The 72,089-nt window shown below is 43.9% G+C and overlaps 2 protein-coding genes across 4 annotated transcripts in view; both read right to left on the bottom strand.

Annotated features, from left to right (window-relative positions):
• Positions 1 to 3,582: 3,582 nt before the first annotated feature.
• SNX4 (sorting nexin 4) lies at positions 3,583 to 58,249 on the bottom strand. Of its 2 annotated transcripts, XM_084802154.1 has the most exons (14): positions 58,070 to 58,249; positions 41,816 to 41,937; positions 39,261 to 39,396; positions 37,460 to 37,609; positions 36,047 to 36,094; positions 29,488 to 29,543; positions 21,912 to 21,984; positions 16,387 to 16,448; positions 14,186 to 14,251; positions 12,216 to 12,305; positions 10,562 to 10,661; positions 9,071 to 9,216; positions 6,790 to 6,904; positions 3,583 to 4,708 (listed from the first exon to the last, which is right to left on the bottom strand). In XM_084802154.1, exons 1-14 carry the CDS (start codon positions 58,208 to 58,210, stop codon positions 4,661 to 4,663), a joined length of 1,353 nt encoding a protein of 450 aa, XP_084658280.1. In that variant the 5' UTR covers positions 58,211 to 58,249; the 3' UTR covers positions 3,583 to 4,660. The 2 variants fall into 2 exon arrangements, with proteins under 2 accessions (XP_084658280.1, XP_084658281.1); XM_084802155.1 differs by lacking the exons at positions 21,912 to 21,984; positions 29,488 to 29,543.
• Positions 58,250 to 69,832: 11,583 nt separating this feature from the next.
• Positions 69,833 to 72,089, bottom strand: part of OSBPL11 (oxysterol binding protein like 11) — a 60,427-nt gene continuing 58,170 nt past the window's right edge. For both annotated transcript variants that reach the window (XM_084802147.1, XM_084802146.1), the window contains one exon: positions 69,833 to 71,384. In XM_084802147.1, the coding sequence (XP_084658273.1) occupies positions 71,322 to 71,384 (63 nt within the window). In that variant the 3' untranslated portion in view covers positions 69,833 to 71,321. The remainder of the gene's footprint in view (positions 71,385 to 72,089) is intronic.

The raw sequence follows: 72,089 nt of genomic DNA on the forward strand, positions 1-72,089 counted from the left end.
GATATGGGAGCTCCCCAATGTCCTGCCAGCTCCTGAACGGGCTGATACCAAAATCAGATACAACCCCTGCCTGGCCTGCTCTGTGGGGCCTAGTTCATGTAGAACTGCTTTAAAGCCACCTGGCAAGAGGTTGTCACTGGCTTCCTGCTCACATGCCAGGGTGTCACATACCAGCTCCTGTGTAGGAAGGCATTGGAGAGGAATTTGCAGCCTTACCCGCCTGCGTCCCTGGGTAACTGAAGCAGCAGTGTCAGCAGTGTTCACCTCAGGCCTTCCCACACACCTGTCTCACAGCAACCTCCACCAGGCGCAGAGCCTCACTTTATCCTTCTGAGGTCACCCTCCCAAGATACTGAAGAGGCAGTGGAAGTGGCAGCCACAGGCACTTGGGAAAACCACACAGGTTCAGGGGACAACCTGTCAAGAATTTGGAAATCTGCACTAATTGGCTATGAGGCATTTCCCTTCTAGTCTTAACTACTCATGGCTTTTTGTTTTGTTTTTTTGAGGCTTCTCCCCCACTCCCTTGGGCAACGGGGGGGGGGGGTGTGGTGTGAGGGAGGGTTCCTAGGCTTGTTGCCTACGCTGGTCAGTAATTCATGGACTCAGTGATCCTCCTGTCTCACAGTCTCCTGAATAGCTGAAGTACATATCCAAATAGGCACTACACCCAACTAATCTTTCCTTATTGATTGAGACAGGGTCTAACTCTGTAGCTCAGACTAGCCTTGAGCTCTGGATGATGATCCCGCACCTCATCCTCCCTAGTGCTGGGATCATAGGCACGAACCAACATACCTGGCCAGTTTGTCTGTAAAAGGAGAGAAAATCATATTTAAGCTTCTAAAGATCCTGGAATCCTTCCTTTGAAAGAACTAATTCTACTTAGGGTTCAGTAAGTTCTGAATCGAAGCTACTAATGTGACAGATGTGCGCCACATCTGGTAACATGGGAGATTTTGATACATCTATAATATAATTGACAGATGAAATAGAACAAATTACAGTAAGGAAACCACCTGAACCCCACCATTTAGAAAGTTATATAATGTCCTATAAGTGTGCACTGACCCCTGTAGCTATTCTAAACACATACAAGACATTTTCTTGCACACTGAACTAGTTCCAGACTTACCCTTCACCATGACGGAGGGGAAAGGCTTTGATGAATTAGCCCTCATCTGAGCTGCAGGCAGGTAAGGGGAGAACAGAGCCCGCTGTTCTCTAGCAGTCTGCACCCGGCACACTGACAGTGCTGGTGTCCTCTTTGGGCTTGACTGCTAGTTACGATGTGACAGTCCCACTGAGGTATAATGTGTTACATAAATCTACATAAACGTAGCCATATAAAGCCATGATTCCTCTCCTTTCCCTACACCCACTTACACACGCACGGTCAGTGAAGCAGGAAAGCACAGGGAACAGCTCTGCAACCTGTGACGCTACTGGGTTTGGGCTCTACACACACCCTGCTTCTAACAATGCATGTGCCATGGACACATCACTTTTAAAAACCCATTTGTCCATCAATAACTATTCATGCCAGGTGGCGGTGGCTTACACCTCTGACTCTAGCACTCCAGCACTTGGGAGGCAGAGGCAGGTAGATCTCTGTGAGTTTGAGAACAGCCAGGGCTACACAGACAAACCCTGTCTTGAGGGCGGGGGGAGTTGCTTCCACATTTCAGCTATTATGAGCAAAGCTGTATACATCCTTTGAAACTCTGTTTTCCATTCCTTCAGGTATTTACTCAGAAAGTGGCAATATTGGACCATATGGTGGTTCTATTTCTCCTTTCCCTTGAGACAGGGTTGTCCTATGCAGTCCAGTCTGTCCGCCAAGTCACTAAGTGACCTCCTGAGTCTTGGGTTACAGGGCAGGCCAGGGTGTCTGTGTGTGTGTGTGTGTGTGTGTAAGTAATCAATCTCAGGGCTTCTCTCCAGCTAGTCAGGCACTCTATCCACAGAGCCACACCCTTCAGTTCATGGGCCAAGGGATCCTGTTGTTTCAGCCTTGTGAAGTTGGGATTATATGCACATACCATTTATAGCTCTGACTCATCTTTCAAAACAAATGCCATAAGTCTAAGAAAACCTATTATATTCTATTAATGTCAGTTTAGGAAAGAGGCTTTTCTCTGGAGTAGGGGTAAGGCTTTACTTTGTAGCTCACACTGGCCCGGAACTCACTATGTAGCCCAGGCTGGCTTCAAACTTGTGTTCCCCTGCCCGCCCCCAGCACCTGAGTGCTGGGATTATAGGCATGGACCACCACTCTGCGATCAAGCCTGTCATCTACTGTATCTTCTTGTGGCGTTAGGAACAAAACCAGGGCCTGACACGTGAAGGGAACTCTCTATGAGCTACAACCCAAGCCCTAGGCTTGTGATTTTTTTTTGAGACAGGATTTTTCTGTAGGCTTATGATTTTTAATTACCACATTTTGATAATCAAATAGGTGTTAGAACAAATAGAAAGAAAAATCTGCATGCACACAGATAACTTTTGCTTCTACCAATGTTATCTTTTTAGAAACTATGGCAAAGCCAGGCATGGTGGCTCATGCCTTTAACTTAGCACTCATCTATGCGGGTATCTATGAGTCCAGCCTGTTCTACATAACCACTTCCAGGATCGGCCAGGGCTACATGAAACCCTGTCTCAAAAAGACCCAAACCAGAGAGCTGGAGAGATGGCTCAGCAATTAAGAGCATTGTCTGCTCTTCCAGAGGTCCTGAGTTCAATTCCCAGCAACCACATGGTGGCTCACAGCCATCTATGAGTTTTAGAGTGTATGCAGACAGAGCATTCATATAAATAAATTGAATAAATAAATCTTTTTTTAAAACTTGTTTAAAAAAAAAAAGAACTAAGGCTGGGTGGTGGTGGCCCATGCCTTTAATCCTAGCACTTGGGAGGCAGAAGTAGGCAGATCACTGTGAGTTCGAGGCCAGCCTAGTCTACAAAAGTGAGTCCAGGACAGTCAAGGCTACACAGAAAACCTGGTCTCAAAAAACAAAACAAAACAAACAAACAAACAAAAAAGAAGGGCTGGAGAGATGGCTCAGAGGTTAAGAGCACTGGCTGTTCTTCCAAAGGTCCTGAGTTCAATTCCCAGCAAACCACATGGTGGCTCACAACCATCTACAATGAGATCTGGTGCCCTCTTCTGGCAGGTAGATGCACATGCGAGCAGAATATGTATAAATAATAAATAAATAAATATTAAAAAAAAAAAACTAAACCAGAGGGGGGGGGAGTCTTTTCTAATTTTAGTATCTTATTTTTCTTTTCTTTTCTTTTTTTTTTTTTGGTTTTTCGAGACAGGGTCTCTCTGTAGCCTTGGCTGTCCTGGACTCACTTTGTAGACCAGGCTGGCCTCGAACTCACAGCGATCCGCCCGCCTCTGCCTCCCCCGTGCTGGGATTAAAGGCGTGCGCTACCATGCCCGGCTTAGTATCTTATTTTTCAAAACACCAATATTAGGCTACTTTAAAACACAATATGACATGCTTTACTTTCTCACACAAAATCAGATATTTCTATGTATGGATCATCTTAAAATAAAGAATCTTCTGGAAATAAACACAACACTTCCTTTATTTATTGTATAAGTTTGGCAAACAGCACAAAAATCCAGCAATATTTTAAACATGTAAAAAAGTCAACTGTTAAACAGTACTGAGTGTAGTTTAAAACATTAGAAATAATGAGCACACAGCTAAGATTCTGCAAGCTACAGAGAGCACTTGGCTTCTGAACATGTGCCATGAGACACACACGAAGACACAACGACATAATTTATCTTTACGAAAAATCACAGCCAGGCAACAGAAAAGCACATCAATGATGGAGGTACCGGCCCATGTGTCACTGCAAGTGCCCTACACATGGAAACGGTGCATCTCGTACCATGAAATGCCATGTGCACAGAGCCAAGCAGAAGAAATTGAAGCTTGCTGCTAAGGTTAGCTACTATTTGAGGATAATGTTCAATTAAAACTTTCTATATAGTGATTCCTAGATCATAATAATGTATTGATACCACTGCAAATCTCAGAAGCTGAGACTCATTGTTGGCAGTATAAAATTTCTGACCAGTATCAAAATTTTGGTGAAACACAAACTGAAGGCATTTTCTAGTGTACCCAGATGGTACAGGCATCTATGAACAGGGGGGAAAACTTCACAATAAGTTTCTGCTGAGCTTTGTCAAACCAAACAGCTCAACTCTAAGGCAAGATAAAATAACCCTACAGCAGAAGTGGGTCCTACCAAGTAAATACAGAGTCTCGTCTTGGGCAGAACTCCCCCACATAAAGATCTGAACAGTTGGCATTGAGAGAGAGGAGCACATGGAAATTAACTAACACCCTGACATTCAGTCACTCGTTCAGAAGCCTGACCAGTCATCTGTTGGTATATCTTATTAAATTAACTTTTTGGAATCAGCACCAGTCCCCAAAACCTCAAATTATAATATTTATTCTTCATTAAAATGTATCTTTTTGTGCTATATGAACACAACTATACCTAAGATAAAGAAAGTTGATTTATTCAATTTACCATATGTTTTATGTATATTACACAGCAAATGAATTTCCTTTTACTTGTGCTTCGTTTTGGGGCATTTGATTGAAGAGAAAGTTACTTCTGGGGATTACATCTTGCTGAAGCATTCCTTGGCATTGGTCCAAACTTGAATTCCCTGAAAACAAAAGAAACTTTATAATGTGGTTCTATACAACAGACCTACAGCTAACACTGTAGCACTGTAACAAACTGGGCATCTGTTTTTGATTTGTTTTTTTTGAGACAGGATTTCTCTGTGTATCCCTGGCTATCCTGGAAAACACTTTATGGACCAGGCTGGCCTCCAACTCAAGAGATCCATCTGCCTCTGCCTCCCGAGTACTGGGATTCAAGGTGTGCACCATCAGGCTCGGCCTGGCTGGGGCATTTGTAAACATCCCCCGAACGCCAGGAAGACTGAGGTATCTACTCTCACACTCTTGTTCAATATGGTCTTGAAATCAAGAGAAAGAAATGAAAGGTACACAAATGGTACCGAAGAAGTCAGATCATCCCTATTTGCAGATGATACAACCCTGTGCTTGAAAGACCAAGACTAACAACCTGGGCTACACTATTAGGCCCTATTCTGAGAAAAGGAACCAAAGAGCAGGTGAGATGGTTTACCAGGACCCATATGCACACATCCTCTCCCAATATGTGAATAAGCATTAAAAAAAAAAAAAAAAAAAAAGGACACAGGGTTTCTCTGTGTAGCCTTGGCTGTCCTGGGCTCACTTTGTAGACCAGGCTGGCCTCGAACTCACAGAGATCCACCTACCTCTCCCTCCCAAGTGCTGGGATTAAAGGCGTGCGCCACCATCATGCCTGGCTCTCCTTGCCTTTTAAGGAATCCGAGACTATTGACTTTTTCCTGGGCACATCCCTAAAGGATGAGGTTCTAAAGATCATGCCAGTGCAGAAGCAGACACGGGCTGGCCAGTGACCAGGTTCAAGGCATTTGTCGCTATTGGGGACTACAATGGACACGTTGGTCTTGGTGTTAAGTGCTCCAAGGAGGTAGCCACTGCTATCAGAGGGGCCACCATCTTGGCCAAGCTTTCCATCGTCCCTGTGTGGAGAGGCTACTGGGGGAACAAGGTTGGCAAGCCACACACTGTTCCGTGCAAGGTGACAGGCCACTGTGGCTCTGTTTTGGTTCATCTCATCTCTGTCCCCAGAGGCCCTGGCACTGTCTCTGCTCCTGTGCCCAAGAAGCTACTGATGAGGGCCAGTATTGATGACTGCTACACATCAGCCAGGGGCTGCACTGCCACGCTGGACAACTTTGCCAAGGACACCTTTGATTCTATCTCCAAGACCTTACAGCTAACTGACACCTGACCTCTGGAAAGACTATGTTCACAAGTTTCCTTATCAGAAATTCACTGATCATCTTGTGAAAACCCACACTAGAATCTCTGTTCAGAGGACCCACGCTCCAGCTGTGGCTTTCACACAGGAATTTTTAATACAAGAAAAATAAGGTGAATTAAGTCTGTTAAAAAAAAGAAAAGAAAAAAGACCCTGTTAGGCACCAGATGTGGTAACACATGCTTATGATATTAACACCTGGGAAATGGAGGCAGGAGTGAGAGTTTGAGGTGAGCTTGTTCAGCAAAGTGAGTTTCAGCCTAGCCTGGGAATCACAGTGAATGTAAGTCAAACCTAGGTCATATAGTGAACTCAAGACAGTTTGAGCTACATCTATTATTTGTTAGAGCATCTAACACTTATGAGAATGTATTTGAAGGTCCTGCTCAAGAACAGCATGTATGTAACCAAAGTCTTATTGTGTACACTTTCCAACACAAATTATCAACAAAGTGACTGACATTGGACTATAGGAGTTCTTTCAAAATTAAGTTGTGGAATTAGGAAGAGTTAGTAAACGAGTAAGAGAATTTACACAAACATATAAGCTCCTTCTTACTTATTTATATATATCTCTCTGTGTGGCACATACAGGCACAGATTGCATGGAGGTCAGCAGACAACTTGCAGGAGTTGGAGTGAGGTCTGTGGGACGTGGGAATCATAAATTCACGTCGTCGGGCGTGATGGCAGCACCTTTACCCAGAGCCATCTCACTGGTCCTTTATTTTCTGAGCTGGGTTCTCGAAGGTCTCAGGCTGGGTTCTCACACCTCTAGGTTTACGCAGCACTCTGCTAACTAAGCTACCTCCCTACGTCACGCACCCTCACAGGGCAGGCTACCTTTTTGCACATGCTGATCTGCATAACAGCATAGCTGATGAGGGCTTCCTTTAGATCCCGGTTCTTTTGTTCTTTGAAGCGTTCGATATCAGCCCATGCATTTTTCACAAATTCTCTGAAATAAAACACATAGCCATGTTTATTCTTGTTTAAAGAGACTGTATATTACACCCTAACCAACCAGTTTGTTACAGCCATTTTCTCCAAACTGAAACACCTTCTTTCTACAGGGGAGAGAAACTAATGCCACTTGTAAAGCTGTGGACTTAGAAAGCCACAAGACTTACAAGGCCCCTCACAGCGTCACAAAAGCAGTGAACAAACACCAGGGACAGTGTCACTTCTGTGGAGCTGCCTGAAGCTGGGAAGGAGCTCTAGGGTTTGAGTGTCATAAGCCACCCATCGACTCATGCTCCTGTAAGTAACCCCAATGAACTCACTGGCTCACTGAATAGGGCAGCTGTCTCTTTGGTGTGTCACCTGAGCCCTAACTGGAGTAAACAGACATCTGTTCATATCTGCTCAGGTAAGTTGTGCCATAGTCTTTTCAAACTGCCTATGTAGGGGCTGGAGAGATGGCTCAGAGGTTAAGAGCACTAGCTGCTCCTCTAGAGGTCCTGAGTTCAATTCCCAGCAACTATATGGTGGCTCACAACCATCTATAATGAGATCTGGTGTTCTCTTCTGGCAGGCATACATGCAGCGCTGTATACATAATAAATAAATAAACAAACAAACAAACAAACAAACAAATCTTTAAAAAAACTGTCTATGCACAGGAAAAGCCATTGTTTGCATAAGATAGCTAGTTTTCCTTTTCCTACAAAGTACGTGAGAGGAAAGCAGAGGTATCTGACTACTCTCTTATACTATGCTTACTATTTCTGTGTACATAAATACTTTTGGTCACAACAGCACTACCTTCAAACAGATATGGATGGCTCCTTGATCTACTCATAGCATTATAGGTGCCACAGGAAATGCCTGCCTTGGTTCAATGGAACATATATATTGATAATGAATCCTGATTAGCATATACATGTTTAAGTGACAACCTGGGGATGCAGAGTTGGCTCAGAGGTTAAGAGCACTGGCTGCTTCTACAGAAGCCTGGGGTTCCGTTCCCAGCAATCACATGATAGCTTGCAACTGTCTAAAACCCCAGTTCCAGAGGATCTGACACCCTCTTCTAGCTTTCATGGACACTAAGCACGTACATTATGCATACACATACCTGAGGCAAATCACTCATACACATAAAAATGAATAAATAAATAAAATAATAAATAAAATGACAACCTGGGTCTTAAGATGACCCTGGATGCAGTGGCAGGTCCTTGGAGCCCCAGCTACTAGGGAGGCTGGAATTGAAGGGGAACTGGACCTTGGGAGTTCACACAAGTTTGGGTAACAGTGTGACTAAGCCCCCACCATAGCCAAATAAATGAATGAATGAGTAATTCCTACAGGCATCTTTTAATTATATTAATGAAATTATATTAATTATATTAAACAAATTATATTAATGAAAACTGACTTTGTCTAAGAGCCCACAGTTCCAAAAATTAACAAAGCTACTTAAAAAAAATATCTATATCTATATTCCACCACCCCCTATGCATGCCTTTTTTTCCTCCAAGACAGAGTTTCTCTGCCCTGGTTATCTTTGAACCCATTCTGTAGACCAGGCTGGCCTCTAACTCAGAGATCCGCCTGCCTCTGCCTCCTGAGTGCTGGGAATAAAGGTATGCACCACCACTGCGTGGCTAAAACAACAGATTGTCTGTATTAACCTACTTCCTCATTTAGAAGAAAACAGAAAGAAAAAGAGCAAAGCGATGAAAGCAGAAATATTTATGGAACAACTATATCCCAAGCCTTTATACAAGGTATGCCGGGAGTCCAACCTCAGTTACTGACTCTGAAGGTCCCATAACCCGCCAGGACCAGCAGCACACACAGAACTATCCATGCTGTGGTGGACGGGAGGCTCCACTGTGAAGCAGCACTGTGCTGTGTCTGCAGGATGATCAGGCTTTGTTAAATGGGGTTGAAGAAAGGGTTCAGAGAATGTGCAAAGAGTAAAAACCATGAAGTATAGGACCATAAGGTTACAAAGCTGATCGCCCTCCCTGTAGTACACAACTACTTCTAGAACATCGTTTGTTAGCTCCAGCTGTGCGTGCGGTCAGCACACAGATGTGTGCAGGGAAGCTCACAACGCAAGGGCTGTCACCCCAGAGCACAGCACCCACCCTGGTTAAGCACCACAGTGTTTTACCTGCCTTCCAGGTTCTTAGACTTCAGCTGCTGCTCCCCCTCACTTATCTGCTCTTCTAGCACCTTTATTCTGGCTTCTCTCTGCTCTGGAGTTTCTTGACCAAAGAGTTTGGTAGTCATGCCCTTCAGTGAGAATGTTCTCACAGTCTAGAAGGAAACGGAAGCAGATGAACAGACAAGGTGTGGCACATGCAGAGGTTCCAGCATGCGCCACAACACAGGTGAGTCAGGGGACCCGTAACAAGTGATGACACGACAGCCACTGTCTGCTTCCACCAAAGCTGGGTATCTAGGGGTCAGTCAGAGGCAGAAAGTGGACTGTGGTTTCCAGGGCTGGAGAGAAGAGGACTGTTCAGCAGGAATAGTTTTAGTTTCAAAATATACAAACATTCTACTGGTTGTAAACAACGTAATTATACCCAACACTACTTGAAAATAGTCATAATGGTACTATCTTTTTGGAAATAGGTGACTTCAAACTCAACAGAAACTGCCTGCCTCTGCCCCCAGCTGACTTCCTGAAAAGTGCATGAGACTGAAGCGTGTCTCTGTGCGCCATGTGGCTGAGAAGCAGGGCACCCTCGCTGCTTCCCTGTTCAGAACCTGTCTCTCATCATATCAGCTAATGGACTCTAGCCAAGTTGCTGGACGGCACAGAGAGGTTTAGACATGTACATACCACACCATAAGCAGTAAAGAATACAATATATTCTCTTCTTAGGAGAGATGTAGATTATGATTGGGTAAGGCTTTCCAAAGCCAACTACGTTTTAAAAATATTTTAATTTTTAAAATTTATGTGTGTGAGTATGTGCATGGTCATTCAGGTGCCCAAAGAACCCAGAAGATGGTTCCAGGCCCCCTGGAGCAGGAGTTGGATGTGATTGTGAGCTGCTTGATTTAAATGCTGAGAATCAAATTCTACAAGAGCAGCAAGCACTCTTAACCACTGAGTATTTCCCCAGCCCTGAACTTAAAAGTCCTGTAAAACATCTTGACTTATTAAACAGGACTAAAAGGACCACAGTTTAGATGGCTGTTATTATTTTTTTTATATATATAACACTAAAGAAAACAAAAGAGGCAGGAGAGATTGCTCAGTGATTAGAACATCGGCTGTTCTTTCAAAGGATACAGGTTTGGTTCCTAGCACCCACATCAGGATGGTTGGAGGCTCACAAGCACCTACAAAAGTTCTAAGGGCTCCAATGCCCTCTTCTGGCTTCTGGAGGTACTGCACTCAAAGAGCATATGCACAAGTACATGCACGACGCATACACAGGCAGCGCCTAATGAGTCTTTTTTAAAAAGGACGTCAAGACAGTGTACTCTAGGCAGTAATTTTTAATCTGTAATAAACCCTCCCCACCACAAAAAAAAAACCATAAAAAATTGTAAAATGCCTCCCTCCTGAGTCTCCTGAGGCACAGGCATCTTATGCATTACACCTGCACCCCTGCTACACCACACCAGAAACCTGCAGAGCACTCACCCCAGTGGCCAGCTCCTCGCACTGCTGTTTCTTGGAAGCCAGGTCCTGAGCAGCAGTCTCCAAGTCATACTGCATAAGCTCATGCTTCCTACACACAGCCCTTGGGGGGAGCAAGAAAAACCATTAAAGGTTTGTGGGTTTGTTTGTTTTTAAACATATCAGAAATGTGTTCAGAAGCCCTGACTAGGTTCAGGGCTTTTTGTTGTTGTTTTGTTTTGTTTTTGTTTTTTCAAGACGGGTCTCTCTGGGTTCAGGGCTTTTGTGACCATATTTTCAAGTTTAAAATGTGGTAGTCCAGCCGGGCGGTGGTGGTGTATACCTTTAATCCCAGCATTCGGAAGGCAGAGGCAGGTGGATCACTGTGAGTTCGAGGCCACTGACAAAACTCTCTGTTCCTCAACAGGATTCTTTCTCCTCCCTCTCCTGTGCCCCTCAAACTTGGAAACAGGATCTTGTTACTATGTGGCCATGGGTAGCCTGTTACTCACTCTGTAGACAAGGCTGGCCTTGACCTCACAGAGATCTATCTGCCTCAGCCTCCTGAGCACTGTGACTAAAGGTGGGCACACCATACCCTGCCTCCAACAGAATTCTTATGTTGCTTTTCAAAGTGACAGAAAAACCATAAGCTAACCCTTTTAGGAAAATGATTTTTCTAACTTGAATTAAAAATAAAAATAAAAATAAATCAAAAGCCAGGCATGGTGGCACACGCCTTTAATTCCAGCACTCGAGTGGCAGAGGCAGGTGAATCTCTACAAATAGAGTTCCAGAACAGCCAGGGCAATCCCACAGAGAAACCCTATTTCAAAAAACCAAAATAAAACAAACAAACAAAAAATCAAGGTGGGCAGTGGTGGTGCATGGCTTTAATCCCAGCAGGGGCACGGGAGCTCTGAGTTTGAGGCTGTAGAGCAAGTCCCAGGACAGCCCGGGCCACACCAAGAAACTCTGTCTCAAAAAACAAAAACAACAAACAAACAAAACAAGCCAAAAAAATCAAAGAAAGGAAAAAAAAGTGGTAGTTTGAAGAAGAAAGGACCCTATATGTTCATATATATGAAGGATTGGTGCACAGTTGGTGAAATTGTTTGGGAAGGATTCGGAGGTGTGTCCCCAGGGGTGTGTTTTGAGGCTTCAACAGCCTCTGCCATTCCACTTAGCTCCCTCTCCAGCTCTCTGCCTGCTGCTTGTGGATCAGAAATGAACTCTCAGCTACGGCTCCACCGCCATGTTTCCACCATGAGGTTCATGGACTAACTTGCAAAACTGTAAGCAAGCCCCAGTTAAATGATTTCTTTTGTAAGCTGCCTTGGTCATGGTGTCTCTTCATAGACAGAAAAGTAAGACACAAAAGAGGGAGGGAAGGGGAAACATACTAACTTTTTCTTATCCAGGAAGCCTATCTAGAGAGAACTCAGTTTGTCTCTATAGGGCTCTATACCAATCTTCAAACTGGAAAAGAGCAGGAAGAAACAGACAGGCCAGAAGCACTAACAGGAAGCTCTGGTCAAAAAAGGCTTTAAGGGCAGAACTTCTCACTGTTAGGCCTGACAGGGAGTATACTGGGGGCCTCAGTACAGGGTCTGACAGAGAGAAATCACTTAAAAAGCAGCTACTGTCTACATCTGCGGGGCAGCTGTTAGATACTCACCGCAGTGCTTCTGCATAGAACAGATACTCCTTTAGCTGATCTGCATAGTGCTCTTCATCTTCCAGAATATCATCAATAGAAGAAGCATACCTGAGTAAGACACAAGGCATCAGTAACTCCAACTGTGTCAAGAAGCATTAATGTTTTAAAGAAGCGACAGCTTACAAGCACTTATGACTCCATCTGGGGGATCCTACAGCCCCTCCTGGTCTCTGTGGTCATCTACACACACACACACACACAATCTTTTTTGAGACAGGGGTTCTCTGTGTAGCCTCATAAATAATTTTTTTAATCTTTAAAAAAAAAAAAGCTCAGCTGGGCATGGTGGCACGCGTCTTTAATCCCAGCACTCGGGAGGCAGAGGCATGTGGATCGCTGAGAATTCAAGGCCAGCCTGGTCTACAAAGTGAGTCCAGGATAACTAAGGTTACACAGTGAAACCCTGTCTCAAAAAATAAAAACAAACAAACAAACAAACAAGCTCCTTTTCTTCATTATTCTCCTAAAAGCTACAATTTTAGTTTTGGGGTTTTTTTTTTTGGTTTTTGTTTTTCCAAGACTTGATTTCTCTGTGTAGCTTTGGTTGTCCTGGACCAGGCTGGCCTCTCCCTCCCCAAGCACTGGGATTAAAGGCATGGACCACTGTGCCCAGCTTACAATTTTAGTTTTGACTATGATGTATATAAATGACCTAAATTGGATTACTTTTTATATAAAGTGTGAGATTTGGCTCAGAGTTTTGGGTGTTTTTTTTCCCTCTTTTTCTGTGTAGGAATCTACTTTTCCAGCAGAGCTTATAAAAGCAGACTATAGAAAAGTACGCATCTAAAGCTGGTGGGGATAGTGCACACCTGCAATCCCAGCAGGGGGTGGGGTGGGGAGGGCAACAGAGGCAGGTGGATCTCTGTGAGTTCCAGGTCAGCCTGGTCTACAGTACAGAGTGAGTCCACAACAGCTAAGGCTACACAGAAAACCTTGTCTCGGAAAAAAACCAAAACCAAACAAACAAAAGAAAGAAAAAGGAAAGTATGCCATTCAGTTCTTCTACTAAACTCTTTACAGCCACAACATAGCTCTACAGTTAATCTTGAAAGCTAGATGCTTTGTCAAAACTGGTTTGGGCTATTTTAACATCATATAGATTTTAGAATTTTTTTTTTTTTTTTAATTTTAAGATAGGATCTCACACAGCCTTACTATGTCCTTGGCCTCAGAAACTCCTTTACTGCTAAGTACTGCATATATAGCTTATTAATGTGTCAAAGTCCAGGGCTCAAGGACCCTCTCGCCTCAGGTTCTGGCACGTGGCACCATGTCTGGTTAAGTATAGTAGATGTAAATTTCAGACTGTAACATTCTTTTACTACTAGCTGGATAAGGAAAATTTCCCTCTTTAACAACAAATCCCACTATTTATGAAGCCAGCTTTCTACCCAGAGTGTGCTCTAGTCCTCCAGGAAACCTCTCAACAGTCCTCTCCAGCGTGCCTGCCCTGCAATCACCCTCACAGACGCTCTGAGCATTGTTCCTCCTGAATTGTCCCCGTGATGGCAGCTACAGCTCTGGTTTCAGCCTTACGGTTTGTCCAGCCATACAGAGCTCAAGCTCAACAGGAGGGATTCAGACCCACAGTCTCCCCAGCTCTGGCTGGCAGTGCCAGCCCCTACTCTGTGGCATGGCAGTAGAAGCTGGGAGGTGAAGAGCCATATTAACAGTGTTAAAGTGTGTCGAATAACTTTCCTGTACACACTGAAATGCACATATGGATTTTAATCTTTCTTCTGTTACTGCATGAATTAGACCAGTTGTGGAATACATGTATTAACCAACCTTGTATTCCTGAGAGGAACAAGTTCCATCTACACATGCAAAGCATTTCTATACAGTCCACTAAACTTGATGACAGCTGAAGAGTGACCAGGACCCCACTGAGCAGACCAGCTACACCTGGCCCTTCAGTTACTCACACGTCCATGTGGTGGCCGGCACTCTGCAGCCCATCGCCCATTTCTTTCTCAATGGCACTCCACTCACTAGGAGAAAAGAAAAAACAAAACACCATGAATTAGCTCTAGGGGTATTATTCAGTGGAGTCGTCTACAAGACTCTTTTTTAGCTAGACCCATAGCTGGACTTATTTTCTGTGACTCAAGTGTATTGGTTTTCCCTTAAAACTTAATAATTAAAGGTAAGAACACAAACACACAAAGCTAGGGATATAGCTCAGTTGGTAGAACACCTGCCTCCCTTGCTCCTGACCCCAAGTTTGAGCCTCAGCACCATATAAACCAAATGTGGTGGCATACCTATAATGCCAGCACTTGGGAGGCAGAGGCAGGCAGATCTCTGTGAGTTCTAGGCCAGCCTGGACTACATAGTGAGTGGCCAGCCAGGGCTACATAGTAAGACCCTATCTCTAAAGACCAAGGGCTAAATCCCAGAACCCACATGTTGTACACATACATATATGAAGGCAAAACACCCTATAAAAAATTTTAAATAAACAAAACATGCAAGCCACATACACATACGTACATACACCACACTCCCAGTTTGGTACTGAGGACTGAATCCAGGGCCTCACAGAACTAGGCAACTGTTCTCCCCCTGAGCTATACCTCCAGCCTTCACACAGTATTCTAATCACTGAAGTACCATAGGACTGCGGCACTCACCTTGATAGTCTTCATAAATATAAAATAGCAAAAATAAAGACAGAGGAAGTATTCTGTTAGACAGCAGTTTCCAGCGATTCCCCCAGGCAACCAACAGAGACAGTAAAGGGCCTGAGTCAGGAGTCTCACTCAGCCTATACAACTCCTCACCACTTTTTTGTTTATAAATGGCTGTTGGAGGTTGGTCTGATGTATTTTGATGCTAATTACTGCTTGCTGTGCCTCAAATTATACCTTGCCTAAGAGCTTATTCCTGTTTTACCAATAAAAAGCTATCACACCTGGGCAGGGCAAATAAGATAGGCATAGCTAAGGTTCCCAGGCTTTGAGAGACAGAGATGATCTTGGGAAAGAGGAGAGACCAGAGGAGAAGAGCAGGAAGGAGAAGGCTAGCACCATGGGGTAGGCAGGAAGAAGCACATGGCCAGTCTGGAGGGAGATTTGGCCAGACAAAGAGCACTAGCAAATATTTGGAATTATGGATGGGAGGTAGCTTGATAGAAATTATTTGAAGCAGATGACATGGGATTGGGGCAGGTAGCTTAGGGGATTAGTATCTGTCTGCCCTGCCCCAGGTTAACTAAGGCTATTTTAATACATAACAGGTGTTATATATATGTGTGTGTGTTTCATTGACTGCTAGCAGGTTAGGAAATACTGCTGTAATAATAATTATAGGCCCGATAATAAACACTACGTCATTCTGGTAATTTAACCATAACAAATGGCTTTAAAAGAAAAGCATTTGTTTAAAAAGTGAAAGCTATTACTACAGGACATCAGTGAATACTGTTCTGCAAGGCACGATGAAATATGGCTGTATATCTCAACACCCAAGAGGCAGAGAGAGATAGGTGGACTGTTTAAGTCCGAGATAAGCCTGAGCTCCAGGACAGCCAACGCTACAGGACTAATTAAGCCCTGCCCCCAAATCTTCAGGAATCTAGGGAAATGGCTCTGTGAATAAAGCGCTCACCACATAAGCTGGCGGACCAGAGTCTGGATAGCCAGGACTCATTAATATGACAGTCTGAGGCAGGCACAGTGGTACGCAACTATAATCCCAGCACTCGGGGAGACAGGCAGGAGGATTTTTGTGAGTTTGAGGCTGGCCTGGTCTACAAAGTGAATCCAGGACAGCCAAGGCTACACAGAAAAACAAAACAAGACAGCTTGTCTAAGATCCCAGCACTTGGGAGGAACAGAGGATTCCCAGAGCAAGCTGACTAGCCAGACTAATCCAAACTGGTGAGCTCTAGATTCAATCAAGAGAACCTGCCTAGATGATAAGGTAGAGAGTGACCAAAGGTGCCCACTGTTAACCTCTGAGTTCGACACACACCTCAACATGTGCACCTATGCACATTCTAACACACACACACACTCTTAAAAAATTTAAGTGTACTCTCCTGGCTCACACTACTAGCATTTTAAAATCCTGTTTCTAAGCCAAAAACTAGTTAGAGCTAAATGTTTGTTTGTATGACACTTACCTAAAAACTCTCCCATAATTCCCATGTACTTTATACACACCATAGAGTCGATCTGCAACTCTCTGAAATATTTAAGAGAAATTGGTATTAGGGTGAAGTCATATACAGATTACTTTTTAAAAATTCATACATATTCTTAAGAGGTGGAAAAAACCCGTAATAATCATGCTTAGTACAACAAATCAAGAAAATACAGAAAAGCACTCTCCAAAACTTCACCAAACACAATCACAGAATGAGTGTGCCTACCATACTTACCTGTGTTGGCAGTCTTTCCAGTCAGTTGTTAATTAACTCTGCCCAGCATGCTGGCACTAGCGTTACTGACACCACATGATATAGCTGTATAAATCAGAGTCCATAAGCTCCTCTTTCATAGCTTTTCCAGTTTATAATGCTATAGAAAGCATCTCTGAGAGGCAACCTTTTCCCAGTGTATGCTGTATGGAAGAGGGCACTGGATTCCCTGGAACTAGCTATGAGTTTGCTGGTAACCAAACCTGGGTCTTCCCCAATAGTGCTCTTGACCTGAGCCATCACTCCAGATTGTTTCCATCAGAAGAAATCTGACAGCGCAACCCTGACTATCCACCTGCCCTCTGCTCTGGAGTAAAACACAGATAGCCTTTCTGAAGAAGTCGTTATCCTGACATGCTATTACGTGGTGGACACCTACACAGCCTTTGCTCCTGTGAGTTCCCTAACAGATTTCCACGGTTCTGAGATTTAAATTTCTAGCTGGGCCTGGTGGCACATGCCTCTAATTCCAGCACTAGAGGGGCAGAGGCAAGTGCGTATCTCTGAGTTCAAGACTTGCCTGGTCTACAAAGTGAGCCCTAGGCCAGCTGAGTCTACATAGTGAGACTCTGCCTCAAAAAAAAAAACTAAAAAGACTCCTGATACAAGTGGTTTCCAAAGGAGCTGCGTATGGTTTTCTTCTGCCACCCTCTTGCCTGAGCTGCAAACACCAGGTACTACTGTATTTATAAACAACTTGGCAATAAATATTGAATACAGTGTGACTAAAATTTTCATCTTTAGAAGTTAGCAAAGTGAACTTATGTTTTTAGAATATTAATAAGGTCATATTAAAAATGTGATTTTTACTTATGTGTATTGTGTCTTGCCTGCATGTGTGTCTGTGCATCAGGTGTATGCAGTATACAAGAGGACACTGGATCCCTGGAACGTGAGTTACAGATGGTTATGAGCCATCTCCCCAGCCCCTGAGTGCAGCTGTCACACAGAGCTGGGAAACTACGCTAGCATGTTCCAAATCTTTATGTGTCTTTAGGTGATAAGGACATGCCCTCCATCAGGCGGCTCTGGGCCAACCAGAGGGACTCACTGCGTGCCAGTTCTCCTCCATCTTTTGTCCATATCTATCTGTAGGAGGCGGAGAGCATGGGCTCCTGAGGCAGACTTAGGGTCTCATTCTGGACCCCATATTCATCTCGTGGGAGGTATTAGAGCTTATTAACTTAACTTGTCTATTTTGAGCTATATAACATGGGAATGAAAGGACCACCCCCTAGGGTCATTAAATGAGGCTATCTTAACACACTTTAGCATCAGTGCGCAAACAACGGTCAAGAAAAATATAAGTGTTAGTTTTCACTTCCCTTTGCTTTACCTCACAAAACAAAAATGCCCTTATTGGATCTCGTTGCTACAGGCACTCACTCATCGATGTGACAAGAGTTAGCACCTACTATGTGATGGGTAAGCATTAGTCCCTTTTCTAGAAAACGAATTCTCAAAGGTTACAGTATTGGCCTGCTGTGAACAGCAGAGACCAGTTACAAACTCAACCTCTTGGCTCTAAGGCCACCTGCTTTGCTTAAGTAATTCTGTTTGATTTGTGTATTTAACTCATACCTAGCTGTAACATAACCTTTACCATTTCAGGTTTTAAAGGAATTTTCCACAAGAGAAAAGATAAATACCTCTCTCTGTTTATACTTTCATCTGTTTACAGCTTACCACCTGTCATCTTTTTGTTTGGTTGGTTTGGTTTTGATTTTTTTCAAGACAGGTTCTCTCTGTGTAGCCTTGACTGTTCTAGAACTCACTCCATAGACAAAGTTGGCCTCAAATTCATAGCGATCCACCTGCCTCTGCCTCCTGAGTGATGAGATTAAAGGAATGCGGCACCAACACCTGGCTTCACCACTAGTCTTAAGCAGTATCTAAGCCAGCTGTTTCTCACCTTCCTAACGCTGCAATTGAAGTTCCTTGTGTTGTGGTGACCAATAACCATAGAATTATTGGCATGCTACTTCATAACTGCATTTTGCTACTGTTATACATCATATCGTAAATATTTTTGGAGACAGAGGCTTGCCTGAGGGCTTATAACCCATGGGTCGAGAACCTGACCTAAGCCATCTTCTACAGTTGACACTAAATTGGGGAAAGACTGGTTACATGGATCTTTCAGTGTGAATTTTCAAGCCTATGTTCATGGGGGTCTTTAACCTTCTGGCCTTATGTCACGTCACTCTGCTGTTACTGTCTATGTCTCATGACCTTCATTCTGATTTCAGAGCCCTATCTCAAAAACCGAGTTAATCAGAAGGTATCACATGGTTCCACTGATACAGTGAGAACCTCAACTTGATTCATACTCAATGTATAGAATTTCAAGGTAGGGCCCAGGGGTCCTGCTCAAACTAAGGCATCAGCCAAGGACAATACAGGCGGTAAACCTTAAACCCCTACCCAGATCTAGACAATGGACAAAACACTCTCCACAGTAGAGTGGAGAGTGGGATATTACTTTCTCACATACTCTGGTGCCTCAACTTTGACCATGTCCCCTGGAGGGGGAGACCTGGTGGCACTCAGAGGAAGGACAGCAGGTTACCAAGAAGAGACTTGATACCCTATGAATATATACAGGGGGAGGTAATCCCCCTCAGGAACAGTCATAGGGGAGGGGAATAAGGGGAAAATGGGAGGGAAGGAAGAATGGGAGGATACAAGGGATGGGATAACCATTGAGATGTAACAAGAATAAATTAATAAAGTAAAAAAAAAAAAAGAATTTCAAGGTAATAAAAAAATCTAGAAATGTCTCCTCACCAGCCAAAGCCCTTTCTAATATTCAGTCCTTGCTCCCAAGGATTGGGATAACTGAGAGAGCCACCCACTCTAGTTTGACTTTTTTACTTAGTACTTTACAGTATATTTAAGCAGTCTATTATGGCTTGATAGTTTCTATTATGACTGTGTTGGAATTCTGGTCTTCAGTGAAGTGTGTAACTTTAAAGAGGTAAGGCCTAGTGAGAAGTATTTAGATCTTTGGGGACATAACTCTGAAAGGATTTAATTAACAGGGGATAGCAGCAAATGTCCACTGAACTTGGACTGTTAACAAGGTGGGCCTTCCCCAGTCATTGGCTTCCTGGGGTCTCTACTTTTAACACTCAAAACATGGTCACACCATGAAGTCATCTGTCATGTTGTAACTCAGCCAGAGGGTTCACCAGAGACTGAACCTACAAAACTATGAGCTACAAAGTCTCTTTCTTTCTTTCCTCCCCAACTCTGCCCCACAGGGATATAGGTATTGTTTAATTCTCTCATACCTTTAGTTTTTTGTTGTTATTGTTTTTGGAGACAGGGTTTCTCTAAATAGCCTTGGCTGTTATAGACTCACGCTGTAGACCAGGCTGGCCTGGAACTCACAGAGATTTACCTGCCTCTGCCTCTCTGCGTGCTGGGATTACATGCGTGTGCTCAAACCTCTTTTCTTTACAAAGGTAAAGGTATTTTGATATACAAACAGAAAAGAGACAATACAGAGCCCAAAAAGATTAACAGCTCAGCCCACTTGAGGAAAGGTTTTCTCCCTTTAATCAGCCTTCTTTCCTCTCTCCCTTCCTGCGTCCTACTCTTCTATACCATTATGGAAAAATTCAAATATACAGAAAGTATAGGAAAGGGGGAATTCAGTGCTAGAGTATTTGACTAGCACTCATGAGGCCCTGTGTTTGAACCCCAAGACTGGGACAAACAAAGAATACAGAGAATTGGAGAGATGGTTCCACAGATTAGACACACTGGCTGCTCTTGCAGAAGACCAGGTTCAGTTTCCAGGACCCACACGGAGGCTTATAACCATCTTTAACTCTAGTTCTAGGGGATTCAACACATTAAAATAATAAAATACATATCTTAACAAAAAAAGTATAAGCCAGGCGTGGTGGTGCGCGCCTTTAATCCCAGCACTCAGGGAGGCAGAGGCAGGTGGATCGCTGTGAGTTCGAGGCCAGCCTGGTCTACAAAGTGAGTCCAGGACAGCCAAGGCTATACAGAGAAACTCTGTCTCAAAAAAAACCAAAAAGTATAGAGAGTAACAGTGTACCTCCATCCCTCCTAGAGAGCCGAGGAGTGTGCATGGACTTCCGGGCACCTAGCTTCAAGCATTATCAGCTGAAAACTGGCCCCACATTGTCTTCATTGGTGGGCTCTTTTATTCAATGTATTCCATCTCAGGGGCATTTCAGCTAACATGTGGTATTACTCCAGACCTGGTAACCTTGTCTCAGGTTCTAAGGTTTCCTCTGAGAAGATTATTTGACAAGTTTCCAGGTGTTCTATTTACTGAAAAATATTTTTCCACATGTGCATTACAACCAACTACAAGCTGGGTATGGTGGCCCACGCCTGTAATCCCAGCACTTGGGAGGTAGAGGCAGGCAGATTGCTGTGTGTCTGAAGGCCAGCCTGGTCTACAAAGCGAGTCTAGGACAGCCAAGGTTAACACGGAGAAACCCTGTCTTGAAAAACAAACAACCAAGAAGAGACTTGATACCCTATAAGCATATACAGGGGGAAGAGGTCCTCCCTCAGTCACAGTCATAGGGGAGGGGAGTAAGGGGAAAATGGGAGGGAGGGAGGAATGGGAGGATACAAGGGATGGGATAACAATTGAGATGTAATAAGAATAAATTAATAAAATAAAATAAATAAATAAAAGAGAACTTTAAAAAAGAAAAACAAACAAACAACTACATGTCCAAGCATAATGTTGTTCCCATCCCTTTAGTCATGGCAGACTAGTATCTTAACTCAGTTTATTCAGTGGGATGTAGGAGCACAGACAAATGAGGTGTGGTGCTCAATGCAATGCGGACAGTTACATTCAAGCCAGTCCAGGCTGCTCAGCAAGACCCTATCTTAAAGGACCGCAGACACAAGATACCCTAATATCTATAAATTATCCCACAAAGCTTCAAAAAAACCTCAAAGGCTGAGGAATTATCCTATGGAGTCTAAAATCCCACATTATTGACATTCCACTCTGAAGTGACAGGCCTTTTGATAAGAGGTCGAGTCAACTACTCCATGACACACCAGGAGGAGAATAACAGGCCCAAACTGTTCCTAACAGAAATGGCTTCCCACTGCTCTGAAAAGGCAGAACACACTAGATTTGAATGTAAAGTCTGGCATCCATCTTAAGCACCACCCACTGCTGGACAGCAGGTCTCTGGGATGCCAGAGCTCCGGTTACTCACAGCTCGGACTCGAAGGAGATGTGCGATGGCGGCCTGCAGCTCATCACTGTAGTGCTTCAGCTCAGTGAACCTCCTGACGTGGGGACAAAGCATCGCAGACAAGCAGTCCAAGTTAGTACACAAAATGACAACTCCTTAGAATCATGAAACTCATTCTAGTTAGCCACACCCTGTCCCTAAACATTACAAACCAATATGAACAGACAAATATTCTAAAATAAGACAACATCAAATACACACACATATTGAAAGCCAAGGAAAGATGCAAACTTCTTAATCTACATCACGGGATTGAGGCAGACATAAAATCTGTGGTTATGAAAATTTTTTTCGAAAACAAAACCAACCCCCTCAAAAGAAGGAAAAAATTTATGGTGCTGAAAAATATATACTGCAATCTAATAGAAATCTCTAACATTCTTAATGGTTTACAGTAACCTTTGTTTCTCATTCTCCATAAAGACACTAAGATTTTTAAAAAATATTTTATTCCATATACAATGTTTTGCCTGCATATACACCTGCACACCAGAAGAGGTCACCAGATCTCATTTTAGATGTTTGCGAACCGCCATGTGGTTGCTGGGAATTGAACTCAGGACCTTTGGAAGAACAGACAGTGCTCTTAACCTCTGAGCCATCTCTCCAGCCCCAGTTTTGTTTTGTTTTCTTTTTTTTAATAGACTTATATACTTTATCTCATATGAATGCATCATTTGCACCTTCAGTGCCCATGGAAGTCAGAGGAGGACATCAGAAGCCTTGAAACTGGAGCTAGGTGTGACTGTAAACCATCATGTGGGTGCTGGGAATCAAACCTGGGTCCCTCTGGAAGAGCAACAAGTGTTCTAAACCAGCCCAACACCAAGATTCTGATGTCACTCTCCACATAGATAACAGAAGCCAGCAGGTAGGAAGGACCTCACTTTCACTCTGCCAGTCAATTTAAAGCTTTCTCAAATCTACATTATCTCATCCTTTAGAATTGGTTTCCATCCTATGCTCCAGATTCTACACTTCACGTTATTTCCAAACTTTTTTCCTTAATTAATTAATTTTTTAATGTAGGAGTGCTCTGTCTACTTGTATACCTGCACACCAGAAGAGGGCATCAGATCCCTTTATAGATTGTCATGAGCCACCATGTGTTGCTGGGAATTGAACTGAGAACCTTTGGAAGAGCAGCCAGTGATCTTAACCACTGACCAATCACACCGGCCCTTCCCAGCTTCTTTTTACCACAGTTAACTCATTTTACTCTCTACTCAACTTTCTTCACCCATATTTAGATATGGGTGTGAAGAAGTCCTGAAATGTCTGTTTTAAAATACCTACTGATGGGACTGGGGAGATGGCTCAGAGGAAAAGAGCACTGTCTGCTCTTCCAGAGGTCCTGAGTTCAATTCCCAGCAACCACGTGATGGCTCATAACCATCTAGAACGAGATCTGGTGCCCTCTTCTGGCATGTAAGGGAACAAGCAGGTAAAAACACTATATACATAATAAACAAATAAATCTTAAAACAAAACAAAAAACATTTATTTTTAGAGCCGGGTGTGGTGGCGCACACCTTTAATCCCAGGACTAGGGAGGCAGAGGCAGGCAGATCGCTGTGAGTTTGAGGCCAGCATGTCTACAAAGTAAGCCCAGGACAGCCAAGGCTAACACGAGAGACCCTGTCTCGAAAAAAATAAAAATAAAATAAAATAAAATACCTACTGAGAGGGGCTGGGGAGATGACTCAGGAGATAAGAGAGCTTTCCAGAAAAGCAAAAGACCTGAGCTCAATTCCCCACCACCCACATAAAAGCCAGGCATGGCCTTCATGTCTGTAACTCAAGCTATTGTAGGACAGACATGGTATAGCTTATTGGCCAGCAAGACTATGCAAATGGTGAGCTTTAGGTTCAGTGAGACACTGTCTCAAAAAACTCAGGTGGACAGTTATAGAAGAAGACCAATGTCCTCTTCTGGAACCTGCACACATATAGTATATACCATGTACATACAAAATACACACACACACACACACACACACACACACACACACACACACAAAATCTGGGAACAATAGCTTATGTTTATAATCCCTCAGTACTTGGGAAGCTATGACAGATGGCTCATTGTTAATTGAGGCCAGCCTGGACAACAGACCAAGGTCCTGTCTTTAAAATAACACTAAAAAAAATTAAGCCCATGCCGCTACTGAGGTCTCTTAATGGGAAGGAGTGTGAGAAGCCACAGAGGTGCCCCGGCACTCGGGTCTGATTAGAACATGCTCACCCTAGGATTTCAGGTGCTGGTGAACCCTCAGATTACACTCTGGAAAGGCTCATAGTGTAGTTGCAAGGCCTAGATTCTCAGCCATTTTCTCTCATCAATCTTTTAATGTGTATTCATTCTGTGGCTTATTCATATGACTTTATGTTTATGATTATTAATGGTATACCACCACATTCCAAATTCCTACCTCTAACTCAAAATTCTCTCCTAAACCCCAGATCTATATCACCCCCTGAGCAGCATACTTGTAGTTACTTACATATCCAAAGCGTGTGAGCTATCTCTCCCAGCTCACCCCAAATGTAGTCCATGCTCCAACAACAGCCTCACAGAGTGACGCCTGAGAGGTCTCTTTATTTTGTCCTCATCTCCTTCACCCTATGCCCTCTGCTATACACCCAGCCTACCTGTTCTACTTCTCAAATATTGCCCACATCTGTTCACACTGATCTGGCCTTTCTGCTAGTATTAGCACCATTGTTTCTCACCTGGAATTCTCTTACTGCCCTGACTGGTCTCCCAGTCCACCTCACACACTCTAATCTACTGCCCACTCGGACAATTTTTCTAAAATCAAAACCTAAATAATTCCTCTGCTTTTAAGCAGGTTTCTTTCTGGTTCGGATTAATCACTGATCCTGAAACAAAACCTAAATTCTTTTAAGGGGTGTGTGTGTGTGTGTGTGTGTGTGTGTGTGTTTTGTGTGTGTGTGTGTGTGTGTGTGTGTGTGTGTGTGTGTTTTATGTGTGTGTGTGTGTGTTGAATCCGCCTAGACCGAGAGTTACAGGTGGTTGTGAACTACTTAGCACAGCTGTTGGGAACCTAACTCAGGATCTCTGGAGCGCTCTGAAGCCTCTAACTGTTGAGTCATCTCTCCAGCCCCAAAGTCTAATGCCTTTAATACAGCTTAGGAAACTACACAGAGCTCCTGCACACACTCGCTAAGGCTCATCTCACCAGAAGCTACAGGCAAGCCTGAGGGACTCGGCACTGACTGAAGAGCCTCGGCTACGCTAGGTCCTCTCAAGGCAGTGCTTCTCATCTGAGGAATAATTCTGGCATTAAAGGGCCGCAAGCATGAGTCAACCCCTACAAAAAGAGATGCTTATACCCCTGAAGAGAGGCAGGAAATGGACTCTATAATTTTATTTACATTTGTAAAATTAAAAAATATTAAGACTTTTGAGATACCAAACTCTGGGGAAGAAAATAAGAATGGACAGTCAGGGACAGAGTGAGACTTTTCATCTATATTCCTCCATATACTGCTAGCTACACACATACCTGACAGCATATTAGAGCATAGCACAGTCAAACCATTTTTAATGTTTAATTTTTTATTTTATTTTATTTTTAAGATTTATTTATTTATTATTATGTATACAGTGTTCTGCCTTCATGTACACCTGCACACCGGAAGAGGGCATTAGATCACATTATATAGATGGTTGTGAACCACCATGTGGTCGCTGGGAATTGAACTCAGGACCTTTGGAAGAACAGGTGGCACTCTTAACCACTGAGCCATCTCTCCAACCCAAATTAATTTTTAAAAAAAGGTTATTATCCTAAACAACTGTAAACTTCTTTATGTTTAGCTAGTAGCATTTTCCTATAGAAGCTAATAATTGCATTGAACTATTAGTGAGTAAATGTTGGGGATAAATTATTAAGCCCTGTCAGTCCTTGATCAAAACTACCTCCCCACGGGCTTTCTGAATGTTTCTCTTCAATCTGAAAGCTCCAAGGCACAAACCCAACTTGCATCAGCTATTGTCTATTTCATATCCCTCTCATATTACCTAATGAATTTAGTCTTCTCTGTCTTATCACACTGGAAGAATTAAGTCATACAAATTCTCTTATGCTTCGCCCCCCCCCCCCTTTTTAAGACAGGCACAGCAGTGCACACCTTTAATCCCAGTACTCGGTAAGCAGAAAGTTGGTAGATTCAAGCACAGTCTGGTCTATACAGTGAATTCTAAAAGAGCTAGACACATAGTGAGACTGTCTCCCCATACCCCAGAAAAGATTTACTCAGTGTGTGTGTATGTGTGTGTACGCACGTGCGTGCGTGCGTGCGTGTGTGTGTGTGTGTGTATACCACCTCTGTGTCTGGTGTCCATAGAGGTCAGAAAACGCATGGGATCCCCTGGAACTGGAGTTACAGATAGTTGTAAGCCACCATGTGGGTGCTTAGGTACTGAGCCTGAGCCCTCTGCAAGAGTAACAAGTTCTTTAACACTGAGCTGTGGGCCCATGTCTGCTGCGACATCGGTGAGCGGACTCCCCTGCTGATAATGACCCACTAGACCCAAATGTGTTAAAAAGCTAGTTCCTTGCAGACCCTAACCCCCACAAAAGGTGTCAAAAGCTGGCTCTTTGAAGAAAAAATTATCAAAGGTGCCCTGAAGACAAGCCGGGGGAAGTGTCCTGGGAGTGTCTCCAGTACCCTTAGTTTAAAAACCCAGAGGCTGGAAGGTTTGGAGGGGCACTCTCCACATTTCTTCCACCCCCACCCCACCCCATAGCTCTCTGTCCTTGTCTTTCTTTTATCATTAAGCTTAGTGAATTAAAATCTAGCTCTTTCACTCTTGACGGTCTTTATTTTAATCAAGTATGGTCTGGCCTTTCACAAGCCAGAGGCTCCCTTCTCCCTCTGGAAGGGACACAGATTTTTATTGTTTCAACCCTGCTGAGTGTGGCTGCCCTGTGCTCCCTCCCTTCCCGGAAGGCCTTCTTCATGACCGGTTCTCAGGGCAGAGCCTTCTTCAGCTAGTCTCCAGAAGGCTGAAGAAAACTGTGTGACCAGATTCTCAGCCCAGCCTCTAGGAGAAAGGAACCCACACTGAGCCATCCTCCAGGCCATACTTACACCTAGTTGTACAATCTGTAAAACCAACCATCACCTAAAACAAACCCCCAAAGAAAAGGAGCTAATGTATTGTGAGTCTATGTCACTAAGGAAATCACCCATGCAGTTAGCGCCCAACCTTCCTCTTTCAGCTTCTGCACTTGTCTTACTAGAGCGACCTGAGCCTCTGTATTGTTTAGGGTTTTAATTTTGTTCTATTTATTACTACTGTATGTCTGAATGAATGTGAGCATAGCTGTACTATGGCATACACTGTGGAGGCCTGTGAACGTCTGGATTCTCCTGACGCCACATCCTATTTCACCATAAAAGTGCTGGGATTACAGATGTGCACCATCACTTCCAGCTTTCCTACATGAGTTCTAGGGATCAGGTAAGCTGTCAGGCCTGTGTGGCACACACTTTTACCCACTAAACTATACTGCCAGCCCTTACCTGATCCTCTTAGAGAGAACAACTCTATACTAATTTCTATCCACACATCTACTCTAATCTCAGTACAGGAAAAAGACTGAAATAAATAATCTGGAATCTCAAAGGATGTAAGCAAATCACAATTAAATATTTGACTGTGTGGTCTTTCCTTTAAAAGAATTTTTTTTTCTTTTTTTTTCTTTTCTTTTTTCTTTTTCTTTCTTTTTTTTTTTTTTTTTTTGAGACAGGGTTTCTCTGTGTAGCCTTGGCTGACCCGGACTCTCTTTGTAGACCAGGCTGGCCTCCAACTCACAGCGATCCACCTGCCTCTGCCTCCCGAGTGCTGGGATTAAAGGAGTGTGCCACCACCGCCCAGCAAGAAAAATTATTTTATATATAATAAGTCAATTTTTTTTCAGGCAAGAAAAACTAGCAACTAAAAAACACATAGTATGAAACTTCCTGGCAAGGTTATGATAAGCACAAGGTTAGAATTGTCTGTTTATACAAAAGACAAACTAGTAGATTTTAAACTAACCAGTTAAAGCTAAGAAGGTGGCACACACCTTTAATCCCAGTACTCAGAAGGCAGAGGTAGGTGGATCTCTGTGAGTCCGAGGCCAGCCTAGACTACAAAGTGAGTTCAGGACAGCCACGACTGTTACACAGAGAAACCCTGTCTCTCCAAACAAACAAATAAATAAAAATAACTAGGTAAGGGGGCTGGAGAGATGGCTCAGAGGTTAAGAGCACTGACTGTTCTTCCAAAGATCCTGAGTTCAATTCCCAGCAACCACACCATGGCTCATACCCATCTATAATGAGATCTGGTGCACTCTTCTGGCATACAGGCACACATCCAGGCAGAATACTGAATAAATTACAACAAAAAAACTAAACTTAAAAAACATGTGACTTAGCAGGGGCGAGGGCTGGCAGTGGCACAGCACACACCTTTAATCCTAGCACTCGGGGAGGCAGAGGCAGGCAGATCTTTGCGAGTTGTAGGCCAGCTTGGTCTACAAAGTGAGTCCAGGACAGCCTAGGCTACACAGAGAAGCTCTGTCTCAAAAAGCCAAAACAAACAAACAAGCAAAAACAAAGCAAAACTTCAATGGTTATCATTACCACTTTCTAATTACCAAGACTTTTAAAACATTCATTTTTTTTTAATATTCAAAATTTACATTAAAAATCAAGAAGGGCTACACAGTTAGCTCAGTGGCATAGGGCTTGCCTAGCATGTAAGAGGCCCTGGGTCCCTCCTCACCACAAAACAAGCAAACAGAGACATAATTGTTAATTTTGTTTGTAAGTTCTAGTCAGACATGACATGCTCTCAAACTATGAAAACTTGAGCATCATCTGATAAGAGTTTGGTCTACAGAGAAATTAGTGCTGAAGGACTCACTAGGAATCTAACACATCGCCTAAGCCTGATCCCTGAAAACAAAATAACCGTATCTTCCTAAGGACCTGCAGCTACAAACCATGCCCAGGGAAGCATGCTTCCTGTGAAGGAGCATGTGACGCAGAGCCAGGCCGCCCACCACTCAGACTGAGCACACCGTCAGTCCTCCTATCGCAGCACCAGACTGATGATCATGAGGGACTTGGGCAAAGGCAGCCCTTACCCTCAGTTGTTAGGCATACATACATATAGAATACGTAATTTTTAAAAATGATACACACTTGACAAGCAGCCACACAAGAAAAACTACAGGAAATAACTTTTCTCATTTTTCTGGTATCTTTAACATTTAATGAATCTTTCTAGGAGAAAAAGCAATAGTTTAATTTACTAAAACCTCAGATACAACCTTAAACTAAAATTACCAAATTTTAAAATCAGTTTTAGACTTTAAAAATATTTCACTAAATGTGAATTATTATTTAAAATATTTAGCAAATTAAGTGCATACATTCAGAAATGAAAAATTAAATAGATTGATAGGCACCATTCAAAACAACATTTCAAACTGTTATTAAAGCAAAGCCTTACTTGTCTGGGTTTTTCACTCTGAATGTTGCATTAAGCGCTTTTAACCTGGAGTCTGCCTGGAAAAAATAATTTGTTGACTTAATACAATTATATTTCAGGGTATAAAATTCAAACAGTTTTACTTTTCCTTCAGACTTAAAGTGCTCAAATACGGTTTTCTTTATATCACTTGTTGTAAGCACATTAAACATATGGAAAAATAGCTTAGTAATTCTTTCTGAGAACACTACACAGGCATGCTATAAATTAGGATGAATATATGGCCTTCAGCGATTCTGAAGCACTGGCACTGCGAACACCAATGTAATGACATCAGCTCTGTATATGGTGAGTCATAGGATTTTACTTTCTCTAAGCCTTGCCAGAAAAGCAATGATCTGCACGGGTAAGCATGGCTCTGCTGCCTTAGGAAGAGCCTGTGTGTTCTGGGTTGTCTTCAGATGGAATCTAAACAATGGGCCTCCATTTTTCTGGTTCTCATAATCAATGTCTCAGAAAAACTAGGAAAATACCTTCATTAAAGCAATGCTATGCTAAATAAAAAGAGCTAGATGGTATCGCATTACTATATAGCTAGTTCCAAGTGTTGAAGACACCCCTTCGCTTTTGGTTTGTTTTGGGTTTTGAGACAGGATCTCAAGTAGCCCAGACTGGCTGTAACTCCTGACTCTCTCTCTCTCTCTATTCTTTTTTTTTTTTTTAAGACTTACTTATTTATTATATGTGTATTTGTGCTCTATCTGCATGTACACCTGCATGTACACCTGCATGCCAGAACAAAGATTCGGCTCACATTGGTTGCTGGGAATTGAACTTTGGACCTCTGGAAGAGAGGAACTGCTGAGCCATCTCTCTAGATGGAACTCCTCACCCTCCCTCACAGAAGGATTACAGGTGTGAGGCAGTGGGTCTGGTTTACCAGATAGCACTACTTCTCAATTTATTTCTAGATAAAGATAATTTTTCTTTAAGAAGAAACAGAGAGGTAAATATTAAGTAAGAATTCCATTGCCAAGAGATATATACTTAGCATATTTAAATGCTAATTTTCTACTTAAAACTGAGCCAGGCATAGTGATGTACACCTTTAGTCCCAGCACTTGGAAGGCAGAAGCAGGTGGACCTCTGTGACAGCCAGGGCCACACAGTAAAACCTTGTCTCAAACAAAAACAATGATGATGATGACAGCAACAGCAAAAATAGAAAGAAAAGAAAGAAAACTAAGTAACTATTTTGTCTAAAGCACAGCAATTAGTGCTCATCAAAAATAGTTAAATTATAAATCAATTTCAGAATGTAATTTGAGCCTTGCATGGTGGCACACACCTTCAATCCCAGCACTTGGGAGGCAGAGGAAGGCAGATCTCTGTAAATTCCAGGACAGCCTTGTCTACAAAAGTGAGTCCAGGACAGCCAAGGCTAAAAACGGAAGCCCTGTCCCCAAAAAATGAAAAAGAAAAACAAAAAAACAAAAAAACAAACAGAATGTAGTTTGAAATTTAAAAAAAATCTCCATCTTCCACTTGTGTGGTGGCGCACACCTGTAATCTCAACACTCAGAGAGGCAGGTCTCTGTGAGTTCGAGGCCAGGGAGTCCATGACAGCAAAGGCTACACAGGAAAAAAACAAATAAAACAAAAAACAAAACAAAACCAAAAAAAAGGACTTCCCAGAATACCTGACTAAGAAAATATTAAAAAAACAAAAGAACGACAATCCACAGACTCAACTCCTCCCACCCCAGAGCCCAGGGATCTGCACAGCTAATGAGTACTGAAAAGCTTAAAGACGTACTCCTTTCATTTTACGTGTATGAGTGTTTTGTCTGTCTGTGTGTATGTGTGCCACACACATGCCTGGTGCTGAGGCCAATGAAGACTAGAAGTGGAGTTACAGTTGGTTTGCGAGCATCCATGTGGGAGCTGGGAAAAGAACCCAGGCCCTCTGTAAAAGTAGTATGCAAAGGCACTGTATGACTGCCTTTTGTTCTGTGACTACAAAACTCACGCACCCTCCACAGCACACCACACTAGGCAGCCCAATTCTGTGTTCCCACGCCATATTTGCTCACGTTTGGCTTAGAATACTTTTTTATTTCCTTTTAGGAAAGAGTTGTGTTTTGTGTTGTTAGCCACTATGCCTGGCTGACATCCATCTTAAAAGTAACTCCAGAAAAATAAACCCTGCTGTCTCACTAACAATGATCACAGTTTATTCCTTTCATGCTACTTATCACTATTCAATTTATTTTTTATTTAAACACTTTACCATCTCTGCCCTCCCTCAGCCCCCTGCCAGACAAGGTTTCTCTATGTAGCCTTAGCTGTCTGGGAACTCATTCTGTAGACTAGGCTGGCTTCAAACTCACAGAGATGTACTGGCCTCTGCCTCCCTGAGTGATTTAACATCTCTCTCTTTCTCTCTCCCCGCCTCCGAGACAGGGTTTCTCTGTGTAGCCTTGGCTGTCCCAGACTCGCTTTGTACACCAGGTCGGCCTTGAACTCACAGAGATCCACCTGCCTCTGCCTCTTGAGTGCTGGGATTAAAGGTGTGCGCCACCACGCCCACCTCCAATTTACCAATTCTTTTTTTTTTTTTAAAGATGTATTTATTTATTTATTACGTATACAGCACTCTGCCTGCATGTACACACGCAGGCCAGAAGAGGGCACCAGATCTCATTATAGATGGTTATGAGCCACCATGTGGGTGCTGGGAATTGAACTCAGGACCTTTGGCAGAGAAGTAAGTACCCTTAATCTCTGAGCCATCTCTCCAGCCCCCCGATTTACCAATTCTTAACACCACATTACACACACCTTTAGAACATGCCAGCTACCAAGAAGAGACTTGATACCCTATGAGCATATATACAGGGGGAGGAGGGACTCTTCAGTCACAGTCATAGGGGAGGGGAGTAAAGGGAAAATGGCAGGGAGGGAGGAATGGGAGGATACAAGGGATCGGATAACATTAAGATGTAATATGAATAAATTAATAAAATATATTAATAAAATTTAAAAAAAGAACATGCTGGCACAGCACTTAGATGAGTGAGTACCTCACATACTGCAGGCACCCACAGTGTGGAATCTCAGAGACTAACAGAGGGTCTAAGCTTTGTCTCTGACATTGCTTGCTCCAAGTAAGAGGAAAAGTTCCAGATTCTTCTGAATCAGCTTCTGTTCATTTAAGACTAGGGCACACACAGCAATGAGAATTCTCATGCAGGTAACTGAACGTCTGCACTGCACTAGCTTATCGTTCATTACTCTAGAGACAAGCCCTCTGCTCTCCTTCCACTGAACTATACCGTGAGAACTTATATAAAGACTCCAAACACCAAGTAAGGCTTGATGAGGAACATTTTATTTCTAAAATTATAGTAGTAAGCCATGGTAGGTCTATTTGAACACTGCAGAACTCAATGTTGCCTACTTATATCTTTCAGCGATCAGATGAACTATAACTGCTAGATATACGAACTTCATGTAAGTTAACTGTGACCCTATTGTGTAAGTATGTGTGTGCACACCTATCTGTGTTTATACCCGGTATCAAATATGAATGCATGTGGGCATATACGCACTGTGAAGCTGTTCAAAAAGATCCCATTTCTAGCCACGGTGGCCCACGCCTTTAATCCTAGCACTTGGGAGGCAGATGGATCTCTTGAATTCAAGGCCAGACTGATCCACAAGGTGAGTCCAGGACAGCCAGGGCTACACAGAGAAACCCTGTCTCAAAAACAAAACAACGGGGGCCAGAGATATGGCTCAGTGGTTAAGAGCACTGACTGCTATTCCAAAGGTCCCGAGTTCAATTCCCAGCAACCACATGGTGACTCACAACCATCTATAATGAGATCTGGCGCCCTCTTCTGGTGTGCATGAAGACAGTATACTCATATACTTAAACAAATCTTTAAGAAAAAAGAAACAAACAAAAACTAACAATGGCAAAATAAAAAAAGAAGGAAAGAAAGAAAGAAAGATTTGAAACAAAAAGTATTCATAGCAAAATAAAAGCTGGGTGTGGTGGCGCACGCCTTTAATCCCAGCACTCAGGAGGCAGAGGCAGGTGGATCGCTGCAAGTTCCAGGCCAGCCTGGTCTACAAAGCGAGTCTATAACAGCCAAGGCTACACAGAGAAACCCTGTCTCAAAAAACCTAAACAAACAAAATATATGTAGTCCTGAAATATCTCCTACTTCTTTCAGTATGTAGCTTATTATTATTAATTATTATTAATTCTATATATCGTATTAAATATTACCTCTCAAATACTCTTAAAAATTAAGACTTAAAAATTAAGTTTCTAACCATAAGGCTATGCAAATACCTAAGTACTTTAAAAGCCATCTGGTCATCTGATTTAAAGGACCCTGTAAACAGCACATTCTATATTGGGTTCTTTGTTTTTTGTTTTTTGTAGACAGAGCTTCTCTGTGTAGCCTTGGCTGTTCTGGACTCGCTTTGTAAACTAGGTTGGTCTCAAACTCACAAAGATTCGTTTGCTATGCCTCCTGAGTGCTGGGATTAAAAGCGTGCACCACAGCACCCAATTTGGGTACTTTCTTAATGTCACCAAACTTGGAACAAAAACTAAGTACTAAGGACAGATAGAGAAGTAAAGTGACTAATGACTAAACCAGTGATTAAAAATCTTATTATTTATAGAAAATTCACCCAAATAACTTGATTTTAATCTTGTGTTTCTTCACTTGTAATATATCTTACAATATTTCTCAAAAAACTTTCAAAATATGAATATTTTTTAAAGTTTCAAATTATTTCTAATCCATCCGTAAACTAAATTTACATTTCCTATAAGCACCAGCAAGTGCTGAATTAATGATCAAAAAATTGGTAAATCAAGCCAGGAGGTGGTAGCTCACGCCTTTAATGCCAGCACTCAGGAGGCAGAGGCAGGTGGATTGCTGTGAGTTTGAAGCCAGCCTGGTCTACAAAGTGAGTCTAGGACAGCCAAGGCTACACAGAGAAACCCTGTCGCAAAAAACCAAAAACACACAAAAAAGAAAAGTAATTGGTAACTAACTGTCAATTAAATACTCAACTAGTAAGAGTCAACTCATGACAGAATCAGACACTCGATTATACTTCCTGTTTACTCTGTGCTGAATTTTAAACTCCTACATGCCAACGCACAAAGTTCCAGGTGTTATTTTTTGTTTGTTTGTTTAGTTTTTTGAAACGAGTTTCAGGTAGCCTAGGGTATCTTCAAACCTGCTACACAGCTCAGTATGACCGTCAACTTCTGATCCTCCTGTCTCTACCTCCCAAGGGTATACACCATTTCCCACCAAGCCTGCCCTGAGGTGTTTTTAAATTGCTGAACACCATTTTGTCTTTCTAGCCTAGGTATACTATATATCATTTACCATCTTTTTTTTTTTTTTTGGTAAGTTTTTCAAGACAGGGTCTCACTATGTAGCCCTGGCTGTCTTGGAATTTACTATGCACAGCAGGCTAGCCTTAAGCTCAAGAGATTCTCCTGCCTCTGCCTCCCATGTTGGGATTAAAGGTGTACGCCAGTACTCCTGGCTATCACTTACTATCTTACATTAAGCACAGGTTCAGCATCTCTCATGTGAAATGCTTGGGCCTTTACAATGTCTTCAGACTTTGCCAGTTGAGTATCCCTTTATGTAAAATCTGAAATATAAAATACTACCAAACCTAAAATGGAATAATACCATTAAAATCTTATAAATTTTGAAACTTTTAGTATTTCAGAGCATTTCAATTTCAAATTTTCAACTTAGGAATATTAAACCTGTATTTTATAAACTTATGTCATTTTGTCTACTCCACAGAAATCCCTTTAAGTCCATACAAGCTGTGCTAGCTGTCGTCCCTGGGAAGGTCTGGAGAGCTCTATTTCTCACCTCCAGGAAACAGTCTGATTTGCAAACGCCAAGGTAACGACCATGAGCCTGCATCACTAACAGAGGCCATTTCACAATGACTCTTACTTCATTTCAAACTAGATACCAGGCCTCATGCTCCAGAGACACAGCAAAGGCCTCGTCCTTTAGCCTACTGATGTGGGAGAAGCCAAGCATGGGCTTCCAAAGAGTCTCTTGTCTCACAGATCCAGCAAATGTGGGAGTCAGAAAACAAGTGGTCAGATAGAATTTAAAGAAATTAAAGTGGCCGGGCGGTGGTGGCACACGCCTTTAATCCCAGCACTTGGGAGGCAGAGGCAGGCGGCTCTCTGTGAGTTCGAGGCCAGCCTGGTCTACAAAGTGAGTCCAGGACAGCTGGAGCTACACTAGTATGTAGACATACTAGTATGTATGTAGTATTTTTCCTACATACTGTAAGCATATTCTACAGACTGAACTTAAATTACTGATTTAAAATATTTTCTCGTAGAATTAAGGAACTGCCTGTTATAGCCCAACTAGCACTAAAATTACACAAATCAAAAGTGAACTGGATGCTTCTTTGAAGGCCCTGCCAATGATATCAGTTGCAAAGCTGATCCCCACTGTTCGCGAGGGCCGTGGGACTTAACTCATATGGCTATCCTTACCTTCAGCTGAAATCCAGTCTCATTCACAGTTTCCTTCCAGTTACCTTCCTAAAAAATCAAAGCCAGTTTTAGAGATCATTACTGCTAAGCCAAACAAGCAATACCAAATGTTCCACATTAAATAAACAAGAGTATCTACCATTCTGTTCTTAATTCAAGATATGGGAGAAGTTAAAACCACTCTCTTTACTTCAAATCTAAACTATAATATAGACTCCAAAAGGCTGAAGAAACATATATATCTCTATCGTCAAGACTTTAGATGCCTGGCCTCCTAACTGAAGATTAATTTACAGTTTTCATTTAGGCAATTCTAACATATATAAAGTCTTAGTATCTTCAAGTATAAAAACTTTAGCTATGATGGGACTGGGCAGATGGTCGGTAGTTAAAGAGACCCACATTTAGTTCCCAGGACTCACACTGTGGCTCCAACTCTATGTAATTCCAGTTCCTGGGACCCCAACCCTGGTTCTGACCTCCACGGGCTCCTACACCCATGCAGTACATACACATGCACTCAGACACACACACACAATTAAATAAATAATTATTTTTTACAAGCTTAGCTATGGGGCTGATAAGATGGCTCAGTATTTAGTAGGTAAAGCATTTGCCAGGTAAGCCTGACAACCTAAGTTCAATTCCCAGAACCCAATGTAAGGGTGGAAGGAGAGACCAACTCTACAAAACTGTCCTCTGACCTTCACATGTGTACCATGACACATGTACCATGACATGTGTGCCCCTTCCCTATACCACTGTGAACACACACACATACACATTAAATTTTTTAAAAAATCTGGCTGGGCAGTGCTGGCACAGACCCTTAATCCCAGCACTCCAGAGGCAGAGGTGGGCCAGCCTAGTCTACAGTTAGCTCCAGAACAGCCAGGGCTATTACACAGGGAAACCTTTTCTCAAAAAAATAATTAATTAAAAATAAAGGGGCTGGAGAGATGGCTCAGAGGTTAAGAGCACTGGCTGTTCTTCCAAAGGTCCTGAGTTCAATTCCTAGCAACCATATGGTGGCTCACAACCATCTGTAATGAGATCTGGTGCCCTCTTCTGGCATGCAGACACACATGGAGGCAGAGTACTGTATAAATAATAAATAAATAAAATCTTTTTAAAAAATAATAATTACAAATAAAAAGTCTTAGCTAGTGACAGAATCTAATAGCCCAAAATTTAAACTAAACCAAATGCAATAAACTGCCTATCAAAAGCTGATTCAAAAGAATCTCAAGAACCAGCATTCTAGTCGGGGTTATGCAGAGAAACCTTGTCTTGGGGAAAAATAAATAAAAAAAACAAACAACACAAAAACCCCAAAACAACCCAGCATTCTATAACTTTTTAAAAGCCTAACTCTAATGAATAATGTTAAAAGACTACTTAAAAGAAAAATACCTGTGTTAAAAACAAATAGAAGATTTTGTCTCTACAAAGGACAGGATGTGAAGCGACCCTCAAGAGAAAGTTTTCTAAGCCTATCCGTCGTCTCTCCACAAAGTCTGGATCCATGTTGTCAGCAGAGAGTTTATGCCACACGAACTCTGCCTGGGTAAACAAAGCAAACATTAGGAACAGGCTCAACCACAGGTAAGTATAGCTCTTACCCTCTGTCTTAGCTAGGATTAGCAGTAGCTGTGATGAAACTCCATGACCAAAGCAACTTGGGGAGGAGAGGGTTTATTTGGCTTACACTTCTAAAACACTGCTCATTATCAAAGGAAGTCAGGACAGGAAATCAAACAGGATGGAACTCTGGAGACAGCAGCTGATAAAGAGGCCACAGAGAGGTGGCTGCTTACTGGTTGCTCCTCGTTGGCTTGCTCAGCCTTTCTTATAGAACCCAGGACCAGCAGCCCAGGGGTGGCACCACCCACACCTCAATCCCGCATCAACCACTGATTAAGAAAATGTCCCACAGGCTTGTGTGCTTACAGCTTGATCTTTGAGAAACATTTTCTCAATTGAGGTTCCCTCCTCTCAGATTACTCTAGTGTGGAAGAATGTCTTGAGTGGATGTAGCAGATGTCAATAAAGCGCTGTTTAGCCAATCAGCTGGGCAGAAGGACAGGAAGTGGAAGGCAGGGCTTCCAGGAGAGGAGGAGCTGGGAGCTGACAGTTAAGGTAATCAGTTGACAGAGGGAGTTGGTGGAGAGAAGCTGCCCAAGGACCATCAGATTGGCAAGTGCTTGGAATACAGTAAGTGATGAGGATTAGAGTAGTTTATTTTAGTTTACTAGTACATTAGTAGCAGTTTAGATTCTGCCCAGGGTAGTGCTTGCAGCTTTGAATTACCTTTCAGTCTCTTGTAACAGTTATTGGCTTCCTAGGCCGTACAGATACATTAACTGCAACACTCTAGCTTTGTGTCAAATTGATATAAAACTAGCCAGCACATCCTCATAAAAGAAACTTTTCTTTACAACAGAAGGAGAAAACCACAACTGAACAAAATGCAGAGAACAAGTGACCCTGTGGTGCCTAAGACTCAGGAACTTCTAAAAGAACCAGAGGAACAGGAAGTCTGCTTTGAGACTCCATTTCCTGGGAATGACAGGGAAGCTACATATATGAACCTGACTGCCTAATCAAGACCTACACAAGGACAGCACTAACACACAGGCTGGCATGGACAAGGGAAATCTTTTGTTTGTTTATTTGTTTGTTTTGTTTTTTTGTTTTTTGAGACAGGGTTTCTCTGTGTAGCCTTGGCTGTCCTGAACTCGCTTCATAGACCAGGCTGGCCTCGAACTCACGCTGATCCGCCTGCCTCTGCATCCCTAGTGCTGAGATTAAAGGCGTGTGCCACCATGCCCGGCGGAAAGGGGAAATCTTACTAGGTCTCAACCCTAAACAAAGAACTGAGGGCAACTAAGGACTGCTAAAGTGGGAGAAATAAGCCTTTCCCATGAAGAGCCTAATTGGTTATCCAGTACCAAATGGTCAGTCTTGAAATCGTACACATAAAAGCAACAGTATACAGACTGAGCATGCTGTATCTACATATCCATATGACAGAGGCAGGTGAATCTGAGTTTGAGGCCAGCCTGATCTACAAAGCGAGTTCCAGGAGAGCCAGGGCTACACAAAGAAACCCTGTCTTGAAAAACAAAAAAGAAAGGAAGGAAGGAAGGTAGGTCAGAGATAAATGAATGGATTCAATTCCAGGCACGTCTCAACTTCTCCTGCTGTGTCTTACCCGCTTTTCTGGAAGAGGTGGCACAACAACATGCGGGTAGTGCACTAAAAGGTAGTTCCTCAGCAGCTCGAACTCGCTGTACCGCCTCCACAGTGAGTCTGTGAGGACACTCTGCCCATCAGCATGTTCAACCGAGCTGAAAAGGAAATCAGAGCACTTCGATTATTTAAGAACAGAGCACGTAGTACAGCCACGCAATGGAGAACTTTTCATGTTCTCCTACCTAAGCCTTACAACCCAGGGAACCAGGGTAGGGAAGCAGCTGTGCCTCGGGTCTGGATATGACTAAATCAGGCGGATCCGAGTACGAGGTGACATCTACAAAAGCAAACTAGAAAACGCACAAATTGTGTCTCTTTTTTCCTTTAAAGAGCTGGCAGGCACTGGGTGTGGTGGCACATGCCTTTAATCCCAGCACTCAGGAGGCAGAGGCAGGGGGATCTATGTGAGTTAGAGGCCAGCCTGGTCTACAAAGTGAGTACAGGACAGCCAACGCTACACAGAGAAACCCTGCCTCAAAAAACAAACAAACAAACAAACAAAGAGTTGGCAGGCACTTTGTGCTTTTTTCTACAGAAAAGTCCAAACTAGAGTTGAGAAAAAAAAAATAAGGGTAAAAGCATATAAAGGCTATTTTAAAGCACTAAAGATTTCTGTTGCCATCAAGAATGTAGCTTTTTGCCAGGCACGGTGGTGCACGCCTTTAATTCCAGGACTCGGGAGACAGACGCAGGTGGATCTCTGTAAGTTTGAGGCCAGCCTAGTCTACAAAATGAGTCCAGGACAGCCAGGGCTACACAGGGAGACCCTGTCCGGAATGCAGCTTTTTGTTGTTGTTTAAGATGGGCTCTCACTATGTGGTTCTGACCAGCCTGGAACTTAAGAGATCCACCTGCTTCAGCCTCCTAAGTGCAAAGATAAAAGAGTGTCCCACCCTACCCAGCAGCAGAAACATCTGAAAGATTATCAAGATCTCTTTATTTTCCAATTATTCACTTGACAACTTATTTACACAATGTGACAAAATGACACAATGTTGTCAGAGAACACAGTGACAGAGTAGCAAAATTAGTCTTGGCATGGTCATTTGAGAAGTGTTTCTAATTAACAGTGTAGCAGCTGCTCATCTGTCTGTCTGGTTTTTAGATGCTTCTTCCATGCTGGCCTAGCTGGCCTCATACTCCTAAATTTAAGCAATCCTTCTGTACAGGGTGACAGTATATGAGGTTAGTGAGAGAGAAAAGAGCTTTAGCCTCCTGAGTAATTAGATTTACACTACTGTCCTTTTGTTTTTCAAGACAGGGTTTCTCTGTGTAGCCCTGGCTATCCTGGAACTCACTCTATAGACCAGGCTGGCTAAGAACTCACAGAAATCCACCTGCTTCTGCCTCCTGAGTGCTGGGATTAAAGGTGTGCCACCACCGCCCAGCTACCACTGTCCTTTTTTTTTTTTTTTTAATGTTATTATTCTTAATTAGGTGTGTCTTTATGTGGATATGACATATGAGTGTATGTGTAGTCAGAGGCCAGATGGGGCTACACATGCCTGATGCAGGAGCTGGTAACTGAGCTCTAGGTCCTCTGCAAGAGCAGTGTATGTTCGTAACCATTAAGCCATCTCTCTAGGCCCTACACTACTGGTCTTAGCAATCATTGCTTGTTTTCATTATTGTTTTTTTGTTTGGTTGTTTTTTTCAAAACACGGTTTCTCTGTGGAGCCTTGGCTGTCCTGAACTCGCTCTGTAAACCAAGCTGTACTCAAACTCACAGAGATCCACCTGTCTCTGCCTCCTGAGTGCTGGGATTACAGGCCTGTGTCATGGCAACTGGCTCATTATTATTACTTTGAGACAAGGTTTTACTATATAACCCAGGCTGCTCTTAGCATTACAAGAATACACTACCACGTCCTGCATATAAATAGATACATGTGTGTCTATACATACATGCATATACATATACACACATCACACACACACACATATGGCTGGGCATGGTGGCACAGATGCAAACACAGATCTCTGTGAGTTCCAGGCCAGCCTGGTATACACACTGAGTTCCAAGACAGCCAGGGTTACACAAAGACCCTGCCTCAAAAACAATAAATAAATAAAACAAATATATTAAGCTTATCACTAATCCTATTAATTACATATTACTAAAACACACAAATAGCTCCCATGGTAGAAACTCAGGAATATTATTAGATCATAGTCCAGTTTGGAGACACATTAGTTACCTACATTTAAAAACTACTTCAGTTCAGATTTCCAACTTCTGCATGAAACATTCAATCTTATCCTAATTTGCAAGCAAATGTTATCACTGGCCTTGTCTTCCAAATTAGAAGACTTTAATAACAGCATATTGCTTCCCAAGACACTAAAAGACAGATCTCATACTTTTATCTTGAAACAATGTCCTATCCCAAGAACACACACCCAAGCCTCTGAAGGAACTTAGTTATTCAACCTCACTCTACTGAACTGTTAGCACAGGCAACTGCTACCAGAAAACCCGTTCCAACTAAAGTGAAGCTTGTCCCTGCAACCCACCGTGTCTCAATGAGGTAAGCAGTGTACGTTTCTTGCATGTTTACAGCGTTTCTTCCAGTTCTCTTCTCTGCTTCTGAAACACTGATTTCTATTTTCTTCAACCAAAAATTATTTCCCGTCATCTGGACAAAAATAAATGGAACAATAAAAGCCCTTTAAGATGGTACTGATAAATGAAGATAATAGGGGGATAAATATGAACAAAGGGCACTATATTCATGTACAACAATGTAACAAAGCACATTATTTTGTGCAATTAATATGATAGTGAAAATGGCATTGGAAAACCCATACCCACACTAACAGAACCCAGTACTGGTAAATACTTCAAGATGGTTTGTAGGCCAGGGTGACAGCTCAACAGGTCGTTAGGCTATATTACAAACAGGATCCTGGGAAGATTATCTGGTGGATTATCAAGTACAAATACCTGCTAACTCATCTAGACAATAAATGCACATATTCAGTCTATAGCAAATATTTTCAGGGGTTGGAAATTTAGCTCAGTGGTGGAACACTTGTCTAGCAAGCACAAGGCCTTGGGTTCCACCTGGTCTTAGGGTTACTATTGCTGCAATGAAACACCTTGACAGCATGTTGAGGAGGAAAGCGTTTATTCTGCTTACACTTCCGTATCATAGCTCATCATCAAAGATGGTTAGGAACTCAAACGGGGCAGAAACATGGAGGCAGGAGCTAACGCAGAGACCATAGAGGACTGCTGCTTACTGGCTTGCTCAGCCAGCTTTCTTATAGAACCCAGGAGCACCAGATCAGGAATAGCACCACCCACCATAGGCTGGGCTCTCCCACATCATTCACTAAGAAAATGCCCTGCAGGTTTGCCTATAGCCCAATCCTCTGATGGCATTTTCTCAATTGAGGCTCCTTTCCCCTGAGATGACTCTAGCTTACTTCAAGTTGACATCAAAACTGTAGCCACATATCCTCAACTAAAAAAAGAAAAGAAATTACAAGAAAACAAAAAACAAAAAAATCTTCACAAACTGCCAGGCAGTGGTGACGCACGCCTTTAATACCAACATTCACAACGCAGAGGTACGTGGATCTCTGATTTCTAGGACAGCTACACAAAAAAACCTTGGCTCGAATGAATGAATGAATGAATGAAAACTTTTTTAAAAAATCACAAACAAGGCCGGGTGTGGTAGCGCACACCTTTAATCCCAGCACTCGGGAGGCAGAGGCAGGGGGATCGCTGTGAGTTTGAGGCCAGCCTAATCTACAAAAGCCAGTCCAGGACAGCCAAGGCTATACAGAGACACCCTGTCTCAAAAAAAAAAAAAAAAAATCACAAGGCAACTAGCACACACATTTCCAGGCTAGCCAGGGCTATGTAGTGGGAACTTGTCTTAAAATACAAAGAACTAGTGAGCTCCAGGTTCATTGAGAAACCCTGTCTCAAGAGAGGGGGTGGGGGGATAATACACACTCACGTGCATGCACAGGACACCTGATGGTCTCCTTTGTTTCTGGGTACTTGGGGGCAAACTTACTCTCACACCAAGCACACACACACAATCCCTCCCCTTAAAAAAAAAAAAAGGCAAGCAGACTCCCTGGAAAGGTAGCAGAAGAGGGTATATATTAGGAAAAAACCGTAAGGATACATACATGTAAAAATGTATGTATAATGAGGCCGGGCAGTGGTGGCACACATTTAATCCCAGCAGTCAGGAGGTAGAGGCAGGAGGATCTCTGTGAGTTCAAGGCCAGCCTGGTCTACAGAGCTGAGTTCCAGGACAGTCAGGTCCACACAGAGAAACCTTGTCTCAAAAAAAAAAAAACAAAAACAAGAGCTATAATGAAACTCATTATTTTGTGCACTTAACTGTAAAATAAATTAATACATAAAAAGAGATTTGAAAAAATAAAAGGACCAGCTTTCTTTCTTCCTACTAGAACTGCCAAGTCTGTATCAAAACCAAGACAGCAAACACTGGTGGTTGACAAGCTGTACACATGGGAAGTGTACCACTAAGGAAAGGGCTTGAAGATGCACAAACAAAGGAAGTAGAATTATGTGAACTGCTGTGCTTTAAATCTTTCACCCCTGCTCAAAATTCAGGTGTGTGGTTGGGGGTTGGGGGTTGGGGGTTGGGGGTTGGGGGTTGGGGGGGTGACTAGGGAGATAGCTCAGAGGTTAAAAGCACTTGGCTGCTCTTCCAAGGGTTTTGGTTTTTTGAGACAGGGTTTCTCTGTGTAGCCCTGTCTGTCCTGGACTCACTTTGTAGACCAGGCTGGCCTCGAACTCACAGCGATCTGCCTGCCTCTGCCTCCCGAGTGCTGGAATTATAGGTGTGCACCACCATCGCCCAGCTTTAAGATTTTTATTTTACATGTACATGTGAGTGCCTGTATGTATATGTACCACCAGGAGTTTGGCCATGCTGCAGAGTGTACAGGCATCACAAACTGGACTTCTTCTTTTCTTCTTCTTCTTTTTTTTTTTTTTTTTTTTTTTTTGAGGAGAGGCAGACCTGGGAGGACTGGGAAGTAAGTATGCTCAGGGTTCATAATGTGAAATTTCAAATAAAGATATTATGGAGGATGAAAAGGTACACAGGCTGTGGTGATGACTAGTCACACGACAGGAGGATCTTTATGGTTGCAGGTCAGTGAGAGACACTGCCTCAAACAGGGTAGACAATGACTCAGGAAGACACATGTCAACCTCTGGCACCCACAGAAGTCCACATACACACAAACACACACAAAAGCAAGTGTTACACAGAGAAAATTAACTTTATATATATGACAGTACCAAAAATGGAGTCAGTGATGAAATATAGAAGATGCACTTATGATGTAACATAGATGAAGCACTCCCAGGAAAAATGCAGAAAGTGGTATATAATGATATACACATGAGAAAATAAGACAGACAGCAAGAAGCCCTTCAGCCAAAGGGAGGCTCAAGAAACTACCTACAACAGCCAGTGAGTACCAGGATGAGGAAGGCCACAGCGGCTGAGACGGCTACACAGCTCTTGGCCTACAGCCAAGCTTTTTATTTACCACCATCTGCTCCAGTGAAAGCTCTGAATTTAGTTAGCACATACTATACTGATAAAGCAAATTACCTTTTTAGCCCAAAAGATAATGCATTTATCATAATTTTAGCTTGCCATGCTATCCAATAATAATAAACACAAAATTTAAAAAGCATTAAGTTCAAGAATAATAAAGCTGCCAGGAAGTGGTGGCAGCACACCCCTTTAAACACTGAGCAAAGAGGCAGGTAGATCTCTGAGTTCCAGGCTAGCTTGGTCTACAGAGTGAGTTCTAGGACAACCAGGGCTACACAGAGAAACCCTGTCCTAAAAAACAATAATAAAACCAAAAGAATGTATATAGGCATTTGACAAGAATACTAGCAGGGCTGGTAGATGTATACCATATTTCTTATGCTGACCCTATTTTCATAAAACAGTAACAATATTTAATATAACCAACACCTGTAATTGTTAAGAGCACCTTAGCACTCAGGAGGCAAAGGCAGATGGATCTCTCAGTTCCAGGCTAGCCTGGTCTACAGAGTGAGTTCCAGGACATCCAGGGCTACACAAAGAAACCCCAAAGGGGGGAGGGGGAAAGAAGGGGAGAGAGGAGAGGGAGGAGGAGGGAGAGGGGAAGAGAGAGAAAGCACACAGATTTCAATGTGGCTTGATCACTGGCTAATGAGAACAGGGCTACTATTTAAATTGCACACAGAACATTGTAGAAAAACATTAAAAAAAAAAAAAAAAGCTCCAAGCCACCAAGATTACTAAAATGTATAAAGACAACTTAGAATAGAAACATGAAAAGAAACAAACAACTAGTGAAACCAAAACATTCAGAGTAGAAACACTGGGTTAGGAGAAATCAAATCAGTAAGGGAATGGCAGAGCAGAGAAACTCTCCTAAAATCACAAGGTATGTTTTTAAAAAGTAAGAAAGAAGCCAGGTGTGGTAGCGCAAACCTTTATTCCCAACACTTGAAGCAGAGGCAGGTGGATGTCTAGCTGGCCTGGTCTACCCATAGAGTTCCAGGTCATCTAGACATAATACAGTGAGACTCTGTAGCAAAGAAAATTTTAAAAAAAGGTAAAAACAATGAAAGATGATTTTCAAAAGAGAAAATCGAGAGTGGCTGTAGAGACAGATGGTCCAATGTTTAAGAGCAATCTTAGCCGGGCAGTGGTGGCGCACGCCTTTAATCCCAGCACTCGGGAGGCAGAGGCAGGTGGATCAATGTGAGTTCGAGGCCATCCTGGTCTACAAAGTTAGTCCAAGACAGCCAGGGCTACACAGAGAAACCCTGTCTCTGGGGGGGGGGGGGGGGGGGGGAGCACTCTTCCAAAAGACTGGATGTAATTCCCAGTACCTACATGGTAGCTCACGACTAACTCCAGCTCCGAGGAGATCCAGCATTCTCTTCTAGCCTCCAAGGATGCAGACATACATGCAGGTAAAACACCCATACACATAAAATAAAATAAAATTTTCAAAAGGAAAATTAAGAACCAACCTTAAATATGTAAGTGCTTGGAAAAGAAAGAAGTATAGAGAACAGACACCATAATCATCAGTGCAGTTAAAAAAAAAATCTTTCCTGGATTGAATAAAAACCTCAAAAGCTTCAAACTGAATGGCTTATGGCCCACGCATAATAAATTTGGAAATGTAAACAATTCCGAGTAAGGAAAAAACCACTCTAACAAGACTCAAGAAAGAAAGCCCCTACAAAATAATGAAGACCAGATTTGCCTTAGCAGCACAGTAAACCCCAGATATTAACAGGACATCAAACACAGCATGCTTACAATATTCAGAAAATATTAATGCATTGTTCCTTCTAAAGTAGAATATTTTGAAGAAACTGATAAACTGTTCCTAAACTCCATATAAAATGTAGAAGACTTAGAGCAATGATAACTGTATTTTGATAAACAGGACCTATTTCATGCTGTTTCTGAAGGCAGTGTAGAACTGGGGTAAGGACAGAGACAGAGGCAGAAATAAACCCTGTATCTAAGGTAAACTGATTTCAGTAAGTACAGGACAAAATATCAACAGGGAGAGGAGGGGTTGGAGCTTTTCCTTACATCATGAACAGAAAGATAAGTTAAAATGGATCATGTACACATACCTAAAAACTAAGACTGAAATCTCCAAAAAATATATATACAATGAAACCTTTGTGATCTTGGGTAAGAAGAGATTTCTTAGATACAAACTCAAAAGCACAATTAAGGACCAGGTGTGGCGGCCCACGCCTTCAATCACAGCACTCAGGAGGCAGAGATGAAGCAGATGGAACTCTTGAGTATGAGGCCAGCCTGGTCTACATAGTAGACCCAGCCAGCCAAGGCTGCACAGTGAGACCCTAAACAAAAACAAAACCCACACAATACAGGGAGGGGAAAGAGTGAGATTAAATCTTCTATTCTTCACAAGACAACACTAAGAAAAAGGAATGACAGTATCTCTTGGAACTGGGACAGATAATAACAGTAAATCGTATCTAGACTATAGAAGAACACTTAGGACTCAATAATACCCTATTAAAAATAGGAACAAGGGGCTGGATATGGGGGCACATGTCTGCACTCTTAGGACCCAGGACTCAGAGGCAGGTGGATCACTGTGAGTTCAAGGCCAGCCTAGTCTACAAATCGAGTCCAGAACAGCCAAGGCTACACAGAGAAACATTTTCTCAAAAAAAAACCCAAAATCCAAAACAAAACTAAACAGCTAAAAATCAACAGTGTATGTATAATAGAAAGACAAAGCCATGTGCTGATGAGCCTTAGAAGAATGGATGTGGCAGTTTGAATAAAACCTGCCCGTATAGGCTCATGTATGCTGGCCCCCAATGGATGGAACTGATTGGGAAGAACTAGGTGTGGTCTTGTTGCCCATGATGATCATGACTCATCCTTTGAAACTATAAACCCCAATAAACTCACTCATCTATAAACTGTTCTTTTAGTTAGGGTTACCATTGCTGTGATAAAACATCATGAACAAATCAAGTTGGAAAGAAAGAGTTTATTTTATTTGGCTTACCCTTCCACATCCATAGTCCATCACTGAAGAAAATTAGGACGAGGACTCACATGGAGCAGGAACCTAGAGGTAGGAGCTGATACAGAGGCCATGGAAGGATGCTGCTTCCTGGCTTGTTCGTCATGGCTTGCTCAGCCTGCTTTTTTTGTTGTTTGTTTTTTATTTTTCGAGGCAGGGTTTCTCTGTGTAACAGCCTTGGCTGACCTGGACTCTCTTTGTAAACCAGGCTGGTATTGAACTCAAAAAGGTCTGCCTGCCTCTGCCTCCCGGGTGCTGGGATTAAAGGCATGTGCCACCATGCCCGGCTCAGCCTGCCTTCTTACTGAAACCCAGGACCAGTAGCCTAGCCGGTGGCCTCAACCATAATAGGCTGGGCCCTCCCACATTAATCACTGATTAAGAAAAAGACCTATCAGGGCTGGAGAGATGGCTCAAAGGTTAAGAGCACTGCCTCCTCTTCCAAAGGTCCTGAGTTCAATCCCCAGCAACCACATGGTGGTTTACAACCATCTATAATGAGATCTAGTGCCCTCTTCTGGTATACATGCAGACAAAACACTGTGTATCTATGATAAATAAATCTTTAAAAAAAAAAAAAAGGAAAAGAAAAAGAAAAAAGAAAAAGACCTATCTGCACAGGCACCTAGCAGTGCAAGTCTTTAATCACAGCACTTTGGAGGCAGAGGCAGGCAGATCTCTGTGAGTTCAAGGCCAGCCTGATCTACGAAGTGAGTTCCAGGATTTCCAGGGCCGTTACACAGAGAAACCCTGTCTCAAATAAACAAACAAACAAATAAATAAATAAAGGGCTGTAGAGATAGCTTAGAGGTTAAGGGTACTGACTGTTCCTCCAGAGGTCCTGTGTTCAATTCCCAGCAACCACATAGTGGCTCATAAGCATCTATAATGTGCTCTGGTGCCCTCTACTGGCTTGCAGGTGTACATCCAGGCAGAACACTGTATATATAATAATAAATAAATAAATCTTTTAAAATAAATAAATAAAAGAAAGAAAAAATAAAAGAAAGAGCAAGCCCTATACTGAGTGGTGGTAGCACACAACTTTAATACCAGCACTCAGGAAACAAAGGAGGCAGATCTCTGCGTTTAAAGCCAGCTAGTGTACAGGGTGAGTCCAAGACAGCCCGGGCTACACAGAAACCCTGTCTCAGAAAAAGAAAAGAAAATGCTCTACAGGCTTCCCTACAGCCAAATACTATGGCAGCATTTTCTAAATGGAGGCTCCCTCCTCTCTGATGGCTCTAGCTTGTGTCAAGAAGACAGGACTAGCCCACACAGTTGCCTTGGTCATGGGGTATCATCACTGCAATAGAAAAATAAGACTGTAAGGAACCATCACACAGTTGCTAGTGAAAATGCTGAGAAAAAGGGGGGGTGGAGCGAGCGTGCACACGCGTGCCTGTGTATGTGTATTCTGTGTGTGTGTGTGTGTGTGTGTGTGTGTGTGTGTGTGTATTCTCAGACGGTTAAAGGCATGTCGCTCATGTCTAATTTACAGTACTCCAGCCTGGTACTAGGGAGGTATCTCCTAGGGAGGAGTGCCATAATTTCTAGGCCTGCTGGCCTAGAGTGAGGCCCATCTCAAACACTTAATATAAACTTACCATATGATTGGCAAATACATTCCTGTAAGTCTGCTCAAGGGAACATTTATCTAGACAAAATTTTTAACAGCTAAAAACCAAAACCACAATGTTCATTAAATAGTAAATAAACACAATATGAAACTGCCAAAAATCAAGTTTATTCAGTAAGAAAAAGGAATACATAGTACAACAAGGATCAACATCAAAAATATTCCTAGTATATAATAGGAGACATGCCCCTCCCCCGCCGCCAAAAGAAGCAGGACCATTAAACAGGCTAAGGCTTCAGAAAATCGGCTGACCATGGACTTCCAGAAAACCAATAATCACACACACACTGGAGCCCAGAGGTCACAGAAACAGTCTGACTTATCACCAAGGTTTGTAAAACAATTATTAAATGCAGTTTCTGGGCCTGTCTTTACCCCCTACACCCCTCCAACTCTGACCTACAAAAACTTTTCCTCAGACCCTGAACAGCACTCTTGGTTGCAGGTGCCGAGGTCTCAGATAACAGAAGTCTGCTCTTGTGTTTGAGAGAAACTGGAGTCTTTGTCCTTTCATTTTCCTGCTGACTTACTTCTTACATGTAAGAGGCCAGACTCACGCACAGCAGCGGGTAGCCCTAGTGATGACCGCAGCAGGAAGAAGGATGATCAAACACCAAGGGGACGAGGGATTTGGCGCATGACAGGTGTGCTCTAAAACTAGATTGTGAAGATGGTCGTACAACTCTGTTAATATACTTTAAAAAAAAAGAAAAAAAAAACACTAAAGCCAGACATGGTGGCACACATCTGTAATCCCAGCACTCAGGAGGCTGAGGCAGGTGGATTTCTCTGAGTTTGAGGCCAGCCTGGTCTACAAATTGAGTTGAGTGCAGGAGAGCCAGGACTTAAGAGAAACCCTGTTTCAAAAAACAAAAAACAGAAGAAAACAAATCACTGAACTGTACACTTACAAAGGATGGATTTTCAGCATATAAATTATACCTATTTTTTTTAACATTTGTGTGCGTGCGTGCGTGCATGTATGGGGAGGTACACATGCCATAGTGCCTGTGTAAGAGGTCAGAGGGCAACTTGCAGGAATCCTTTCTATCCTGTTTCCTGGATCAAACTCAGCTCATCAGACACAGCAGCAAGCACTTTTACCAGCTAAGCCATCTCACTTGCCCACAAATTATATCCTGAAAATGTTGATTTTAAAAAAGAAACAGAATTTTCCATGAAGCTATACTGCCAAGTAAACTACACAAAGTTAAATAAGGAACAAGACATGTCCCCACAAAATTACACACAGAAAAAGGGTAAAATAACTACATGGGCACTTGGACAGACAGGTGGGTGGTAGTGAACACCTGCAATCCCAGCTAAGGAGGCTGAGAAGAATCAGCAGTGTAAGGCAAGCTTGGATATCTCAACACACACACTCACACACACACTCACACACACTCAAAGGTCATATGCAAATTTTTAAATGCATCCAGACAAACATGGAATACACTCAGGTGCCACCTGCTATTTCTTCTAAAGTGCATCCAATCATCAGCTTAATCATACAGAGAAGACAGGCACAAACTGAGTAAAATTCTACAAAAATTTTCTAATGTTTAAAAAGTTTAGGAGCCAGGCGTGGTGGCGCAGGCCTTTAATTCCAACACTCGGGAGGCAGAGGCAGGCAGATCACTGAGTTCGAGGCCAGCCTGGTCTACAAAGTGAGACCAGGACAGCCAAGGCTACATAGAGAAACCCTGTCTCAAAACAAAAACAAAACAAAACAAAACAAAAAGTTTAGGACTATGAAAGTAAAACAAAGTGATTTTTCCAGACTGGAAGAACCCAAGAGGTAAGGCTGACTGGGACTGCACAGCCTGCGCTTAGCAGTTCCACTTCCCGATGTTGCTGGCTGTTCCGTGGTTACATAGGGTCCTGTCGTTGCTGGTTCTGAATACTGTTGGGGAAGAGATGGAGCAACAGCAGCTGGCCATCTGACCTCACATTCTGCTTACACTATGGTGTGAATATGCAATGTCCCCCGCTGCTGTGCTCACTACTCAGTCCTTTCTGTGGGAGGCAGTGTCTCTGGAGAGGGTATCTGCCCTCTCCAGCCCCTCCGGGCCCCTATGAGGTGGATAACCTCCTTCACATGCTCTGGGCAGGACGGCGCCTAGCAGCTAGGCACACCAGGGAGCCGCAGGCAGGCCTCAAGTTGTTTCAGTCAGGTATTTATTTGGTCACAATCACTGAAGTACAAATTATAAACTTGAGATTTCAAGATACAGAAAGTTTTCTGAGATGGAGTCTCACTCTGATCCAAGCTGGTCTGAAACTCATGAAGAGGTCCAGACTGGCCTTCAACTGTAGGAATAAGCCACCATACTCTAAATCAAAACAATTTTATTTTTATTATTATTATTTTGTTGTTGTTTGTTTGTTTTTCAAGACAGAGTTTCTCTGGGTAGCCTTGACTGTCCTGGACTCACTTCATAGATCAGGCTGGCCTCCAACTCACAGCAATCCGACTGTCTCTGCCTCTGGAGTGCTGGGATTAAAGGTGTGTACCACCACACCCAGCCTCAAAACAATTTTAAATGGTCATACACACCGGATATTTTGTTTCAGGAAAGAAAAACAATATACAACCTCCAAGAGACATCTCATTTTAGTCTGTTTCAGACAAGAGCCTAAACAGAAATCCAAGTCAGAAAGCATAAAACATGACAGAATAGAATATAAAGGGTGTTAAGGAGCACAAGCACTTGACGCCCCGTGTGTGGTGGTTTGGATGGGCATGCAGCCCACAGGCTCATGGGCCTGGTCCCTACCTGGAGGAACTGTTTGGGAAGACTCATTAGATGGTGGCTTTGTTGAAGGAAAGAGCTGGGCTAGCTTTGAGCATTCACACACTAAGGACATCCCAGGGCCTCTCTCTTTGCCTGGTGCCCTTAGGCCAAGATTCAGCTCTCAGCCACTGCTCCAGTTCCACGCCTGTCTGCTACCGCCATGTAACCTCTAAAACTGTGAGGAGGCCACCACGTTAAATGCTTTCTTTTATAGGCTGCCTTGGGCATAGTGCTTTTTCACAGCACTTGAAAACTAAGACATTATGGTAAATAACAGAAAGCTATAAAACAATTATACAAGGAATAAAGCCAGGCATGGTGGTGCACGCCTATAATCTCAGCACTTGGGGAAGCAGAGACAGGCGGATCTCTGATCAAGGCTGGTCTACCAAACAAGTCCAGAACAGCCAAGGCTTCACAGAGAAACCTTGTCTTTTTTTGTTCTTGTTTTTGGGTTTTCAAGACAGGGTTTCTCTGTGTAGCCTTGGCTGTCTTGGACTCATTTTGTAGATCAGACTGGCCTCGAAGTCACAGCATTCCACCTGCCTCTGCCTCCTGAGTGCTGGGATTAAAGGTGTGTGCCACCACACCCAGCCTGAGAAACCTTGTCTTGAAAAATGAACAACAAAAATTATACAAGACATAAAATGGTAAAAATAGGCAAATACAAAAACAAGGGCCAACAGACATATAATAAATAGCAGGAAAGCCAGGCGTGGTGGCACACACCTTTAGTTCCAGCACTCGGGAGGCAGAGGCAGGTGGATTGCTGTGGGTTCAAGGCCAGCCTGGGCTACAAAGTGAGTCCAGGACAGCCAAGGCTACACAGAGAGACCCTGTCTCAAAAAACAAACAAACAAACAAGAAATAATAAAAAAAATAAAATAAAAAAATAAATAGCAGGAAAAACGAAGTCTGTAAGAGAGCTTATCCCTCAGATAAGCACCAACTTCCCAGAAAACTCTACCAGGGATTTCCTGTATAATTCTGAGCAGTGGTGTAACCTCTCTGCCTCACTTTCCTCACTGTAGGGCTGAAACAGAACCTACAATGTTATGTTTCTCCCAACTCACAAAACTTTTTTTTCTTTTTTCTTTTCTGGTCTTTTTGAGTTAAGGTTTCTCTGTGTAACAAGCTCTGGCTGTCCTGGACTTGCTTTGAAGACCAGGCTATCCCTGAACTCACAGGATCCACCTGCCTCTGCCTCCTGAGTGCTGGGATTAAAGGCGTGCAGCACTGAACCACACTAAGCCATCTCCATAGCCACCATATTATTATTTTTATATAAAAATGACACTGAGAGGGCACTCCCTGTACCTTCAGATTTTTTTTTAGTGTGGTGTGGTGTGTGTTAGACGGAGAAGCAGCGAGGATGAGCCATGCGCTAAGTGCTATGGAGGTGGGAGACAGCTTCTCAAGACGCAGCTCTCTCATTTCACTTCCCAGGCAGGGCTCTCTTCTTCTTGCTGCACATGTGCGCCTCCGGCTGCCTCTCCTCCACCTGCCATCTCACCACAGGCGTGCCGGGGCTGGGGTCACAGATGAGTGCTCTCACGCTTGGCACTTCCCCTGGATTTCAGGGAGAGAGCGTGGGTCATCAGGGCTTCATGGAATCACTTCACCAGCTACTTTAGTTTGCTCTCTGTTGCTGTGATAAAACACTGACCCAATCAACTTAGGGGTAAAAGCGTGTGTGTGGCTTCCACTTCCACACCACAGTGCATTCCTGAGGGAGTCGGGGCACAAACTGAAGGAGAGGCCATGAAGAATACTGTGTACTGGCTGGCTCCCTCTGGCTTTTTCAGCTTGCTTTTTTATACAACCCGCAGCCACCTGCCCAGGGGCAGCACCATCCAGTGTGGGCTAGGCTGTCAGTTAGCAATCAAGAAAATGCCTCACAAACATGCCCACAGGCCAATCTGATTGAGGCAATTCCTCAAATGAAATTCCCTTTTCCTAAGTGATTCCCAAGTGTTTTTGCTGTACTGTTTAAAAATAAAAAATTATGGACTAGGCATTATGGTGAATGGTTATAAAGCAAGAGAGAGACAGTGATAGAAGAGCCATTAGGTTCAAGGCTGGCCTGGAGTACATTGTAAGATCTCAAAATCAAACACACACAAAGAACTGCTGCCTGGCAGACAACAGCTCACTATTATCTATTACCCAACACTTGTATGTCTAGGTTTTTCTGATGTTGAAAACTAATGCATGCTTACCACACAGGGGAAAAGTTAAGTAACCTACCACACCCCAAAGCAATTGTGCTTTTATTAATCAGTGTGTATCCTCATAGTCTCCTTCCTAGGAGAGATACCTCTGTGACTTAAAATAGGTTCCTTAGGCCTATATGGCAACACTGATCAGAAATGGTTGTGTTAATTAACCTTTGCACTAGTGTTAGCAAACCCCTAAGATAATCAACTTACAGAAAGGTTTATTTTGGTGGGCAGTGGTGGCACATGTCTTTAATCCCAGACAGGGTCTCTCTGTGTAGCACTGGCTGTCCTGGACTCACTTTATAGACCAGGCTGGCCTTGAACTCACAGAGATCTTCCTGCCTCTGCCTCCCGGGTGCTGCGATTGCAGGTGTGATGCAGCCAAAAGACACAAGGGCTGTGTACAGGTCTGTAGTAAAACATTTGCCTAGCACCAGTGTAGCTTCGGGTTCCATCCCAGAACCAAAAGAGGGGTGACGGTAGGGGCACAACCACAAGCTTGGGAAACATTTTAAACCCTGAAAATATTCAGTATTCATAGGGATACATGTGGCACTACTGATGGGAGTGTAAACTGAATAACTGCTTTGGAAACAATCTAGCACTAACAGCTATGGCTGAACCCTGTAATCCTGAAACCCCAGGGACAAATTTAGACTAGATTGGACATTCTACAGTAAGAGATAATGAAGAGGGAGTTCATGGTAATAACAACTCCTTAAAACAGCAGAGATTTCATTAACCACCTATCCATAAACAGAAGAAATTTAAAAACTGTGGACTACACAGAAAAGACCAGACTATAAAGCCAAAACATAAGGGGTGGGGGAGCTAAGACACATTTGGGATAAATCCAAAAAGAAAGAAACCATATGGAAATATTTCATTTGTGAAACTTCAAAGTTTCATTTATGAAACATTCAAAAATGTATTATTTAGGGATATTTACAGCTATAAAGTAATCATAAAGAAGACGGTGGGGAGGGGCTGGGGCTGGGGCTGGAGGGTGGACTGGAGAGATGGCTCAGAGGTTAAGAGCACTGGTTGTTCTTCCAAAGGTCCTGAGTTCAACTCCCAGCAACCACATGGTGGCTCATAACCATCCTTAGTGAGATCTGGTGCCCTCTTTTGGCATGCTGGCTCACATGCAGGCAGAATAGAGTATAAATGATAAGTAAATAAATCTTTTTTTAAAAAAGAGGACAGTATATGCACTCACAGCTGAAATCTCATCCCTAGGAAGCATAAGGAGGACTGCCAAAACCAGCAGGCTAACTCGGTTAGAGTAAGAGGTTAGCTAAACAGAGAACGGATACTGCGAAATGGTGGCTACTGCCTGTGACCCAGGAACATCAGGACTTCCAGACCGCCCTGGGCTACATGAAGCCTTGTCAAAACAAACACACATAGAAGAGCAATCTAAATCTGAGCTGAATAGATGGCTTAGTGATTAATTACATTATGTGGCCAGTTGAGTTGGCACAGGCCTTTAATCCCCAGCACTCAGGAGGCAGAGGCAGTGAGTTTGAGGCTAGCATGGACAACAGAGTGAGTTCCAGGACAGCCAGGGCTACACAGAGAAACCTTGTCTTTAAAATAAAAAAGAGGAGCTGGAGAGAAGGCTCAGACGTTAAGAGCATTGGCTGCTCTTCTAAAGGTCCCAAGTTCAATTCCCAGCAACCACATGGCGGCTCACAACCATCTACAATGAGATCTGGTGCCCTCTTCTGGCATGCAGGTGACATATAGGCAAAACGCTGTATGCATAAATAAATAAATCTTTAATAAATAAAATAAGAAAGAACATGATGTGGCCCTGCAGAAGACCCAGGTTCTGTTCCCAGCATCCGTCAGGTGGCCCACAACCATCCCTACTTCCACTCTAAGGGATCCAATGTCCTTTTCTGACCTCCATAGGCTCGCACATGACACACAGACACACACACACACACACTCAGGCAAAACACTCATACACACAAAATAAAATAAATCTTGAGTACACACTGCTCTTGCAAAGGAGCCAAGTTCAGTTCCCAGTATCCACGTCAGGCAGCTCCTGTAACTGCAGCTCCAGAAAGTCACACCCATACTCAGAAAGTCATACCCCACACAGACACACATGCACAATAAAAATCCAATGTCAAAACTATGTATTAGACCGACATGGTGGCTCGTGCCCTTTAATATCAAGAGGCGGATCTCGGCATTCCGAGCTAGCAATGGACACTAAGACACACTACAACATACTATATGATCACAACTACATGACATTCCTGAAAAGGAAAAACAGGTATGATGGAAAGAAAAGGAAAACGATCCTTGTGTGAGGGGTTGGTGTAGAGTAAAAAAACAAGCAAAGCCCAGGATTTTTAGGACAGTGAAGGAGTTTATCTGACAGTATGTGATGGATCCTGCCATTATATTCCCAAACCCACAGAGTGATGGTCTCCAAGAGTGAACTCTAACCTCTGGACTCTGGGTGCCAACCTGGGCTCATCAGGTGTAACATAAACCAGTCCGGTAAGAAAGGGTGATAAGGCACAAGTCTGAATGTGAGAAGAGAATATGCGGGAAATGTCCCCGATTTCCTTTCCTTAAAACTCTTCTTAAAAATTAAGTTTTTCACTTCTCAGCACACAGAAATAGTTCAAGTAGTCAAAACCTCCGACTGCTGAGAAGTTCCCTGGTTAGCTCGGCTCGAAACGTAGTCCTTTCTAAAGATGCACCAACCGTAAAAATGTATGAGTTACTTCAGCACCAACACCTGTTCCAGGGTGGGGAAAAAAAGGAAACGCGCGGGAACAGGGAGCAGCAGCAGCAGCAAAATGGCTGGACAGGGTCTGAGCAACTAAGGGGTTGAGCCTCTGGGCAAGGACATGAACACTGGGCGCTACCGTGAGTTTCCTAAAGGCTTGTTTATCGGGGTCTATAAATCTGTAAGGACCCTTTGGAACGGACGGACGCACGCATTCGCTGACATACAATGCTACACTCCCCACCTTTCCTCAAATGGTGAAAAGCACCAGTTACCAATGGGAGAAGGGGTGAGAGGGGACAGACCGGTCTCCAGGGGAAAACAGGACACTTATCCCAAATAACGAAATTACGGACAAATAAAGAGTCCCAACAAATGTTTCCTCGTCTGATCCTTCTCTTACGCGACGCTGAAGCCCGCTCCCCATACCCACCAACTGCGCACACTCGCCGCTCACCCTGGGTGTAGCCGCCTCCCAGCGACCCCCTCGGCCCACCGGAAACAACAGCGAGCTTCTTCAGAGTCAAACCCAGCGGGACGCGCCCACTGACACCCGCGGGCCACGCCACCAACGGCGCGCGTGACCGCGCCCACGCGGCCCTCTAGTTCGCCGCGCCTGTGGGTCCATTTCCACTCAGCTCCGGGTCATCCTCCGGTCTCCGGGACCGCGCCCACTCGCCCCAGACAGGGCAGCTCGGCCCAGCCCGCTAGGCCCGGCCCCAGGCCCGAAGCCTCCGCCGCCCCTCTCCTCACCGTGTCCACCCCTGAGCCGTCTTCCCTGGCTCCCTCGGTCTCCTCACCGACCGCGGCTTCCAGCACAGCGCCAGGGCCGCCCAGCGGCTCCAGGGATGCAGGCTGTAGCAGCCTCTCGGGGTCCGGAGGTGCCTGCTCCATAGCTGCTGTACGGCACCGCGAGTCCAGTGCGCCTGCGCCGCGCCAGCCCCCACCCACCCACCCCCAAACCGTCCCGCCCCCTGCTTGCTGTAGCTCCGCCCATAATTCTCGGTAGTCCCGCCCCTGCCCACAGAGGCTCCTCCCAGGCAGCGGAGCACCCAGAATGCTGGACCAGCAACCTTGACCAGTGATGGAGAAACGAACGGGAAAGCTAGGGGGAGCTACAGAGGGATCTGGTCAGCTACAAAACTGGAAATCTAGGAGAAATAAAAAAAAGAAACGAAGGTCAAGTAAACGCAAGAAATAAATGCACACCCGGGAGGCAGAGGCAGGCGGATCTCTGTGAGTTCGAAGCCGGCCTGGTCTACAAAGAGAGTCCAGGACAGCCAGGGCTTGTTACACAGAAACCTTGTCTCAAAAAACAAAAAGCAAAAGACAAAAAAAACAAAAAAAAACAAAAAAAAGAGAGAGAAAGAAATGCAGAAATCATTCAGATTGGAGGTCCCTTCAAGTAAATCTATCATTCAAAAGAAAAGAAGGGTTGTCTCCTGACCATCGCCCTTGCCTTGTATTCACAGTTTTCCCTATGCAAAGACCAGAGCAGAATCAATTATTAACTTTCAGAGAGTTGAGTAATGCACTCAGCAAAAGATAAGGCTTGAGGGTTTGAGGGTGCTAAGGAACTGGCTGAAGCCAGGAGGAGAGCCCCACTGTAAGTGTTTAAACTTCAGACACGGAAGCCCTGGAGATCTGATCATTTTCTACAAAAGTCTCTCAGAAGAGTGATCTTCCCAAGATTCACTGTGGTGACCTGAAGGAAAACGCTCCCTGGCAGTAGTCAAACTGTAGGACCTTCGGGTAGGTATTTTTGCACAAAATCTGGTATTGATTTTATTTTATTTTCTCTTTTTTCCGGGGATCCACCTGTCCCTGCCTCCTCAGCAATGGGATTGTAGTACATGCTGCTGTGCCCAGCTCTGTACAAGGGTGTTGGGGCTCAACCTCGGAACCTAGTGTCTGTGTAGCAGGCACTTTAGCGACAACTACCTCTGCATTTTTTTTTTTTTGAAACAGAGTTTCTCTGTGTAGCCTTGCCTGTTCTGGACTCATTTTGTAGACCAGGCTGGCCTCGAACTCGCAGAGATCCCCACCTGCCTCTGCCTCCCAAGTGCTGGGATTAAAGCCGTGTGCCACCACCGTCCGGCTGGTCTCTCCATTCTTTTAAGGACCAAAACTGACCTTTCTACCCAAACAGCCTTTTCAAGTTGTGAAACAATTTCTTCCTCCTAGAATTTTCTCCCTGGGCTGGTGGCAAACATTCCATTCGTGCTCCAAGCCTTTCTCATGTGGTTTTACAATAATTTGTTTTCATCTCCATCTCCCCGAGCTAGACTGGGGGCTCCTTTAAGGCAGGGACCTCTCCCCATTCTCTCCTCCTCCCTCCCTCACAAAGCCTGGAGTGTTGTGTTTGAAGGTATTGTTTACCACGAATTAGTTATACCAGGCAAACTCCCAGAAAACATATTTTTTAAATCAGAAGGCTGTTTTATTAATCACAGGATGATAGATCTGTTCTCATTATCTTGTTCTCTTTTCCCGGTTTCTGGCCTCTCAGAAAATGAGACCCTAAAGCCAGCAGGATGTTTGCTGTGAGCTTTCCAGTAGTAAGTGGGAACAGGGAAATGACCTGTGAGGCCTGAAGGAGACCATGGTAGTGTCTACCGTTTCATTTTGTTTAAAAACCAAAACTAGCCTGGGGGTGGTGGCAGCAGGCAAAGCTCTCTCCCCCATCCCCCCAGAGTTTCTTTGTGCAGCCATGGATTCACTCTCTAGACCAGGCTGGCCTCGAACTCACAGAGATCTTCCTGCCTTTCCCTGCTGAGTGTGCACTCTTTTAATCCCAGCACTCTAGGGGCAGAAACAGGTGGATCTCTTGAGTAAGAGGGTCAGCCCGATCTACAAAGTAAGGTCTAGGACAGGCTGGGCTACATAGAGAGACCCTGTTGCCAAAATTAATTAATTGCCTGGTGTGGTGGTACACACCTGTAATCCCAGCACTTGGGAGGCAGAGGCAGGAGGATCTCTGTAAGTTCGAGGCCAGCCTGGTCCATAAAGTGAGGCCAGGACAGCCAAGGCTGTCTCGGAAAAAAAATTAATCAGTTAATTAATAATATTAATAAAATAAAAAACTAAAACTGAGCAAATTGAGAATCATTGGATTCCCCTTTGTTCAAACCCCTTTGTGGGATGTGTGTGAAAAAGATTCGGGGCTGAGGATGTAGCATTTGAAACTAATAGAAGTTTCCTTGAGTTGTCTGCCTCATGTTGCCACCAAAATATTTCCAAAGTGTCCTGACTTAGGACTTTCTTTGGTTCTGAAATAGAAAGGCTGCAGGACTAGGGTAGCACAGTGGTATAGTGCTTGCCCAGCTCCACAGGGCCCTGCCGACGCCGCATACGTACAAGGCTCTAGTTTCAGTTGCTGGAATGAGAGAAAGGAAGAAAGGTGGTAGAGGGAGAGACAGAAAGAGAGAGAGATCCGTCAGAGGGTTTCAGGTTTGTCGGGCTTTTATTTGGCAGTTTGTTTGTTTTGAGACAGGGTCTCACAATGTCGTTCTGGCTGGCTTCCAGGTCCCAGAGACTTGCCCGTCCAAAAGAGTTCTTGAAGAAATTTAACGGAGCAAAGGGAGCCTATAATCCCAGCCCATGGGAACCAGAGACAAAAGCATGGCAAGTTTGAGTCCTTCTTAGACTGCATACAGAGTTCTAGGCCATTTTGGGCAACAAAGTGGAAACCCTGCCTCCAAATAGCTAAAGAATTAACATGGGAAAACACAGCTTTGGGGTTGGGGAGGTGGCTCAGCATTTAGGAGCACTTGCTGCTTCTGCAGAAGACATGGAACAGACTCCAGACCTTAGTAGCCCCCCAAACTTTAGAACAGCTGACACCATGATGAAAGTACCATCTGGGCCATAAAACTAGACAGCACTGCCTGCCAAAACAAAAGCAAAGACCTAATCATCAAAGTCCCTAAAGTTCTGGGAAAGTCTCTAAATGTACTAACTTTGCTGTCTGTCTTCTGTAGTTCTGTTTCCGGCTATCCATTCTTGATTGCTGAGGTGTGCCAACCCAGAATGTGATTTTATGCCTGAGAAAGGCTCAGGGCTATACCCAGATCCCAGGGTAGTCTCCTGCTGGCTAATAAACCCTCTCTATTGGCTTAAACCCATGCCCGGATAGTCGTCTCTGGTGGATGCCCCACAACAGACCTAGGTTTGGTTCCCAGCACCCGTATCAGACTGCTGACAATCTTCTGTTAACTCCAGTTCAAGAGGATTTGATGCCCTCTTCTGGCCACCATGGACACTGCATTACATGATGCACATCAGTGTAGACACTTTTAGACGTGGCTGGTGCAGCATCTCCTGCTGCATCAGAAGGCAACTCATGAATGAGTCTGTCTCTACATGATCTCCTTCATAACAGCTGTGCAATCATCTAATGAAAAGCTACTGTAAGTTAGTTGGGCATGATGGCTCCCAGCATCGGCTTCTGGTCTGGACTGCTGTTTGCTGTGAGTCTGCTGAATTAATGAACCAGTGTGTGGGCAGGGGAGGGGATGAGAGGAAACAAGTACACAAATAACAGCAAGCCTCAGCTCAGTTTATTAAAGCCAGCTAGGCAAGAGAGCCAGCTTCCCAGCTCCCCAGCTTCCCTGCCTCCAGGCCACGTTAGCTTCCATGGTCCTACCCAGGCCACATATGTAGAAGTCACAAGACACCTTCTAGGAGCCTGGTCTCACCTTCCAGCCTGTGGGTTGCAGGGATGGAATTCAGGTGTCAGGCTTAGCACTCCTTGACCCTTGACCCCGGAGCCATCTCATCTGCCCTAAGTTGATGTTTTTAAAGCCTACTGAATGCAAATCACCAAAAGCAAGGGAAGCTGGAGGTTTGTTGCTGCTTCCCCTGCCCTCGTCATCTCTGAGCCCCTTTGCCCTCTCTACCCCGAGGTCAGACAATAGAGCTCTGAGTCAGCTGATTAACTACAGGAACCACAGACCTCAGGCCAGGCTCCAAGGGAATGGGAGTAAAAGGTGGTGGTGGTGGTGGTGGTGGTGGTGGTGGTGTGTGTGTGTGTGTGTGTGTGTGTGTGCGTGTGTGTGTTTCAAGTTTTTTTTTCCTCCAGTGAATAAATTAAAGTATTATCTAACATAACCTCTCGTTTTGCAGACATGGAAAAGAAACTTGGCTATAGTCATTACCTACCACTTGTTAGGAGCTGGGATGAGCTCTGAGTCCTAGAATATGCTAGAAGGACTGTGGCATCCAACCCCAAGCTAGCTGCACCTCCTTGAGGCAGGCATGTCCTTTTCTTCTGGGCCAGGAGGCTGAGGTATGGCTAATGTGTGAGCTGAGCGCCAGCAGCTGGTTAGCTGCTTGTGACTAACTGTGAGAGTACCACTTAGTCCCCACAGTGGGTAGGGAACAGTACCACCTCCAGGCCAGGAGGTGACAACAGGTGCAGGGTGTGTCAGGAGGTGGGTGCCCATGGGGCTAGAAAGGTGAGGGCTGGGGCTGAAGAGATGGCTCAGTGTTTAAGAGCACTGGCTGTTCATCCAGAGGTCCTGAGTTCAAGTCCCAGCAATTCCATGGTGACTCACAGCCATCTATAATGGGATCTGATGCCCTCTTCTGACATGCAGGTGTACATGCAATAGAGTGCTTAAATCAATCAATCAATCAATCAATCACTTGTTAGAAAGGTGTGGGCTTTGGCTTGAGATTTCTGGGGACGGAAAGAAAAGTATAGACTGAGATTACCTGGCAGAAAACTGGGAAAGTCCTTCTTCCCTTTCTTTTTTTCATCCCTTCCTCCACCCAGGGGTGCTCCGTGTAACCCAGGCTGTGGACAGTCGGCTGGACCTCCTTCCTCCACCACCAAGAGCTGGAAAAACTTGTGAGTGCCGCCACCGCACCTGGGTAGAAACGGCCCACCTAGAAGTACACTCTGGAGAAGGCTGCTTTATTCAGAGAGCAGCTTCCTGGAAGGGCAGGAACACTCTCTAACCTGGAAGAGGTGATTCCCGCTAGAAGCAATGATTTTTCCAAACCTGAGAGTGGGTTTGGATTTGACCCCATTGGAAACCAGGCTTCTGTAGAGACTGAATTCAGTGTCTCCTCTGACTCCCCTTGCAGCCCTGGATACAGGGAGCAAACAGAGGCGATCTGGCAAGGTTGGTGCTTCGTGTCTATAACCCACCACACAGAGAAACCCTGTCTCAAAAAACCAAAATTAGAAAATTAAAAAAAAAAAAAGACTGGCTGGAGAGTGGTGGCGCACGTCTTTAATCCCAGTATTTGGGAGGCAGAAGCAGGCCGACTGCTGTGAGTTCAAGGCCAGCCTGGTCTACAAAAACGAAGACAGTCAAGGCTACACAGAGAAACCCTGTCTCAAAGAAAAAAAAAGGTGATATATTGTTATATATGTATATTGCTTAGAAGACAATATTGATAAAGTATTATTCTTCCTCAGCTAACCTGTTCATTTAATAAAGCAATATCAGAGTCCTAGAGTGCTTTTATAAAAATTGACAATTTTACCCTTATGTCTAAGTGAAAGTGGAAAGATTTAGAACAGCCAATCACTGCTGAAGAAGGACACAGTTGGGAGTCTCACTACCTGACATTGAGATAGATGTCAGACCTAGGCATGACAGCCTAAACCTGTAATCTCAGGACTCAGGAGACAATGGCAGGAGGATTGCTGTTAGTTCAAAGCCAGTCTTGTCTATACACCGAGTTGCAGGCCAGCCAGGGATATAAGGCAAGACATTTCAAAAAAATAAATAAATAAATAAAATAAAAACCTAGGGCCAGAGGCTCTGCAGAGAACACCGGCTGCTCTTTCAGAGGACCCAGGCTGGCTTCTCAGCACCCACAGAGCAGCTCAGAACCTTCTGGGGCTTTTGTTCTAGGGGATCCCATTCCCTCTTCTGGCCACCAAAGGCACAAGTGCACATATGACACACCGTATTTTAGAAATCAAACTTAAAACATACACACATTTACTAACCCAATGGTTTAATTAGAAACACAGGGAAAGGCAATTCAATAAAGGATGATGTTAAACTGCAAGCCAGCACTAGACCACTCTAGGGGGAAAAAAAAAGTTTACTTAGGGAACTGCCAGGCTGTCTCACGGAACAGAGAGCAGATCTTGGCGGGAAGGCAGGCAGGCTTTATGTGACAGTCAGCAGGGTCAGGGGGCTTTGAGCTGACACAGGCTGGTCAGGTTAATCTGGAACTAGAAGCCGAAGAAGGGAAGTACCAGCATCCCTTAAACAGAAACTTGCAAACCCAGGCTTTCTGAGGAAGGCTGAGTTTTGGTTTCTGTAGTTACCAGTCCTATTGAGGCCTGGGTTGGGCCTGGGCTGCCATCTGAGGGTGTTGTCAGTGGTGCCGCCATTTGGGGGCGCTTTCTCTGTGACCTACCATAAGTAAATAGTGATGGAAAAATAAAGAACCCACATGCAAAACTAAAGACAACAGCAACAGTCTTTGGAGGCCACATGTGATGGCACAGGTCTGTAATCCCAGGATGGAGGAACAGAACCAGGAGGATTCTCGAACAATCAAGAGCAGCCTGGTCTACACAGCAAGTTCAAAGCTAACCTGACTTACCAGGAAGTGGTGGCACACACCTTTAATCCCAGCACTTGGGGGGCAGAGGCAGGCAGATCTCTGAGTTCAAGGGCAGCTTAGTCTTCAGAAAGAGGGCCTGTCTTTAAAAACTCTTTTAAAAGTTTTTAAGAACCTGAGCCAGGCACGGTGGCACACACCTGTAATCCCAGCACTCAGGAGGCAGAGGCAGGCAGAACTACAGAGCAAGTTCCAGGACAGCCAGGGTTACACAGAGAAACCCTGTCTTGAAAAACCAAAGGAAGGGAGAGAGGGAGAGAGGATTAAAAGAATGACAAGGAAAAAAAAAAAAAAAGAATGAAGAGATGTCAGGTGGTGGTGGTGGCAGCAGCGACAGCAGCACATACCTTTTATGCCAGCACTTGGGAGGCAGCTGGATCTCTGTGAGTTCGAGGCCAGCCTTGTCTACAGAGTGAGTTCTAGGACAGCCAAGGCTACTCAGAGAAACCTTGTCCTGAAAAAAAAAAAAAACAAAACATATAATAATAAAGAGACAGGCTAGGGAGGTAACTCAGTGGCTGAAACACTTGCCGCATGAGGATTGGAGTTCAGGTCCCCAGAACCTACTAATAGCTGGGCATCTGAGGAGGCAGCTGAGGAGGCAGAGACGGGATCCCAGAGCAAGCTGCTAGTTAGACTAGGCAGAGCGGTCATGGTCTGGGCTCATGAAAAGACCCTGACTCAGAACATAACCTGGGGAGTGACTGAGGAAGACCGTGACATCAACTTCAAGCCTGCACATGCAAGAGCATACACATACATACATGCAAAGCAAAACAGAGATGAGAAATTACTTACTAGCCAAATATAAAAAGGTTGTATTTCACAGTGAGGAAACTCAATTAATATATAAAGTATTTAAACACATTGTGCACTAAAGACCACATGCAAGATACACTGACTCAGAGGACCCAGGTTCGGTTCCCGGCACTCACGTAGCCGCTCACAACTGTCTGTAACCTAGTTCTGGGGGCCCAAGGGCACGAGACATGGATATAGTGCACAGAAGCGGACACTACACACCACATTAAAGAAATAAATGAGGGCTGGAAAAATAGCTCAGAGGTTAAGAGCACTGGCTGTTCTTCCAAAGGTCCTGAGTTCGATTCCCAGCAACCACATCATGGCTCACAATCATTTATAATGAGATCTGGTACCCTCTTCTGGCATGCATGTGTAACACTGTGTACATAATAAATAAATAAATCTTTAAAAAAAGAAATAAGCCGGGCGTGGTGGTGCATACCTTTAATCCCAGCACTCGGGAGGCAGAGGCAGGCGGATCGCTGTGAGTTCAAGGCCAGCCTGGTCTACAAAGTGAGTCCAGGACAGCCAAGGCTACACAGAGAAACCCTGTCTCAAAAAACCAAAAAAAATAAAATAAAATAAATAAAATAAAAATAAAAATAAAAAAAGAAATAAATGAAAGCTGGGCGGTGGTGGCACACGCTTTTAATCCCAGCACTCCAGAGGCAGAGGCAGGTGCATCGCTGTGATTAGAGACCAGTCTGATCTACAAAGTGAGTCCAGGACAGCCAAAGCTACACAGAAAAACCTGTCTCAAAAAACCAATAAATAAATAAATAAATAAATAAATAAAGTAAAATAAAAGAAAGATATGAAAGCCGGGTGGTGGTGGCACACGCCTTTAATCTCAGCACCTGGGAGGCAGAGGCAGGTGGATCGCTGTGAGTTCGAGGCCAGCCTGGTCTACAAAGCGAGTCCAGGACAGCCATGGCTAACACAGAAAGACCCTGTCTCAAAAAACCCTGAAAGAAAGAAAGAAAGAGAAAGAAAGAAAGAAAGAAAGAAAGAAAGAAAGAAAGAAAGAAAGAAAGAAAAGCCAGGTAACCAGGTGAGAAGCAAGGGGAGGGCAGCATTCCATCATTTTGACCAGTTAAACACAATTTTGCTCTGAGCACAGTGTACTCAGGTGGCTAGACAAATCATTTTAAGCTGATTGGCTGGGATTTAAGGTAGGAGAGCTCTTGGGGCCTTTCCAGCAGCCTGGGAGTAAGGGACACAGCAGGATGTTGTGGTCTTAACTCTAATAGAACCACACTTATCTTTAACCCAAGTAGAACACGCATTTGTCTTCTGTTGTTGTATTCTAAGCAGCAAGCATTGAAGTTTCCTGGTTTCAGGCAAGTAGAGCCTGAGAACTTAAACTTAATTTCACCTTATAATCAAAATGGAGGCTTGGAGTCAAAATGGCTTTTGATAGGCCACAGCAGGTGTTAACAGAGAAGCCAAGTTACGCTAGGAACTAAGCTAGGTGTCAGGGAGCGGCTATAGAGTTTAAGCAGGTTACAGCAGTGTGGCCCAGCACCGCCCGGCCGGCAGGGAAACATCTAACTGGCGCCGAGGGTTAGCAAGCACGGGGGCTGGAGAAGGAGCTGTCAGTTCTCTATCTTGATCCGAAAGCAACAGAAGTGGGCCGCCACCCTGGTGGCAACTACTCGACCATCCCACAGCGACACATGCCTCCAACAAGACCACACTTTCTCCAACATGGTCACACCTCCCAACAGCACCACCGGTTCCTGTGGGCCAAGCATCCAAACACCTGAGTCTTTGGGGGCCATACCTACTCAAACCACCATACCCCCAGGGTTAGAAAAAGGTGTTTAATTGGGCATGATAAATAGATGAGCCAAAGGGGGCTGCTGTTCTGTTTGCCTGCCACCATGTTCCCAGCCATGATAATGGACTAAACCTCTAAAACTGTGAGCAAGTTCTCATTAAAATGTTTTCTTTCATAACAGTTGGTCAAGGTGTCTCTCCACAGCCACAGAATAGTGACTGAGATACCAACCTCATTCATTTTCAACTGCAGTTCAGCTGTGGTCAAGGCCCACGGCTCAACACTAGGAACCCTCCAGGAACTTCTAGACCTTCAGGGCGCATCACTGGTCCCTCTAGCATGAGGGACTAGCTGCTTGCATTTGTGCAAAACACAACTTACAGGTAGGTTGTGTGTCATTTCTCTCATCCCACTAGGTAGATCGCAGAGGTAAAATTGAGGTTGTCAGGCTGAGTCCAGACTGGTCTCAGACTCAAGCTGCTCCGCTTCAGCTTTGTAAGAACTGGGATTGTAGGCATATGCCCATACCCCAGTTAACTGCACGCACCGCCACGCCTTTAATCCCAGAACTTGGGAGGCAGAGGCAAGTGGGTCTATGTGAGTTTAAAGCCAGCCCGGCATACAGAGTTCCAGGCTAGCCACGCCATATAGTGAGACCCTGTCTCACAAATAACAGTAAGACAAGTAACAACAAACACTCGGTAGGTCTAAACTTACTCTGTAAACTTGGGGTTCTAAAGGGTTAAGAATTTTTTTTCCCCCTTTGGAGTCAAGAGTCTTAATATGTAGCTTGGGCTTGCCTCAAATTCATGATGCTCCTGCCTGAGGCTCAGGACTTCAGCATGTACTACCTTAATAGTTTAAAAGGAAACCAACCCTCTCAACTACCAAATAAATATAAACTCTTGTTTTCAACTGAGTAGCTACATAATTTGTTGTTGTTTTATGTTGTGGTTAATTTAGAAGTATGGCCTAATAGTGTTTCTTATTAGCCCTTATTTTCTGTTTGTTTTGTTTTTTTCAAGACAAGAGTTCCTCTGTGTAGCCCTGGCTGTCCTGGACTCACTCTGTAGACCAGGCTGTCCTCGAACTCACAGCAATCCACCTGCCTCTGCCACCACTGCCGGCACGACATCAGTATTTTCTAACCTGCTAGCAATACATGAAACACAAACACCTGTTATATTTTAAAATAGCCTTAGTTAACCTGGGGCAGGGCAGATATTAATCCCCTAAACTACCTCCTATATTGGGGCTGGTATCCTCATGCCATCTGCTTCTAATAATGTCTATGGAGCTACCTCCCATTCATAATCCCACATACTTGCTAATCATCGTCATCTGGGCCATCCACACCAGCCGGCCATGTGCTTCTCCTCCACATAAGCCGTGGTGCAGGCTTCCTTCTCTTCCACTCGCTCCCTCCAGTCTCTCCTCCCATCTCTTCAGGTCTCTCTCCCCAAAGCCCGTGGTGGCACACGCCTTTAATGCCAGCACTCGGGAGGCAGAGGCAGGCAGATCCCTGTGAGTTCGAGACTAGCCTGGTCTACAAAGCAAGTCCAGGACAGCCAAGGCTAACACAGAAAAAGCCTGTTTCCAGTGGGGGGAGGGGGGAGTATCATGCTCTACTGACTGAGCTTGCTTCTAATAACATTAAAATACAATATAGTGTTTAAAAGAAAATGGCCCCCACAGACTCATGGGAAGTGGTATTATTAGGGGGTGTGGCCTTGTTGAAGTAGGTATGGCTTTGTTGGAGGAAGTGGTCACTGAGGACAGGCTTTGGGGTCTAAGAAGCTCTAGCGAGACCTAGTGTTCATTCCTTTTCTGCTGCCTGCAGATCCAGATGTAGAAGTGTCAGCTCTGTCTCCAGCGCCACGTCTGCCTGCATGCTCCCCGCCATGATGATAATGGACTAAACCTCTGAAACTGCAAGCCAGCCCCAATTAAATGCTGCCTTTTATAACAGTGGCAGTGGTCATGGCGTCTCTTCACAGCAACAGAACCCTAACTAAGATAATAAAACATATCAGAATAGGATATGAAATATTTGGCTCTTTTCAAACAAGAAAATAGCCAAAGAAAAGGCACAAGAAACACACATAGACACAGAGATACATGTTTGTTCAGGAATCCCATAATAACACAAGCCCAAAGATGACATTGAGTTCTTTTTGTGTTGGCCATCCATGTAGCTTACCCTGGAGACGCCCCTAGAGAGAACTAGTTTTTCATTTGCAAGTGACTATCAGTTGGAGACAGCTCTTGGGTTTGGGGGTGGTGGTGGGGCGGTATGCCACAAAAACAAACTATTTTTCTCCATAAAGCAGACGACAACATTGCTGTTCTCTATTTTTATTATTTTTCAATTTTCTCAACACATGAACTATAGCTCATTTTGAGATTTTCTTCAGTGCACTTCACAGCAAAAATGGAAAGGGGGTCATTAAAGTGGTTGTACACAAACCAATTCTTTTAATTTACAATTTGCTGAAATGTCATTGTCGCTGTTCTCATCCTATTAACCCTACTAAGAAAACAGTTTTTCAGAGCACAAATGCAGCCGCCTGACACGGCCGATGAGTGACAGGTGCGTGTTCCACACACCGACTGGAAGACCACATGGGCAGGAGCAGGGTAAGGCACCACTCTGGGACAGTGAAGGTAGCTTGCAGTAACAGTGTCAGCACCTCGAGTGGGTGCTCAGCAAATACTTGGATAAATGAAAACCATAATTAGCACTATTCTGTTCATTGCCAGCAATTCTTCAACCCCAATAAAATACCTATTTAAAAAAACCAATTTGTACCTGAATGCAAATTCCTGCTTCTTATTTCATACCCTTTCTTCAGCATTTAAATTTCCTTGAAAATAAAATAAAACCATACTTTACGTGCACTCAGTCACATACATAATTGAATTACTGACAGACATGAACAGGTTTAGTTTTAACAGAGGTCAGATAAAGCAAACTTACTCAGGATAGCACATAATACTGAATATGAACCTACACATGAAAATAGGTAAGGAAAAAGTAACAGTTTTGTTTTTTTTTTAATATTTGCTATTTTTTAATGCCTTAGTTCTTGAAAAAGGCCAAAATCTCATGTTGACATGAAGACATTTAAAAAATTGTCTCTTAAGTGTAATATTTAATAAAACTAGGTATTGAAAAATGTTCTGAAATTTTTCAAGTCAATGCTGTTTTCAAGTATATTAAAATGCTCAGAAGAAAAATTCCTCCATGGTTACAATTCTAATTATAAATACATTTTTAAAAGAGAGTTCCACCAGAGCGAGCGATGGGCTTCCACAGACACAGGCACAGCCTCTGGAGGAAGAAAGGCCTTGTGACTACATACAGCCCGGTGCTATGTGAACACTGACTTCAGGCACAACGGCTGAATCCACTTGCAGGTCACGTCCGTCTCCCTCTGGGTTGGCTTACAAGAGCAGTGAACACCTCAGTTATGGACAGACAGCAAAGCACTCTGCAGAGACTGACTTCCCACTAGAGAGGAACCAAAGCCACTGCAGTCCCACTGCGGTTCTCTGCTGCCCCGGGGCACGGGTGAGATAAAAGGTGACACGGGTACTCGTGGTGGAAGGCGGTAAGATGGTATTGCTCACGGTGGTGAACAGGCTGCTGAGAGGCCCATCGTGTGTCCATAACACTTTGGTCTTGCTGCAGGGTGATGGGCTCGAGTAGGTACATTCGTGTTCAGGTTGTACAACTAGGAGGCAGGTCACTCAGTGCAACAACTCCGTCTAGAGGGCTTGGGGTACATGGAGGAGAACCTCATTTGGTCCAGTCTTAGAAAGCCTGTGTCACTCTGCTGGTTGTGATGGAATTACTTTCCAAAGGGGTTTGTGATAAACCCAGCCGTCTCCCTGAAACAAGTAGAGAGGGAATTCAAGTGCCATCCCGCCAGCATCTCCAAATCAGAAACCCAGGCAGGAGCAACAGCAAACTAGAGTTCACTAGAGCCTCCGTGCTTGAGACCTCAGACCATGCCTGAAGCTCAGGGGATGTTAGTTACAGGCGGAATGTGAATTGTCAGCCAGAGGCTGATGGCTTAGGTAATAGGTTGCTGGATTCTGGAAGAATTTTGCCCAGCTCTGCTTCCTAGGACCTGATTGCCAAGGTGACATAACCAGCATTCTCAAGTTCCCAGCATGCCCTGCCTGAACAGACTACAGCCCCTGAAGCATAAGCCAGAATGACTCCTCCTTCCCTTTAGCTGTTTGTCAGGGACTCTGCCACAGGGGCAGGAAAGGAACTATGCTGTGTGGAAATACTTAGTTTGTGGCTCCTGGACATGGCATTTTGCAGGTCACCTGTAGCAATTCTGCCATCTGCCAAGATGCTGCAGACCGAGCCTCAGAACGTGGGCAGCAGGCAGAACACAAGGAGGCTTCATGAAGTAAAGGTCAAAGAGCAGAGGGAGGAAAGAGCTGCAGCAGCAATGCAGATGGAGACTGTAGCAGACACATCAGGATGGCGGTCAAGGTCAGGGTGCTGAGGGCTGCAGGCCAGTGTACAGAAGGTCAGGTAATGTAGAGCTTGAACTCTGTTTTACTCCCCCAAGTCACCCT

This window comes from Acomys minous (genome assembly GCF_964271855.1).
Source record: "Acomys minous genome assembly, chromosome: 11".
NCBI lineage: Eukaryota > Metazoa > Chordata > Mammalia > Rodentia > Muridae > Acomys > Acomys minous.

What these genes read in the sequence shown, in the direction of transcription:
- SNX4 (XM_084802154.1), bottom strand. Translation starts at nt 58,210, where the DNA reads ATGGAGCAGGCACCTCCGGACCCCGAGAGGCTGCTACAGCCTGCATCC. An exon ending in GCTTACCTCATTGAGACACG is followed by an intron (nt 39,397 to 41,815) that starts GTGGGTTGCAGG and finishes TTTCCTTTTCAG; the next exon opens with CTCGGTTGAACATGCTGATG. An exon ending in TTCTATGCAGAAGCACTGCG is followed by an intron (nt 10,662 to 12,215) that starts GTGAGTATCTAA and finishes GCTCCCCCCAAG; the next exon opens with GGCTGTGTGTAGGAAGCATG.